The sequence below is a fragment of the Coffea arabica genome, chromosome 1c, assembly GCF_036785885.1.
Source record: "Coffea arabica cultivar ET-39 chromosome 1c, Coffea Arabica ET-39 HiFi, whole genome shotgun sequence".
NCBI lineage: Eukaryota > Viridiplantae > Streptophyta > Magnoliopsida > Gentianales > Rubiaceae > Coffea > Coffea arabica.
Window position 1 is genome coordinate 54935197 of NC_092310.1, and position 69374 is coordinate 55004570.

The 69374-nt window shown below is 39.2% G+C and overlaps 8 protein-coding genes, 2 long non-coding RNA genes and 1 pseudogene across 23 annotated transcripts in view; 8 read left to right on the forward strand and 3 right to left on the reverse strand.

Moving 5' to 3' along the window:
- Positions 1-6336: 6336 nt before the first annotated feature.
- LOC113728754 (uncharacterized) lies at positions 6337-7280 on the reverse strand. Its single transcript, XR_003458108.2, has 2 exons — positions 7179-7280; positions 6337-6999 (listed from the first exon to the last, which is right to left on the reverse strand). It is a non-coding gene; the product is annotated as an uncharacterized lncRNA (long non-coding RNA).
- A 2589-nt stretch (positions 7281-9869) lies between these two features.
- LOC113730388 (cell division control protein 6 homolog B-like) lies at positions 9870-16375 on the forward strand. The gene is made up of 16 exons (XM_027255039.2): positions 9870-10213; positions 10301-10406; positions 10641-10861; positions 11443-11517; positions 11598-11707; positions 11849-11955; positions 12057-12116; positions 12396-12469; positions 12817-12867; positions 13016-13065; positions 13592-13703; positions 14082-14171; positions 15238-15300; positions 15386-15481; positions 15593-15682; positions 15780-16375. The coding sequence occupies exons 1-16, from the start codon at positions 9998-10000 to the stop codon at positions 15813-15815; spliced, it is 1557 nt and encodes a 518-aa protein (XP_027110840.1). The 5' UTR covers positions 9870-9997; the 3' UTR covers positions 15816-16375.
- On the reverse strand, positions 15644-18452 carry LOC140005985 (large ribosomal subunit protein uL10z-like; annotated as a pseudogene).
- Positions 18453-24274: 5822 nt separating this feature from the next.
- On the forward strand, positions 24275-29773 carry LOC113730400 (anthranilate synthase alpha subunit 2, chloroplastic). Its single transcript, XM_027255050.2, has 11 exons — positions 24275-24586; positions 24706-24890; positions 25291-25480; positions 26145-26296; positions 26694-26809; positions 26899-27145; positions 27222-27278; positions 27469-27621; positions 28214-28294; positions 28793-28879; positions 29106-29773. Exons 1-11 carry the CDS (start codon positions 24424-24426, stop codon positions 29427-29429), a joined length of 1755 nt encoding a protein of 584 aa, XP_027110851.2. The 5' UTR covers positions 24275-24423; the 3' UTR covers positions 29430-29773.
- Positions 29774-30476: 703 nt separating this feature from the next.
- On the forward strand, positions 30477-32658 carry LOC113730405 (probable NAD(P)H dehydrogenase (quinone) FQR1-like 3). 5 transcript variants are annotated; one of them, XM_027255080.2, is made up of 5 exons: positions 30477-30768; positions 30847-30936; positions 31026-31119; positions 31211-31476; positions 32269-32658. In XM_027255080.2, exons 2-5 carry the CDS (start codon positions 30911-30913, stop codon positions 32510-32512), a joined length of 630 nt encoding a protein of 209 aa, XP_027110881.1. In that variant the 5' UTR covers positions 30477-30768; positions 30847-30910; the 3' UTR covers positions 32513-32658. The 5 variants fall into 5 exon arrangements, with proteins under 5 accessions (XP_027110881.1, XP_027110874.1, XP_027110865.1 ...); XM_027255073.2 differs by having other exon boundaries at positions 30477-30762; XM_027255064.2 differs by having other exon boundaries at positions 30478-30752.
- A 1502-nt stretch (positions 32659-34160) lies between these two features.
- Positions 34161-35399, forward strand: LOC140005990 (uncharacterized). The gene has a single exon (XM_072047459.1). It carries the CDS (start codon positions 34161-34163, stop codon positions 35397-35399), a length of 1239 nt encoding a protein of 412 aa, XP_071903560.1.
- A 7806-nt stretch (positions 35400-43205) lies between these two features.
- Positions 43206-44074, forward strand: LOC113730440 (pleckstrin homology domain-containing protein 1). Its single transcript, XM_027255119.2, has one exon. It carries the CDS (start codon positions 43388-43390, stop codon positions 43826-43828), a length of 441 nt encoding a protein of 146 aa, XP_027110920.2. The 5' UTR covers positions 43206-43387; the 3' UTR covers positions 43829-44074.
- A 592-nt stretch (positions 44075-44666) lies between these two features.
- Positions 44667-49122, forward strand: LOC113730433 (pentatricopeptide repeat-containing protein At2g29760, chloroplastic). Its single transcript, XM_027255108.2, has one exon. The coding sequence runs from the start codon at positions 46204-46206 to the stop codon at positions 48427-48429; it is 2226 nt and encodes a 741-aa protein (XP_027110909.2). The 5' UTR covers positions 44667-46203; the 3' UTR covers positions 48430-49122.
- Positions 49123-49538: 416 nt separating this feature from the next.
- Positions 49539-54338, reverse strand: LOC113730449 (putative receptor-like protein kinase At3g47110). The gene is made up of 3 exons (XM_027255132.2): positions 54193-54338; positions 50255-54102; positions 49539-50130 (listed from the first exon to the last, which is right to left on the reverse strand). The coding sequence occupies exons 2-3, from the start codon at positions 52950-52952 to the stop codon at positions 49664-49666; spliced, it is 3165 nt and encodes a 1054-aa protein (XP_027110933.2). The 5' UTR covers positions 52953-54102; positions 54193-54338; the 3' UTR covers positions 49539-49663.
- Positions 54106-54892, forward strand: LOC140036678 (uncharacterized). The gene is made up of 2 exons (XR_011840234.1): positions 54106-54241; positions 54332-54892. It is a non-coding gene; the product is annotated as an uncharacterized lncRNA (long non-coding RNA).
- A 3666-nt stretch (positions 54893-58558) lies between these two features.
- LOC113730458 (villin-1) overlaps positions 58559-69374 on the forward strand; it is a 13768-nt gene continuing 2952 nt past the window's right edge. The window contains exons 1-21 of one of the 10 annotated variants that reach the window (XM_072079112.1): positions 58559-58722; positions 58954-58986; positions 59207-59334; positions 59815-59914; positions 60165-60233; positions 60589-60825; positions 61058-61235; positions 61314-61446; positions 61861-62026; positions 63319-63469; positions 63561-63652; positions 63733-63888; positions 64785-64853; positions 66396-66464; positions 66582-66719; positions 66938-67066; positions 67169-67316; positions 67468-67478; positions 68510-68650; positions 69009-69134; positions 69358-69374. The exon at positions 69358-69374 is cut by the window's right edge and continues 46 nt beyond it. In XM_072079112.1, coding sequence (XP_071935213.1) covers positions 59279-59334; positions 59815-59914; positions 60165-60233; positions 60589-60825; positions 61058-61235; positions 61314-61446; positions 61861-62026; positions 63319-63469; positions 63561-63652; positions 63733-63888; positions 64785-64853; positions 66396-66464; positions 66582-66719; positions 66938-67066; positions 67169-67316; positions 67468-67478; positions 68510-68650; positions 69009-69134; positions 69358-69374 — 2186 coding nt within the window. In that variant the 5' untranslated portion in view covers positions 58559-58722; positions 58954-58986; positions 59207-59278. The other 9 variants (XM_072079093.1, XM_072079101.1, XM_027255196.2 and 6 more) reach the window with 9 other exon arrangements.

Here is a 69374-nt window from a genome sequence, read left to right on the forward strand (position 1 = left end):
ATTTAGAATCTAGTTTCTCAAATTTGCAATTTTTTCATTATTATCAAATCTAAATGTCTTGTTGGGCTTGAACCAGTTTTAATCAAATCTAATTGTCACGGGGATTCATCCGGATGGAAGATACATAAGAGCATCAATATTATCTTTATTTCTATTATTTTTTTAGATCTGTTATATCTATTAATTTCATATCTATATATGTATCTGTGTCATGTTTGTTTGATATATTTTTAGCGGGAAAATACCTGTTTTCATCTCTAAACTTTGGGGTAAGGACACATTTCGCCCCTTAACTTTTGGGCATGACACATTTGATGTTTGAATTAATATTTTTTGACCAATGTCATTCTTAAACGGCAATTTAGCCAATTTTTAACGGAACTGGTCACGGGGAAATCACATGACTGTTAAGTAAACTTAAATCACATTTTTAACAAAACCTGCCAGTTTCCTGCATGCAATCAGTCAACGTTTGGCAATTTTGACTAAGCATCCATCAATAAACACTTGCGTTCCGTACGTAAGGGGGGGGGGGAAGCTAAAAATAAGGATAAAATGAAAAATAGGCAAGAAAAGAAATAATTAGCATGAAAAATGAAAAGGGATAATTTGACAAACATCCCTTGAGATTTTTAATAGTTACAAAAAACTCTCCTCAAAATTTCAAAATTACATATACTTTGCATACTTTTAATATTTATACAAGAGCAAATTATTTGAGCAGGCATTGAACTATTTGAATACTAAAAATTTGGCCCTTCAATTATTCATAACATATTTTTACCCATTGAACTAGTATGTTTTGTATTTAACATAAATTAAATATGTGAAAGTTAAAAAAAATAATAAATTACCCATACCATACCAGGTCTTTATGGGAAACTGGCAGGTTTTGTAGTATGTTTTGTATCAGCTCTTTATGGGAAACATACCAACTCTTTATAGGAAAAATTGGTTAAATAGCGCCCAAGGGAAAACTAGTATGTTTTGTATTTAACATAAATTAAATATGTGAAAGGTAAAAAAAATAATAAATTGCCCATAACATACCAATTCTTTATGGAAAACTGGCAAGTTTTATAGTATGTTTTGTACCAACTCTTTATGGGAAACATACCAACTCTTTATAGGAAAAATTGGTTAAATAGCGCTCAAAGGAAAACTAGTATATTTTGTATTTAACATAAATTAAATATGTGAAAGTTTTAAAAAATAATAAATTGCCCATAATATACCAACTCTTTATGGGAAACTTGCAGGTTTTGTTAAAAATGTGATTTAAGTTTACTTAACGGTCATGTGATTTTCACGTGACCATTTTCGTTAAAAATTGGCTAAATTGCCGTTTGAGAATGACATTGATCAAAAATTATTAATTCAGACATCAAATGTGTCATGCCCAAAAGTTGAGGGACGAAATGTGTCCTTACCCCAAAGTTTGGGAGTGAAAACTGGCATTTTCCCTATTTTTAGCCATTAGTGTAGATTTGTTTGAACGAGATGACCTTTTCTATATATATATATATATATAAATTCTCACGGTCCAAGATCAGAATGCACAGCGACTAGAACATTTAAAACGAGGTGATAATTGTCCGCACAAATGAGTAATGATCAAGAAAAGAAGATAAAAGCATGAGTAATGATTCAGAAAAGAAGATAAAAGTATAGCACTAAAAGTATAGCATCCCCACTTAACTGAGATAACCATGTTGTCTATCAACTTAATTTTCCCCTCTGTCCATGACATGGGGGCATAAATTAGAGGGTCAATTCACTTGGTTTCGCACCACCTGCGTGATGCATCGAGTTACGAGTTTAAGACCTCCCCTACACACATTTTTTGTTAGGGGGTACCTAAACACGCACAGTTCATCTGCCCAACAACATATATAGCTACCGGAAAATGCATGAGCACGTTCGTACGTTATTTATCAAGGTCAGACCTTCGATTTCTTAATAAATAATTTGTCACGTCGCTTGGAAAAAAAAAAATTTTGTAGTATGGTTTCTTCATGATGATCACTTTGCTTGCTCGTATATGGAAATTGCGATCAATGGCAAGATGATGCCTAACAGCATAACAGCTGCCCTACCCAAGAATTACCCCGCTGTTCATATAAGAGTGGTTTTAGATCAAAGCCTGAATTGTCTGGATGAAAGTTTCAGAACGATAAAATTTGACATAAGATGCGGGATCACGCTCATATAATCAAGGAGATAAGTATTGTGAATAGTAGTCACGCTGGACAAAAAAAAAAGCAGTTCAGTCACAAAGGCAGATGATGATTGATTGACTGCACTCCGAAAATGCTGCAGTTGGGGGTGACATGCAGAACATTCTGGGTTGATGTTGCATGATATTTTTCACGTGAGATGTTCATATTTTGTACTTGAAGCTGAAGCTTCTGATTAGTCTTACAACATTTCAATTATTATCAACTTACACGTACCGTTTCCTGCTTCGATCACCAAAAAAGATGGGAGAAACAAGTAGAACGTTTCACAAGTTGCCGTGCATGGTTGCAGAGTGTTCGATTCACTGTAACAGTGAATTATCCTGCTGCAAATGGACCAATCTTTACATGCAGACTGTTGATGATTAATTGCTCGGAAATACCTACTCAGCAACGAGGAACATAAAGAATAGCTGGACTTGTACAGTTTGGCGGTGCAGGTCCAGACTCTAGAGGTAGCAATGCAAATAACAGAAAAGCCCCCCCCCCCCCCCCCCCCCCCCCCCCGATTTTTCATTTTTTGCATGTGTAATGTTCACCAGATAAAATTTGTCTACAACACGTTATTGTTAGAAATTCGTAGGCTTGAACGGTGAAAAGGATTTTATGTCATTACAAATCATTTGTTATGTGTACTTTTATAGCCTTCAATAATATATACTTTTTTAAAATCAGCCCTGCACCATTATTTATTGAAAATCGCTTAATTTGAATTAAAAGATGTTTTGTTCGAGAGCATATAGAAAGTTTATTTTTAGAAAATGTAACATCACCTTTCAGCCTCCACCTGTCTTTGGTATTTGATATTTTCCCTTTCCTCTCATTATAAGTGTGCGCATGCATCAGAAAGAATTGGTGGGCAATTTATGAAAATGCATTACAAGAACCATTCTCCGTGAAAAAGCTAGATTGATAATCGGTAATCGAGAGATTGAAGAATCGTCTAGACTTGGATGATAGGCAACATATGAGAAAATGTCGACAGGCAACTTGCGAGCAGGTTTGGTCAAATCTCAACTCGAATTCGATCAACATAAAGCTTGAATTGACTTGGTGAGCGGGATTAATCGAGTCGAGTTTATAGATAGTTTGATAGTTAACTCATCAAACTAGTTTGAATTTATATATTTGTAATAATTAAAATTACATGTATGCCTCTATATTTTTATTAGTTAATTAGGGTGAAATGTTTTAATTTTATCCATTTTGAAAACCACAAAAAAAAAATTTTTTTTGTTTTGCTTGAACTCAAGAATACTCAAACGTGACAAGACTCAAATTGAAGTTCGAATGGAACGAAGACTCATTGAACTCGAATTCGAGTTTGAACCTAATTAAAAATGAGTTAAGCACCAGCTGTTTAAGCCAAAACTCCGACATTATCGACTTCTTTGCGGCTCTAGTCGCGAGGGCATTTCACATGGGTAATACCGTAATAGGTTAGTATCAAATGCTATTAACTCAAAGAGTTGAACAGGGACATGCAGACGCTAAAGCCACACCAATTTCCTTATCCTCTCATCTTTTCTTCTTTCTTGTTTCCCTCTCCCATCCGCCACATAAATTTTTTCTGAACACAACCATTTCACATCTAACTCTTTGTTTCCTACTATATGCAAATTACCTTACATTTTTTTTTTAAAATTACCTTTTGCTTTAAGTTGACCTATTTTTAGAGGAAAATACAATAAAAGGATCATATACAAGAGTTGGAGACGGACGCTTTAACATGGTTCTCTTCATCTCTTAACAACAATAACACGACATTCTCTGTATAACGGGGGAACAAGCTGCTAACACCCACACCGCGTGCCGTGTATGTACAATCGCACACTAGTGATATTTGAACTTCCGTTTGGATTAGTCATTTTTTTAAAAATAAAATTTTCAAATACAATATTATAATAATATACAATAATTCAAAAAAATTTCATTCATACAATATATCAAATATTTTAAAAAAATTTTATAGGAAAAAATTTTCATATATTAATCTACAATAAAATTTTTCAAAAATATTCTAAAACAGCTAATCCAAATGGAGTTATAGTTATCTAAATATTAAATTGTAGTTCTCATACAAATAATGATCGATTTTTGTTTTATTCAATTTAACCCACTACGGAACCAAATAAATGATCAAGCAACTGTTTCTCTCTTGCATTATTAGTGTTCCCTTGTGTCCATATGATTTTGAGATTTCGTATTTGATATAAACATTTGGAAATTGTTTATTTGGTTGGAAACACAAAAAACGTGCACAATGCGAATAACATTTAAATATTCCAAATTATTTTTCTGGTTGGAAATTAATATTCTGCCAAGACAAGGACACTATGGTAATTTGACATGTAAAATATCTGAGGCTCTCGAGCATCCATATCGTTTTCAACATTCAATTGCGGGTCATTTTCAACCGGGCCATGTTGAAATTCCATTGTTCCCACACCAATGAGTTTTTAGTTAGGGGACCAGATCCATTCATGTCCATATAAATCCAACTGTATTTCGACGGGATGAAAATTGGACGTTATTATGATTGAGTTGTTGCTATTCGGCTTTTGTGGGCGACGCACGGCATTTGATAACTGTGTATCGATCTTTCCAACTGGAGGACATGGAAGGTAACAACTCAATTTTATTTATTTTTTACAGCGATGATAATATTTGCATAATCTATTATAGTAAAGTCTAAGAAAAGCGAGAGTTGACCGATTATTTTGATTAAAAAAAATCACAATTAAATAGTAAGATACTAGGTCAAGGATTCACCCCACCAAAACATTTATGTCATGTCTTGGTAAATGTCTTCGTGGTACCAAGAGTCCAAGAGGCTATTGGCCATAACTCAACCATAATAATGTCCAATTTTTAGTTCCCGCCCCCCCGGCCCCCTCCCAAAAATAAAACAAAAAAAGTCCTATAAAATTTATCATATTCTTCATCTTTTCTTGTTCTAAATTGATTGCCATTATTAAAAATATCAACTCTTCTTTTTTTAATAAAATTTTATCTCTACCCTTCATGTGATTCAACGCTTATTTTTTATAATTATCAATACATCAAATTAAAAGTTTGCCATCTACTAAGGATATAAGAAAAAAAATTTAAAAAAATTCCTACTAATAGTAGTATTATACATAAATTGCATGTTCCTTCAACGACGACAAATTTTATGAGACGGCGATGGTATATATTTTGTGGCACTGGAGTGGAACTTATGTAAGAGTAGAACCAGACCGGCTGTGGAATATCTCATTATTCGTTACCCTCTCGAGCTTGGTTCTCGACGCTTATAGGCTCGTGGCATAGTTTGGTTCGTACTCTGACTTGTGGTTTTAGGATAAAGTAATTAAGAAGTCATGTTAGTTTCGGTAAAAAATCACAATTTTGTACCGTTTTGGCAGAATGTAATTATCGATGCTTCATCTTCTTAATTTGGTTAGGGGTGGGCACGGGTCGGGTACCCGCCCCGAACGGCAAAAGGCTGACCCGACCCTAAGATGTCGGGTCACTATTTTTTTGACCCTAATCCGCTCCGATTGTCCTCGGGTACCCGATCCTCGGATACCCGAAAAATAGGGGCGGGTCATCGGGTACCCGCCCCTATTTAAAGAATGCAAATTCTGCATTCATAAGATGAACCTGCTGTAGCCTGTACGTCCAGATGCTGGGGAGACTTATTGTGAAAATCAAAAGCAACCTTTCTATTGTTATTGCTTGAGTAAAATCACTGGACAAAAATTCCAAAACAACAACTTAGTTAAATCCCCCATAAATGAATACTATGCACAAAACCTATGAGCTAAAGCCTGAAAGTTCAACTGAATAGATGTTGAACAACAAGATATAAAATCAAAAGTCCTCAGATTTGATAGCTATTTTAGGACTATATTTAATCAAAAACCATCATTTGCAGTTTAAGGGCAGTTTAAGGTTACTAGCAGTGACATTTATCAAGCACTTTTGGTACCATCTGTATGGCAACTCTGATATGATTTATCATCACAGCTAGATAGATAGATAGATAGAAGATCATCTGGATCAATGGATGGATGAATGGATAAATGAATGAATAAATAAAAAGGGTTAATTACGCTTTGCTCCCCTGAGGAAATCAGGCAATGGCACCACAAAAGGCTAACAATAAATAGCAACCAAAAGAACTGCTCTTTTGCCACAAAATTTTTGTCACGGGGCAAAAATCAAGAATTATTTAATAGATATACATGAAAAGAATAAATAATCTCAATTATATAAAAAACTAAAAAGAATCAAATGCTTGAAAGCCACCACAACTAAATAAGAAACTAAAGCAATAAATATCCCAAAAATGCAAAAAATTTCAAACATATTTCATAAGAAGCCCTCAGATCTCATGGCTTCAATGAATCATAGACGGAATTTGACGGGTAATTCAACAGATGCCTTTCACAGATCACCGACAAAAAAACCAGCCAAGCCATGCACCAGTGTGTGTGTATGTGTGTGTATAAACTCAAGCAATTTTCCCGGAGTAAAGAACATAAACAAAAGGGCGGAGCCGCCGAGGGAGGATTTTCAGCAGGGGAAAATGAGGGAAGGCTTTAGCAGCGAGTCTAACCATGGAGGCAAGGCTTCAAGATCAGATCAGGAGCGGCGCAAAGGGATTGCCTGGACAGAGGTGGGTGGCGGCTAATTTTTCCGGTGAAGTGCAAAGGCAACCGTTGAATTTTAAACCCTGTCAATCCCCTCAATATTAACAATTTTTTCCATCATTGGGCTGCAACAGAAAATTTGAGAAAAAAAACAATACTAATCAACAAAAAATCAAATGATAATACATTATATATAAAATCAAGCAATTTTCCCGGAGTCAAGAACATAAACAAAAGGGCGGAGCCGCGGATGGAGGATTTTCAGCAGGGGAAAATGAGGGAAGGCTTTAGCAGCGAGTCTAACCATGGAGTGATGGAGGCAAGGCTTCAAGATCAGATCAGGAGCGGCAAAGGGATTGCCTAGACAGAGGATGAACACAGGCAAATTATGTTGCACTAGATCAGAATGTCGGCTGAACTCTTTAGGTTAGGGTTAATAACTTATAAAATTATAAAATTGCCCCTATATTTTTTAATAGTTACATAATATACCCCGGGTCGGGTACCCGCGGGTTTTTGCTTTTACGATCCGTATCCGTATCCGAATATTCCGGGTACCCGACCCTATCTGATCCGCTGAGAGAAATCGGATCGGGTATCCTATTTTTCGGATCGGATCGGATCGGATCTCTCGGATTTTCGGGTCAGCGGGTATTTTTGCCCACCCCTAAATTTGGTTGATCTCCAGAAAGTTTAGGTTTAACACTGCCTAAAGATACTGGAAAAATTAGCAAGAAAACTGTTTTTGTTGTAATTCATGAATCATGATTACCTTTCACTTTCAACTCTTACGGGGAAAATAAAAAGCTGCGTAGGCTCGCTCCCTCTCATTCAATTGAGCAAGATGCATATTATCATTTCCTCCCTTTTGTGCTGTAAATTATTAAAAATGGTCAGTCCGAGTTAGGGGTGCAAACAAGTCGAGTCGAGCAGAGTTTTAGCCTAATTGAGTCGAGTCTCCAATTAATTTTGTGAAACTCGAACTCGAGCTTAAAATATAAAAAAAAATAATAATAAAATTTATTTTTAAAAATAAAAAATAATTATTTATTTTTAAAAATAAATAATAATAATAATTTTTTAATAAATAATAAAATATTATGAATATATATGTAATTTTACTATTAAAAAAATAAAAAAAATATATAATTGAGCTCGTGAGCCAACAAGTTTAATGTTTTTGAACTCGAACTCGAGTTCGAGTTCGATTTAATTAGCTCGAACTCGACTCGAGCAGCTCGCGAGCCGATTCGTGAACACCCCTAGTCCGAGCAACTAAATTCTTTTGAAAAATAATTATGTGAGTTTGGTTTATTAACTCTCTCTCTTTTCCGTTTAAATTGGTAGTTTTTTTTTTTTTTCTTTCGAAGCCCAAAGAGCTTACGTCAATTTTTATAAACCTAAACCTCGAGAGAACCCCAAAAGCCGGGATCATAAAAAGTGATAGTTAGTGATGTTTGATGACGTACAGTTATCAATTGATCAAGTTCTGACAAGTTTAAATTCGGCTTGAAAAAAAAAAAAAAAGATTTTTGGGCCTTTAAAGCTTGGGTTGCCGGCTTAAAATATGATATTCATATTCGGCTATTGGGCCCTCTGGCCAAATTCACAATAACTAAATATAATGTATATTAAATCTGTATTATTATTACACAATCCCGTGTGAGTTGTTAATTTCTTATATCAAAATGCATATAGTTATAAATTCTATACATTATTATAGATATAATATATACACTTACATATAAAATTATTCGAGTCAACAAACCAATGAAGTTTAAACTCGACTTACAATTAAAATGATTTGGGACTAGGTTTTAGTTTTACACGACCCGGTTAAATATGAGGAGTGGTCCAAATTTTTTGGCTCGAGCGGGCTTATCTCCAAGCGGCCTGTTCCAAAGACAGTTTGTAGACAAATGATGGATATGCAAACCAAGCCCATACAAGTATTTGTTAATTAATATTTTGAAAAAATCGTTCAAATCGTCCCTCGTATTTTACAAAATATTTTTTTCTTTATTTTTAAAAATATTATTTTACATTCCTTATAATTTCATACTAATCAAATTTGGCCCTTACCTTGTTTTTCGACTAGTTTTTTGCCGGAATTCACCAAGTGCATTGCACGTGATCATTTTTTAGGGACAAATTTGTCAAATTATATTTCACATAATTTGCTTTTTTTGTTCCTTACATCTTATAAAATGAATTTTTGCGTCCCTTACATTTTAAAAAATAAATTTTTTCATTTCTCGCATTTCATAAAATTAATTTTTTATCTCTAATTAATCATGTGTACGAATAATTTCTTTAAAAAAAAAACCATGTATATGTATATTTGATTTTACCTGAATAATACGAATAGCATATAATATATGTGTTATTGATTTCATCTACATCTACAATCAGATGTAGATGAAATCAAATACATATATATTATATGTTATCCGTACTGTTCAGGTGAAATCAAATAGACATATATATGAATTTTTAAAAATAAGAAAAGACTGTTGCACACATGATCAATGAAGGATGAAAATTTTTGTTTTACAAAATGTGAGGGATTATGGATCAGATTATCTGAAATGTGTTTAACAATTTTATTTTTGAAAAATGATCATATCGAAAATCTAGATAGGAACCAAAATTGACCAATGTGAATTTGTAAGGAATATAAAATTACACTTTTAAAAATAATAAACGAAAAAGTTATTTTGTCAAATGTGAGGGACATTTTGGACAATTCTCCCTAATATTTTTGGCCCTGTTAAAACTAGTAGAGAAGCCGACACATGTACTACTATTTACTACTATTATTCAAATAGCAAGATACCTACAGGCAATTTTTAAGTATTGGGCCTGTGCCCAAAACATGGCGGGAAATGCAGTAGCTCCGGTTAATTCTTTCCCGCTAAATTACACGTTCCCGCGAAAGCACACACGACGCATATATGCGCCTTGTTTTTTTCTGCATATTGGAGCTCAACTCATACCTTCGCAGTTCACTCTAACTCATATTTTGCCCGCCCCCAAGCTCCGGCGGGACGACAACATCCTCCCCGGCTTCATTGAATAATAGTAAATTGATTAACCAATTTGTTGAAAACTGACAGCTAAAAAATGCCGAACCTCGCTGGCCGTAGGTTATCTCCGGTTGACGTCATCAAGGCTCAGTTAGGAGATTCGAGTCCTCACAAGCGTAAATTGAGATCTGATTCGGCTACTCGAGATGGTTCGGATTCTTCTGTTCCTTTGCCGATGCAGAGTTCTCCGGTGAAGTGGAAATCACCTCGCCGATGTCCAAATGACAGTCCAAAGATTAATAGTCCTTCCAAAGTAACCTCTAAAAATTTTTCTTATTCTTTATTTAATTAGCTTATTTCTCTTTCGGATGCTGAAATTTGTTCTCACATGGACTCGTAGGACAATGAAAAATTTTCCCGTGGAAAGGCAATGACGTCGAGCAAATTACCCGTTAAGAAAAAGTTATCCGATAGTTTTCTGGATAAACCGATCTGGAATCCTACAGGCAAGTTTATATCTCCCGGATTTGATTTTGCTATTATTAACTTTTGTTTCTGTTTCAATTTAGTTGATTATCTTCCTTGGATCTTGTCACGCTATATGTCTGTTATAGTGCTAGTGGATTGTGATTAAACAACCTAATTGTATATTAAGTGGATGCATCGGATTGGTATTTTCTTCATTTAATGTGGAGGAATTCTTTTTGATGAAATTAAGTGTCAATTACTCTTTTACATAGATGTGGATCAATTGAGTTCTGTGAAGGAGGCATTGCATGTTTCAACTTCTCCTTCTACTGTAGTGTGCCGCGAAAACGAGCGAACTAGGATGTTGGAGTTCTGCCAAAGATGCATTGAGCTAGAAACTTCAGGCAGTATGTACGTATGTGGTTGTCCAGGGACTGGAAAGTCGCTAATGATGGAGAAAGTTAAAGAGGCATTGGTTGAATGGGCAAAAGAGGTATGGGTTACGGTATGTTGTGTCTGTCCAAATTGCATTTCTTCTTCACAGATAAGATCTTACAAGATAAAAATTGCAGCTAAACATAGATGTTCTCTACACTTGGCTCGTGATAATCATCCCAATCACTTGTTTACATAGATTTTTGCTGATGTATTCTCTTGCATTAATGGCTGTTTGAAGTTTAGATTCTAATTTGCCTAGAACTAGCAGCAAAAGGCATCATATTGCTGAGATACATGATTAAAACTTTCTGGAAGTGTTAAAGAATGACATGATCTAAACTAATGACAGGCTTTATTGTTGTGTTCCCTGGATTGCCCACGAGAATCCTAGTTGAATGGGATTTCCAATGACTATGTTAGCGGTGATACTGTAAATTTACTTTATCTTCACATATAATTAGATAATTCTTGACAAAATTTGTCAAAATCTGGAAGGCAGTTGATGTATGATTCAGAAAGAGCTCAAGTTGTTTATTGGAAGTAATCATGTACCAGTCCATTTTGTGAACATCTTAATTATAGCTTTTTTACTGTATGAAGATGAAACTTATGAGAGCTTTTTTGTGGCTTAATCAGGCAGGACTTCAGCCCCCACATATAGTAGCTATCAATTGTACTTCTCTTGCAAACACTTCAGAAATTTTTAGTAAGGTAGACTGATACTGTTCTTGTCCTGATAAAAAACGTAGCTTCCTAAATTGCTTATGCTCAAACATTGGTAATCTTTGCAGATTCTTGGGAAAAGTTCACTGCAAAATAAATCAGGCGGTTCTATTTCCCCTTTGAAGACTCTTCAGAACAATTATTCTCAGAAGCAGCATTCAAATGGGATGAAAATGACGTAAGAAAATTTTCCAGCCAATATAAATGTTCAACCAACTTGATTGCTTAGTTTTGAAATCAACTCTTTAATTCACATAATATTATTTCTGCCATTTAAGTTCATAGTGAATGTATTTTAACTAAGTTAATTCATCCACAGGTTGATAATTGCCGATGAGTTGGATTATCTGATAACAAAAGATAGGGCCGTGCTTCATGATCTTTTTTTGCTCACAACACTACCATTTTCTAGATGTATCTTAATAGGTTGAGTATTCCTTAATCTATTTACATCAAGTCTAATTTGTGATTGATCCAATTACACTTGTGCGTAAGAGAACTTGATTTTTTTTCTCTTTCTTTGACAGGAATTGCTAATGCTATTGATCTAGCTCATAAATTTCTTCCTAAATTGCAATCACTGAACTGTGAGTACCCTTGTAAGATAGCACTTTATAGATTTGATGTGTTTTCTGTACCGCTGTAGATTGAGCAACAGTCATCCACACATCAATTATGATACTTCCACTATCAGATATGATATGAGAACTGAAATACTTTGATTGTTTTAGAGATCATGCGAGCTAATTTCTGCTAGCTGCATTGTGTGTCACCAATGTTTGGTGTGTTGGTCCTTTTACTCTCTGTCTATTTGAGCACTTTGCAGTTTATCATGTAATTTTCTCTTCTTTTTTTTTTCCCAATAGGCAAGCCTATGGTGATTACTTTTCGACCCTATTCCAAGGATGAGATCATTGTAATTCTGCGACAGAGATTAGTGGTAATTTCTCTAATGTCTTGATATTCTGAAAACAAATAATAGTTTTTTTAATTCTTTTTCCTTTCCCTTTTCTTTCTGATGATGAGAGTTGCACTTAAGCATTAGGCTTGCTTTCCTATAATTCAAATTTCACCTGCATTAATCTAAGACCTCTAGCAATGAAATGTATTTTGATAATATTGCCTTCTATTGGATCATCTCTTTACGTCTAAATGTAAATAAGACTAGGAAAAGCCTGTAATTAGTTCTCAGGGTTATTCTTTTGTATGTCATTGATCTATTTTTGACAAAATTATTACTCCAAAGTTGTCTGAGTACATCTACCACTTTCTTCAATTTGTTAACAGGCACTTCCCTATGTTGTCTTTCAGCCACAAGCACTGGAACTTTGTGCTAGGGTGAGTAGTTTACCACCCTGTTCTTGTAATGTTGTATTTTGCTCTTCTTCTCTCGCCATAACTTTGTTAAAGATCTATGTCAGTGCTGCAACATTCCAACTTAACATAGTTTTCAATTGTAAATCATCTGACGGATTTTATTGTGCAGAGAGTTGCTGCTGCATCTGGAGATCTTCGGAAGGCTCTTTGGGTTTCCAGGTTGGTGATTGGATTCTTCAGATTTATTTAAGCTTATAGGAATTTTGTTTCCTGATCCAGAATTACATCCCCATAGTTGGGAACAGGGAGTCAGTTGAAAAACAATACATGTATCAGTTGATAATTAATTGTCATGCTCGTAGCCTTCTCGTTGTTTGTCCATGTTGTCATGACATGAACTCGGTTCTTTATTTTCACATTAATTGATATTAAAATGACGATCAGACACTTTTAGCAAATGCATGGGCTAGCAACACTTTAGCAAGTGCCTAGTCTGTTTTTCTTCCCTTGTTAACAAGCATGTTGCCTCAAATGATTAGTCTCTTGAATTTGGTGATACGAGAAAAATCTTTGGATCTGAACCACTTTATGCATTTTCATGTATGTATGATTCTGATTGGTATCTAAGCAAGAATGCCTAACTCAAATCCTAGACTTATGTGTTCCTTTAAAAGGAAAAGAAACCTTTTCAGATTTCTTTCAAATGTGAAAGCAAAAAAGCTTATTTTATTATCTTTTGTTATAGGAGTGCAATTGAGATATTAGAAGCTGAGATAAGAGACTCCATCGATTACCTGAATCTGTCAGGAGTAGATGAACGGTTTGGCACTACTTTGGCAAAGCAAGATTCTACAATTGTAAGTCAAGATACCATCATTACTATTTCAAGCTAAGATTTAGATAAACTGATATGGAATACTCAAATAACTAAATGGAAAAATACGTAACACCATTATCAGAACATCACCCCCACAGTTTTGGATCTCGTAGCTAACAAGTCATAGCAAAGAGTTCTGAAGTTTGTGATCCTACAAATCTTTATCTTTCATTATGTGGCAGTTTCAGAATTTGTTGAGTTCCTACGTATGTTCAGACACAATCCCTTTCCCTTCTCAGATTATCCTATTTTGACCTTTATATGTGCTATTTTGAACTTCTAAAAGCATGAAAACTTCACATTTTGTTTTCGTTGTAGAAGGCATTTTGTCTTAATTTTCAAAATTTTGTCATTACAGGTGAGAGTTGATCATATGGCTCTTGCTTTATCAAAGGCATATAGATCCCCGGTTGTAGATACTATACAATCTCTTCCCCAACATCAACAGGTAGTTTCATGCTTTGTCTCTCTGGAACAATTTTGCTAATTCATACCATGAATTTTGGACGTTTGATGCAAAGAATCTCCTTAACCTACAATTTCCTGTTGCTCAATCTACTCCTAAGTTGCTAAACTCAGTTTTAGGTAGCCCTTATTTAAGTTGAGAAAGTTTGCTAGCCAATTGTTGTTGCTGACTGTTACTTCCTATAGATGGCTAAGCAAAGGCCAGCTAGTCTGCATATTTGCTTGTACGAGAGACTTTTGACCATGGGGATTTAAGTGGTAGCTCCTGAGAATTGCCAGTTAGGGTGCCTCAAGTTAAGGTTCCCTAAAATAAGAAATTTACAGTGCAACAAAGGGAAAAGCATATGGCCTTATCAAATTGTATAAATGTTAAGTACTGGTTCCCTTTTGGGTCCACAATTCATGGCATAGATAGTATTTGTTGGTTTTAGATTCTCAGGATGCCAGACAAGAAAGCTTAATCTTCCCCCTCCATTTGTCTTATTTTTCTTCTTTTTCATATCAGCTCCTTTTGCTAACGCGGACTTTCTGCAAAGCTTTATGTTTCCCCCTCTTTTTGTCTTATTTTTCTTCTTTTTCATACCATCTGCTGTGCTATTATGGACTTTCAGCTGGGCAGTATTTACTAACGATTGGCCTTCTACATTGGTTGCATAGAATTCATTAGATCTAATTCTTAATGTTGGTGACTAGTGTTAGGATGACTCTGTTATGTCACCATCTGCTAGCTGTACGTAGTCTTTGCTGTTGAGAACTTAACAGGGTGTTCTTACAACGACATGTGTACTGATTGATCAGCCTTCCAAACTCTCTCTTTCTGAATCAGGAATGGGGGCTGACATTTTCCTTAATATGTTTATAGATGTCCCGTCTTATAGGAAAAGCAAAGGTTTCTTTAGTCATTCTGACACGAGTTATCTAAAATTATGGCTTTCTGATAATTCAATTTCCTGTGCTGAAGTAGTTTCTACGTCCGATGGTCACTTTCGCACCAAGATATCATATTATTGGCATCTTTAAATAGATATTTTTTGTATTTTCTTTTGTAGATTATTCTTTGCTCTGCTGTTAAACTTTACCGCCGAGGGAAGAAGCATACTACAATAGGCGAGGTAAATGTGTTTGATATTGGGAAATAAATCAGCAGTAAAATCCTTGGTATGATGTCTGATTCTAAACGTCTGTATCGTTATACAGTTAAATAGAAGTTATAACGATGTTTGTAAATCAACTTTAATCCCGCCGGCCGGAATTGTGGAACTTTCGAGCATGTGCAGAGTGCTTGTAGACCAGGTAATAAATTCTAAAACAGGTGGTTTTCAATTGTTACTGGGCAATCAGTTAAAGAACACGGGAATGATGTGATTGCGTAAACAAATAAGAGTAACATTGTCGGACATGCAGGGTCTTCTTAAACTGGGACAATCACGGGAAGATAAATTAAGAAGAGTGACCTTAAATGTAGATGAGGCAGACATTAACTTTGCATTGCAGGTATGGGTAAAATTCTTGGAAGTAATTCCTTTACAGCGTTCAATTCTCTGTTGAAGGAACAGATGCCATTTACTTACACTATATGTTTTTTACACAGGGAGTTCGTTTCTTCCGAAATTGTCTTCAATGCTAGTGGCAGGAAGCAAGGAAAACACCTGATTCGTTCTGCTAACTTTCCCTTCAAGTTCATTCCTTGGACCTTCCTAGAACTTGGAATGAAGTTTATAATACTCACTCAAGGCAAAACCATCTGAAAAGGCACTAAAGTTTGCAGACGATATTTGGTGAATGAATGACTCCGGCTCTTTCCCGTGTGGACTTCAGATGCTGTCCAGAGCTTCAGCATTGTAAATGCTGGCTATTCTGTCGCACCTCTTGGATGCTAATATGCTATGATTAGAAGAAAAGAACCAGCACAGGATTTGATTTCAACCAATACTTCAAAGAGTTGCTATTGGGGATCTACATGTTTCTTGTTTCGCCCGGTCCTGCATTAACAATTTGGCATAACAAATATAGGATCATAAAGGAGCAATTTCTTGTAAGTTACTGAAAACCACTTTGCACAAAAAGAAAGGTTGTGACAAATATTACCATATAAACTATTTTTTATATTCTTCTTTACAAAAATGGTGAACAGAAGTTCACCTGTTGCTATTATATATTTATATTTGTCTCCCGACTTATGTCTCATTATGATGCTACTAGGTTGGAGAATTACTAATTCTCAACTGGTATACGGTTTGTTTCTTCGCCAAGTCCCTCTGCCTGCTCTACTTCTCCATTCCTGTTAATACGGCAATGTGCTCGCAACTGGATATAACAATCATAAAAGTGGATCATTTGTCTGGCACTCATTCTGTTTGCCAAACAAAAGGCAGGCTTACTTTAGAGCCCTGGGTATTTCTCTTAATTCCACCTTGCCAAGAATCCCTTGCCTCAAAAGTTTATAGTGTCGTAAAATGGAACTCCAGGAAATAGACAGCAGAAGAGGAAATCTGTATTTGGGCGATCACCATGAATAAATAGAGCTCATTCATGTGCACGACTGTAGATTACAGCGCTTTAATCAATTGTTTGTTTGCAACCAACAAAAGGGATTCATAGACCTAGCAAGAAATGATGCCATGGGTTTCCTAGAACCATATCTTTGAAGTACTATTATAATAGCAGTAGCCCACAACCAGAAGAAATTCTAGTAACATCACCAAATAAAACTATCAGCATAACAAAAAGTTTGGCTGCATGCTTGCATAAGAAGTTTCCAGACACTGGTATCTATCCTATATAAATCTCCATAATCGGTATCAATATTTGACAATGTCCTCTCTGAAAATACTCAAATAAAGCCATTCAGTCAAACAACCCAAACACCAGATCATCATCCGACTCCTCAGCAACTCCTTCATTAACTGTTCTCCTCCTCGGTAGCTGAATCAACAGCGATGGTAGCATCCTCAACAGCAGCAGCAGCAAACTTGCCTGGATCCTGCGAGTTCATGTTTAGTTGGTTAGAAGATGAAAAATATAATTGAAGAGAGAAATTATGTCTCTGTGCTTTTGTCCGGACCTTCAAGTATTCCTTCACTTTGTTCAGCCTGTGGGAAGTAGTACTCAGCAGCTACTGCAGCTGACAGAACATTCTTGTGGGCATTGGTGAACATGTGAGGCACTGCAGCAAGAGGTGGACATGAAAGAGCCACTGAAAGGAATTGGATAACCCAGCAGCAAATTTGGAGACAATCTCATCCTCCGTAAGGTCAAGGACTTCAGGTTGAAACACACATCCATTCTCGTAGACAGGCTTGACAATCAAGCCATAAGAGAACGGCTTTATTTTATGCCTTGACAGAAGATCAGCTTCAGATGAGCCACCCCCTTTTCACCCTTCTTAACAAACTCCAAAGGAGTAATGATCTCCACAGTCCCCTTGCAATAAAAAAAGATAGTTAAAAAATGTGTTAATGATGCAAGTAAATAAAATTTGTCATTAAACTATAATTCATTTGTTTTGAGCTTTAAAACTATCTTTAGATAAGTTTCTACTACACGTCAAAAATATATATATATTAATGAGATGGTGAGTATTTTTATTCTTTACCATTAAACACGTCAGGGTTTGTATATATTAATAAAAAAAAAAGAAAAAAGTGTTGAGACAAACAGAAACGGAAATGAGATTTTAGAATGAATCATTATAATTATATTTTGTGTTGTTTCATTCGATGATGTATAAATTTTTTATATATAAATACATGATAATAATATATTAAAATATATGTTAAATATTTTATTTATATACATTACTTTTATTTTAAATATATAATTTAATTATATATCAAATAATGCAAAAAAAGTAGAATATAATCCAAATATACTCGATTTTGGTCCCAGTCGCAAGCCCTCCCGGCGCGCGGGCGGCCAGGCAGGGAACGTCAATTTGTTGCGTTGATGCGAGCGAGCTGGACGGTGCAGTTGTAGGTTAGGGGTGGCCTGTACTTTGCGTACTTTCTTGGAGTTTATTGCGAAAATAACTCGTCTTCCAAAACATATACCTAAAGTAATTTAATTTTAAATTTTATTACCTTTATGATTCTTTTTTTGCCACTTAGATTGCATATGTGCTAAGATGGAGATAAAAACATATTTCATTTCTCTTTCCCATATAATGTCTTCTCCAATTTTCTTTCTAAACTAGAAGTGGCAAAATGGATTCATATCCACCAATCCATCTATATAAACCAACCTTAAATAGATTTGGATGATCCATATAAATTCAATGGTTTTAAATGGATAACCATTTAAATCCAATTATATTGGTGGATTTAAATGGATTATCCATCTTATCCATATACATCCATTTAACTTAAAAAATAGAAAACACATTTATAAAAATGTGAAATAAAATCTTGTGGGACCATCTATTCTTTTCTTCGTAACTTTTTCATATGTCAAATTAATTTTGTAGGCCCACCTATTCTTTCCTTCATAACTTCCTCACATGTTAAGTTGCCAATAACATTAATTGCATTTTATTTGCTTCTAGTTCCTAGACTTCTTCCATCCTTTTCAAAATTATATTTTAGTCTTTACTCTTGTTTTTTTTTAATTAAACTCTCATGTAGTAATGATTGCAAACATTTATATTCTTAAATAAAGAAAAAGCGAGAATGCATCATGCAGTGTCAAAATATTTTTTATTTTTTTAATTCTTTTATTTATAAAAAGAATTTTTCTAACGAGTGTTCCCGCAACATTGATTAAAATATGTAAATGACACCTTTTTTTTTTTTTTTCCAAATTCTCATACTTGCAATCCCTCTCCCCTTATCACCCAACCCAATTATCCAAAAAAAAAAGACATCTAATTTACTAAGTAATATAAGGTAGCTTGTATATCAATGGTATAATAAGGAGTTTCATACATTTTTAGGTACTACGTTCACATGTGATGAAAATATTTTACTTGTCAAATAACATAAGATTTTTTATTAGAATTCACTTTTATTTAAGACATCACTCTTGAACAGGAGTGCAAAAAATTAGAAACGTAAACTTCTTTTCACTGTAAAGCCATATTCAATTCATTCAAAAGTTATAAAAATGTAGCCAAGTTCTTAATTGTCCATTTTGCCACTTCTATTCTAAACCTTCCTGCATTTTTTTGTTTAATTATTTTTCCTTTGTGAAACGTAATCCTAAGAAGCCAATATTTATATTAACAACATCTAAAAAATATGCTTCTCAAATAGATAATCTCAAGGCAAATAAAAATTATTCTCTTGTCTTTTTAAGAAGTAGGAAGGATAGCATAAACAAATATGATCACTTTGAAGTTTTTGTAATTGCTTACAATTTTTATTGAAAATTTTGTATTTTTAAAATTTATTTTTTGAAAAAATATATGCAATAGGTTTGATTCATTTTAAGAAATTCAGAAACCAATAATAGCAAGGTCAATAATGGCAGAATTTATTTTAAATAATTATAAGAAAATTATAAAAGTTATGCAATCTTCTTGTGCGTCTATAATAAAAAAAAATTAAATTTTTAGTTCATTTTGGAAATTATAAATTAGATTAGAACTTTCCTTTCTTATTCTCCTGCATGGCAATTAGGATAATTAGGTGGCAACAATAACATCGTTATGGGAATAAATTTTGAAAGTAAATCACATAGGGAATATTTTTTTAGGAAGAGTGTTATTTTGGCAAAAAAAAAACTCTACTTTCTTGTCCGAGAAGGAATTAACTATTACATGAATTTCACTGAGAGGATTGATGGGGACCAGACGGTACTTTACTAGTGGGTTCATGTGCGTCTGGTCGTGGCTCTGGTCTTGGTCAGGAGTAGTAAAATACGGTTAAAGGTCGTTGTCCCTTTTTTTGACTTTTGAGATAACAAAATGATTTTATCCAGCAGCTCCAAATTCGAATCGAGGAGAGTTCTGTACACATATTCACAAGATAATTTTTTGCTTTTTCTTTTCTCGGTAAAAAGTGCATGTTGAAGGTAATTTTGGGCGACCCATTTGGAGCCTAATTTTCGGTATAGTGCAAATTTTATAGTGACTTGGCCAGTTGGGATTATCCGCGTCACTACTCTGTCCCATTTATCATGCGAGGAAAAAAGACATTTCAATTAAATCAAATCAATTTGAGTTATTAAAAGATCGAGCAATAACTTAAATAAACAAGATATTTGACATAATTGTAAAAGCGACACCAAAGATCTCAGATGGGACTTGACTTCCTTTCTAATGGATTCTTTTTTCATTTTTCATAGTGCATATCAAGATGCATGACACGTGTCTTGATTTATTAACAAAGATTATTATTAGTCAAATTTAAAATGATCATTTCCCTTCTTAATAAATAAAAACATGTGTCATGCATTTAGATGTGCCACATATAAAATGGAGGGAGGATCCACTAGAAATGAGCAAAATTCGAGTTTTTATAGAGCATTTGCACTTAGTTCACATTTGATATGAAAACTAATTTTGGGTGCCAAAGTGCTACTCTGATTAATAATAAAAAAAAATTTTGACTACTTTTTCCTTAAAAGTTTATTTTTTTTTAATAGAAGAATGAAGTTTCAAATCTAAAATCTCTCATTTATATTTCCTCCCACGACCCACCCAACCCAATCCATCTCTACCGCAACCTATACTACTTTAGTCACAAGTCCTTGATTGGTAATATTACTCATTGTATCATGTCCATGCTAGCAGACTTTGGCTTTGTTAAAATCTCACATGTGAGGAGATCAAACAATGTGCCTGCACATTCGTTGTCTAAAATGTCCTCGCCTCTCGACGGAAGTAGAGTTTGTTTTGTAAACTTTCCGACGACGCTGCTATTGCGGATGTAAGCTGAACAAAAAGTACGGTTTTCTTTCCAAAAAAAAAAAAAAAACCACTAAAATTGACCCTATAATTTGTTGAACGTAGAAATGTCTACAAAATATAAATGTCTTTGGGGAACTATTTTTAAAACAATAATGTAGTATCAATTATCACTGTTTCAGAAATTTTCACTCGTGCTCTTGAACCATCATGTTTTGTCTTTCTATCAGATGAACGCAGTTAGAGGTGGACAATGGTACAATCGTTCAAATAGCAGCGGATAAGGATAGCAGAATAAGCAAGATGGGAATTAGTATCATAGCATCTGCAGCAAGCAACCGACTGTTGGCAGAATCGGCGTTGATTGGAAAGAGGCTCCAGTCAGGATTATCTAGACGAAGCAATAGCCATCCAACTGGCACTAATCAAAGCCAAAGAGCAGCAATGGCCAAGAATAAGAGTTGGCATCAATGATAAGAAATCGCTATCACTAGTCCAACAGAGAAGATCCAATGACATTAAAATGATGGCATTGGTGGAGGATATCAAGGCCTTAGCTCCATTGATTCAAATGTGCACCTTTTGTTGAACAAATATAAAAAATATGGACTTATGTGTTAGACTCATCACTCATGCACTAATCTTTTTTTTTTTTTGACGAGGGTTTGTTTGGATAGAGTATTATTTAAAATAATTATTGTTACACTTTTTATGATGTGATGTATGTGAGATAAAAAAGTGAATTGAAAAATATGTTTATGATGCAAGCGAAATATTATTTGGGATAATTTGCTATCCAATTATTTGGGATCCAAGCGAAATATTTGCTATCCAAATATTATTTGGGATAATTTATCATAATTGTGATGTTGGTTGTCCTGCTGGTTCTGAGTTGGAGGAGGAAATGCGAAGGAAATCCAAAGGGGAGCAAGTTGCTGCTAAGTTTGGAGTGATATTTTGTTGTTTTTGCAGAAGAAGATCAGAAAGTGACATTGGGTTTATTGAGAAATTGAAGCTGTATTTTGTAAAAATTGAAGTGTACTGCAGTTGTAATTGACCTTTTTTTTTTTTTTTTTGGTAAAAATGTGTGAATCAAGTCTAGAACTTGATGTAGATGGAATCGAGTAGGATTCGAAATGTACGAGAATCCCATTTTGTGCGAGGAAATGGAACATGTTCTGATTGTGAGAAACTGGTTTCAATTCTGAAATTGTAATTGGTTTCCCCAAATTTGTTGTCCCTGTTTTACTTTAAAAAGGTACTTGACTGTGTCTTTATACCAAGTACAATGCATGAATTAATGTACACAAGAAACTGTAAAAGAAAAGAGAACAATATAATACTTCCTCCGTCCCATTTTGATAGTCCTGTTTCTTTTTTCACACAGTTTAAGAAAAAGTAGTTAACTTTGTTGGAAAAGTAAATTTAGATTGCTATTTCCTAAAATACCCTCACATTAAATATGGTACTCCCTCCGTCCCACTTTCATAGTCCCGTTTCTTTCTTCACACAGTTTAAGAAAAAGTAGTTAACTTTATTGAAAAAGTAAATTTAGATTGCTATTTTCCTAAAATACCCTCACATTAAATATGGTACAACTTTATGAAAACTTGAATGGGGTAGGTTTATGATAAAAAAAGAATCAACTCTCATTAAATGAGGTAGGTTTATAGTAACAACAACTTACATTGAATAAGGGTATTTTAGGAAAATTAAAATACAACTGCATTCTTCAATTGGAAAGTGGACTACAATTTGGGACAGACGAAAAAGGAAAACGAGACTATCAAAGTGGGACGGAGGGAGTACAATTTTATGGGAACTTGAATTGATGGTAAAAAAATAATAAATTCTCATTAAATAGGATAGGTTTATAGTAATAACTACTTACATTGAATAAGGGTATTTTAGAAAAATTAAAATATAACTACATTCTTCAATTGGAAAGTGGACTACAATTTGGGACGGATGAAAAAGGAATACCGGACTATTAAAGTGGGACGGAGGGAGTATAAGATAGAGAAATGTATGAAAACATGAAAAATGATTGTACTGAAAAATGATAGTTTCCCATTGAGCTGTTTGGACCATAGACACACGTGTTTACTCCTTGGTATGAATATGCACTTTTGTATGGAAAGGTTGGGCCGGTTGCCAACTACTGTAGTTATAGATAATTAAGAAAATCTCTAACGTTTTTTTTTAAAAAAAAAAAAGAAAAAAAAAGGTAATCTGTACAGACTTTTTTTTTTAAAAAAAAATTAAAAAGAAAGAAATCTACAAACCTCATTCATTCAGTTTCAGTTCCTGTTCCGTGTCTTTAATTTAATTCTTTTTGCCTTCAATAGGCAGCAGTAGCATTGAAGTCAAAAATTCCTCGACCCCATTAGTAGTCATAGACTCGTATTGTCAATTACATCATATGATATGAGTCGGACTTTCAAAAATCAGGTTCAATTCATTTTATCCGTGTCACTTTTAGGATTCGGATCATGAGTTTTGGGTTAATAAATGCGAAGATGATACTCAACTCATAAAATATTTGAATTTTGAACCTTATTCACACTTAGCCCAAACTCACTTATTACTTCTCAATTTTTTTGATATAATTACTATAACTATTAAGTTGTAAAACTAATTTAGCATTCACAGGATTATAATATTAAAACTAAACATGAACAAGTAATAGTCCTTGAAAAGTACATAAATCAAGAATTTTTCAATAATATTTATATTTAATTCGTTCAAAATACATGAAAATAGTAATAAAATATGCGGTCATAAACCCCTACGTCTTCAAATGTTAGAACTTCTTCGTAGCTTTGTGATTTGAATTCTAACATCTTTGATGATTTGTGTTTCTAGATCAAAAAAAAAATTCAATATTATGCTAATACAAAAATTTACTCAATCAATAAGAAAAATTAGTTTCAATTATGCATTATCAATATTGGCTCTCAAAAAAGATAATAGAAGAGTTTTCATATGTATTTTTATATTTTGTAATTTGTATATATTTAATATTTAATAATATAATATCAAAATATAAATAATATACACATAGGTAATTAAAAGATCGAATTTATATCGGGTTTGAATTTAATAAAACTCAAACTCGACACTTATTTAATTCGAATCTAATTTTAGCCCAAACTCAGATAGGCTCGTGAAAAAATCGGGGTTGTTATGCTGAACGAGTCGAGCTCGGGGCTCCATTGACTGTCCTAAGTACTGCTTCTATTGCTGCTATGACTAGCTGCTGTTGCCACTACTGCTACTAATAAGCAAGGTAAAAATCGTCTCCAAGGCTAAGACCGCCGCAGCTGTCCCATGTCTCTGACATTCTCCTGCAATTTCTAAAATTATTCAGACTTACTGATTCTCTGACCTAACTATGGAAACCCTACCTCTTCAGCACTGCCCATTTCCTTCCACCTCCGGCTCCGGTTTCCTTCGCTCCATCCCCTCAGGTTATAAAACCATCTCAATCGCAACCTCCAACACCTCACGTCTCCTGCCTGCACTCAAATGCTCCACCATTACTCCTTCTCCGTTTGGTAAATTGAAATCTCCTGCGACCCATCATTCCATTTATTCATTCACTGCAACTTTAGTTTTTATTAGTGCTCGTTTTCTTTTTGTGTATGTGGAAATGGCACGCTGCGGCGGGGTGCAGTGGACCAGTCGGCCAGGTTCAAGGAGGCGGCGAAACACGGGAATTTGATCCCCTTGTACAGGCCTATATTCTCCGATCACCTCACCCCTGTCCTGGCATATCGTTGTTTGGTCAGAGAAGATGATAGAGAAGCTCCCAGCTTTCTATTTGAGTCCGTTGAGCCTGGCTTGAAAGTTTCCAGCGTCGTAAGCTTCTTTTTACCAACCCAATTAAGTACCCTTAAGCATCCCCTGGCTATGTATAATAATCCAGCAACTTTTAAGAATAAATTAAAAAAAAAGAAGAGAGACAGACATTAAGAGGATGTTACGTGGTATGTAAGTGTAGCATTGTTGTTAAGTCGTACTACAGTCATCAATTTTAGTAAACAAGGATATCATTCTGGACTCAGACGCATTTATCATGCAATAATGTTTTAATGTTTCTGTTTTGCAATTATTATCACAAGTTGATGAAAGGAATGAGAAGAAAGAGGTTGCTGCAAACTGATATGGCTTGTATTGCTCTGTTTCTCTTAATGTTGGGGAAATTGGTTAAAAAGTTTTATTGGTGAGAAACTGTTTGATGTGTAATCAATTGTTTTAGGGGCGATTTAGTGTAATTGGGGCTCAGCCAACAATGGAAATTGTTGCAAAAGAAAACATGGTGACTGTGATGGATCATCGTCGAGGACAGAGAGTGGAACAGTTTGAAGAGGATCCAATGATAGTTCCTCGGAGAATTATGGAGAAATGGAAGCCTCAGCGCATTGAGGAGCTCCCTGAAGCGTTTTGTGGTAAGTGATATGGATTTTTTGTTTTTCCATGGTTTTGTTACTGATAAATAATTGAAGTCTTCAGGTCATTGAAAGAAGCTAGTTTTTGAACGACATTGGAAGCATGGCTTTTAGGATATAGAATATGACCTCTTTGCTGTTAAATCTTTCCACTGTATCAGCAATTCCTAGCCATATCTTGTTTTCTTGGTTATCTAATTTTAAGCTTGACTCAACATGTTCTAAAGGCACTGTCCAGTCAATGTATGTCACAGTAGACTGAAATGCCTTAGTATATGAAAAGATTGACTCACTGCAACTAATTTATGCATTAGACATCAATGTGTTTTTTCGTTCAGATGGTCTTCATTGCTCTTTGTAATTTTTTTTTTCTGTTCTGACATCTGAAATGTCAATGAAAGATTTGTCAACATGCTGTTGAACTTCTTTGACCATGGGTTTTTCTTGTGGTTTGCATCTTGATGAAGCAATTACAAGGTGCAATTTTATATGTATTTTTGTAGGAAAACTACATTTACATTCTCTTGTAAACTTCTATTGATATTTCAAAAGTGATTTTTTCTTGAGGTTTGATTTGACCATTTAGTGTTTGCTGTCACTGAATGTGGGCTTTATCCTATCAAATAACCCCATTTCTTTAATTGACTACTTCTTTTTTAACTAGGTGGTTGGGTTGGTTATTTTTCATATGATACGGTCCGATACGTGGAGAAGAAGAAACTTCCTTTTTCAAATGCCCCTGTGGATGACAGAAACCTTCCTGATGTCCATCTAGGCCTCTATGATGATGTAATCGTGTTTGATCATGTGGAGAAGGTTAGCTACCATCCTCCCCAATATGTTTGGCTTTTGCTGAAGAACTAGCTTGGTGTCTTGGGGTTTCTAATTGTTGCTTAACATGCTCTATACATCTACCTCATGACCATGGTGAGCATAGTTGAAATTCTTTTTAAACACGACCCAATAAAGAAAGAAGTATCTTTCACACAAATGATTATCTTTCTTAAAGTAGATTGCAGATTAGTATTGCCTTATCCTTTTGTATAGATTCAAAATTTTCCCTACACATTAGTCTTGATGCCTATAAAATTCTGAATTAAATTTTTGCGGTGTATAGCGTGTGGTTTCCGGTAGTATCATTCAAAATGGGACTGATTCAGTTTCTAGTTTATCTGTTAATGTGTTTTTTACCTTCTCATCTCTAAAATCTCAGAAAGCTTATGTGATTCACTGGGTGCGGTTGGATGAATTTTATTCGGTTGAGGAGGCCTACAATGATGGCATGAACCGGTTGGAGGCTTTGGTGTCTAGAGTTCATAATATTGTCCCGTGAGCTACCAAACTCAAAACTTTTGTATAATATTTATGTGTTTGTTACTGTTAAATTATGTTATGTATGATATAATTGTTAAATGCAGTCCCAGGCTGGCTGCTGGTTCAATTAACTTGTATACTAGCCTTTTTGGTCTGTCATTAAAGAATTCATCAATGTCAAGTGAAGACTATGAGAAAGCAGTGTTGCAGGCTAAGGAGCATATATTGGCTGGGGATATTTTTCAGATCGTTCTAAGTCAGCGTTTTGAGCGACGGACGTTTGCAGATCCATTTGAAGTTTACAGAGCATTAAGAATTGTCAATCCAAGTCCCTACATGACTTATTTACAGGTTTGCCTGCTTTCCACTCAAACTTGATACATTGTGTTTCTTTTTTGACCGTTTCTTGGACGTGTCTTATGATCAGGCAAGAGGATCTATTCTGGTTGGTTCAAGCCCTGAAATTCTCACCAGAGTTAAGAAGGTAAACTACTGCAGTCTGTCATCATGCAATTCAGTTTTCTCTGTTCCGTTAAATTAGTGGCTCAAAGTAAGCATGATTTTTTTAGTTAAGACCTTTTATCCATCTTTCTTGAGAATTGCACTTTTGATCTACTTTTTTACAGAAGCAGCTTAGTACACTAACCAGGTGTATTATCTGTTCTATGTTGCAGAGAACTATTACAAATAGGCCACTAGCAGGGACTATCAGGAGGGGAAAGACGCCCAAAGAAGACTACATGTTAGAAACTCAACTCCTTCATGATGAAAAACAGTGTGCGGAACACATTATGTTGGTTGATCTGGGGAGAAATGATGTTGGAAAGGTTTTCTCTTGGTCCTTTGATGTTACTTTCTTCATTTAGCAGATAAAGGAACATACATCTCATCGCATCACCACCTTCCCCAGCCCCTTCTGTGAGTAAAAGTGCTTTCCTGGTATTTGAAAGGGATGTGTAGGATTTAACCGTATCTTATCCTGCAGATTAATATTTTTGATTTTATTGGATTATTAAATCCTTATGCTTCTCAACAGGATTCTTTGGATTTATACTGTTAAGAATAAACATTTCTTGTCTATCTACATGTAATCTCATGTTAGGAGTCTTTAAATACTTTGAATTAAATGACTGAAACTGCAGCGCCAATACACATCTGCTATCTTGTGCAATGTCTGTGTAGGTGTCTTTTTCATTGTAAAATGTCGCTCAGCATCTTGCCTTGTCAATCATCTTTTATGATGGTGGAACAACGTGAGACTTGATAAAAGATGTACTGTTGGCCGTCAACTTACAATGTATAAAGTATTTTGTTAATCTTGTAATGGTGCAATGCATTTGATCTTTTTGCGGAGATTATTTTTACCTCTTGATATTGTTATGGCACTGATTGTCTCATCAGGAAGTTTCTGTGATGCAGGTCTCAAAACCTGGTTCTGTGAATGTTGAGAAGCTCATGAACATTGAACGCTATTCCCATGTCATGCACATCAGCTCCACAGTAAGTTATTCTTATGGCCATATGTTAATTGTTCTCAATGAAAGAGTGATTTGCACAGAAAACAGAGTATGTTTGCAATTGGACAAATTGTTTAGACCAGAGCTCTTTACTTGATATGTTTAATGACCTTTTCTATTTGGGTAGTATATTTGATCAAAAGGTCTGTAATCCCAAACATTTCCGTTTCTCATTGGTAGAATTATGATTACCTTTTTTAATCGCTAGTTTTTTTTGTTTTGTTTAGATGCATCTGTTAAGGTTTTCTCCTAAAAGGGTATTGTTTTTGGTGGAAAAATAATTGACATGAGTGCATACACACAGTAAAGGCAGCGCATATGTTTTGCTTCGTCATTTGTAGCCAGTGGAGGAGCTGAGATTTGAGATTTGCTTCATACATGTTTGTGAATGTTGAACCTACTAAATCTCCTTTGCTGGTGCTATTTGCTTTTGCTCTATAGGATTCTGAAAATGATGGCATGATGGCATCCTACTTTGCAGGTTACTGGAGAGTTACTTGATCATTTGACTAGCTGGGACGCTCTTCGTGCAGCACTGCCTGTCGGAACTGTTAGTGGAGCCCCAAAGGTTCTTCATCTCCTTTCTATTTTGTATGCAGTCCGTCTTTTTGTTGGGTTTTGATTCAGTTGAAGATACCAGAGTTTTCACGTAGTCTAAACACACTATCTAAATAAAGATTCTTGACTGTATCATTACAATGCTCTTTATCATTGAAATGTGGCATTCTGCATATGATTCCACCCTATGATGTGTTTTTAGATGATTAGTTTGGTTTTATTTTGCACTGAAATAGGTAAAGGCCATGGAATTGATCGATCAGCTAGAAGTCACAAGGCGTGGACCTTATAGTGGTGGATTTGGGGGAATTTCTTTTTCTGGTGACATGGATGTTGCGCTAGCTTTGAGAACGATTGTATTCCCTACAGGAATGCGTTATGACACAATGTATTCGTACAAGGATGAATGCAGACGGAGAGAATGGATTGCCCATCTTCAGTCTGGGGCAGGTATAGTGGCTGATAGTGATCCTGCCGATGAGCAGAGAGAGTGTGAAAACAAAGCTGCTGCTCTTGCTCGTGCAATTGATCTAGCAGAGTCATCATTTGTTGAGAAATAACACAGTAAACTCCCATGGAAGTTGTTCCCCCTCCAATTTAAGTTTGCATATCTGTCATCAGGTAGTCGAAGACGAAAGTATGGTGTCAAAAAGCAAGAGTAGATGTGAAACCATACAAGTTTTCTTTGGTTGAATTTGGTAGTCTGTTGCTTTTTAGTGTTTAGGGAAACTCTGGCTTTTCTTTGTTCTCTCTCTTTCATTGTACTTTTGACTCTCGTAGAAAATTTTGCTTCTCACTTACTTACTGGACATACAATTGTATATTGGAAATGTATCATGTGCTACTGCAGATTTACAGGATCTCTAATAAATTTATATCATATACTGGGAAGCCCCTGAACGTACATCGGCTTTGATTGATTCTATGCTCTCTCCTTCCCCTCCTTTAGTTCCCGCATTGTATGGCCTGACTTCCCCAGCTTCTGCCAAACGATGCGGTCAGCCGAAGTGATGATGATTTTTAAGCCAGATTCGTTATATACTTATAGTAGCCAACCTTCCCTCGACTTTGCTTTTCTTCACTTTCTCTGACAAAGATTGATTGTCAGAGTGGATGCCAATGGTATGAAATAGGAGTTTGTTTATTATATAGTTTTTAAAAAGGAGTCCAAAAAAATTGGCTGCTGCGTACGGAGAGTAGATCCTCTGTCCAATATTTTGTGTCCAATTTTTTGTTCAATGTGAAACTATATAGTTTCACTTATTATATTTGCTGATATGGCAACTAAAAATAAGTGGCTGTTTGGCTGCCTTATACTTCTTTTTATTTCTTCTTGTTTGAATTTCCTTTATTTACACAATTTTATTACAATTTCCATCTTTTTTAAATATTCTTTTGTATTTGAAATTCTTGATACTTTGTTTTAAAAAAGATGAGAATTGTAACAAAATTGTGTAAATAAAGGAAACCCAAAAAAGAAGAAAGAAAAAGAAGTATAAGGCAGTCAAACAGTTATTTATTTTTAGTTATCATATCAACAGATATAATAAATGAAATTACATAGTTTCACGTTGGATATAAAATATTGGACAGAGGATCTGCTCTCGTAATCTAGAAGAGCAGCACTAAATTCCAAGGCTTAAATGATGACAAGGTTATCTCCAACGTGGCGAAGCTATCCATCTTTTCCGCTGCGAGATTGAGTGCCTTTTTGTTTTCCTTCTGTTGGGCGTGGAATTAGTTTTGTGGTTCATCATGTAGGTTAGCAAAAGAGGAGTCGTGTGATGTTGATGATCCATGAAAAAGTCAAATTTTGGTAGCAAAATTCCGTCTCCGTACTGTGCACTCCGATCGGTGTTCGTATCAGATTCCCTAATGTATTCGTATGTAAATGTAAATGTTCGTATTAAGTAATTATGCAAACGTTGAATTTGATTATGATCTAACCTAATTAAAGACACCGTCGCCGCTTTCCAGTCCAAGGTGACTTTTTTTATGTAGAGAACTTCAATTTGGTGTGGCTTACATTCAGAGATCAACTATGTCCACCACTAAAGTTTATGTAGTGTAAGTATTATTCAGATCAGTGATTTTCGTCCCCTTGATCTATATACGTTTTTGGATTGTTGAATAAAAGCTTCGATTTTGTTACATAGATATTATTCACTGTACGGGCATGTAGACAGTATGGCAAGAGAAATACAGAAAGGAGCCAATTCTGTGGAAGGAGTCGAGGCAACCCTTTGGCAGGTACTTCTCTGATGACCCTTTTGCGAAGATGTTAGCTTGGATGTAAAGATCTATAATTTTTTTACTGAATAGTTTTGATGGAAAGATGTAGGTGCCTGAGACTTTGCCGGAGAAAATATTGGAGAAGATGAAGGCTCCTGCAAAAGCAGATGATGTGCCTGAGATCAGGCCGGAGCAGCTTGTGGAGGCTGATGGTTTTCTGTTTGGTTCTCCTTCTCGGTTTGGGATGATGGCTGCCCAAGTCAAGGCTTTCTTTGATGCTACTCATGAAATTTGGGCTACTCAGGCTCTTGCTGGCAGGCCTGCCGGGGTCTTCTGGAGTACCGGTTTCCATGGTGGTGGCCAGGAGCTTACTGCGTGAGTTTTTTCTGCTTCATTATCTTTGTGGTTCGATTATTCAGAATCTGCATTGGCGTTGAACTGAAAATATTAGGGGATTATATGCTTGATTAATGTGATCGGATTCGTGGGATTTTGCTTTAGTTTACCTTAATTAATTTCAGGAGGCAGCTGGGATAGAACACCTTAATTACTACTCTGATGGTCTATGAGGATGATCATGAATTTGAAGAATTGTCTATGATTCGTGTCCTGTCGAGCTTTGCTTGATTGCTTTGGAATTTCCTCCTCCCTATAAAAAGTTGACACGGTTACAAAAAAGTCTCTGCTGGAGTCATACATATTGAAATTATTTCCTCTGACGATCCAGGAGCCTAACTTCCGTTTTCTGCCTGTAAATGTTGTCAATTCTACATGGTTAACCCATTTTTCATTTGTGGAAGCGGTGTATTGGTACATCAACCAAGTAGTACTCCCCTCTCTAATGGTTTATGATTGTAGTTTAAGTTAAACAGACTGCCTAAGCTTCTAATTGTCAGCTCTCGGCTTTGGAGTTCCTAGACTACTAAAAAGGGAATAGGAAATGCTGACATTTGAACAGTTAGCCTCCTCTGTCAGATGAATGGTTTCACTAGGGTTATATTTGCTTTTATTTCCCTTTCCAGCTCCTGCCCGCACTCACCTTTCTTAGTGCTGGATAACGTCAAGAATCTGAATTTGACTGAAACACTTCCAGTTCCAAGTGCTAGGCCCCCTTTTCCTTGTGTTCAATTGCTACTTACTAATCCTGACACCATTTGTGTGTTGCAGATTAACATTCATAACACAGTTGGCACACCACGGGATGATATTTGTTCCTCTTGGGTATACCTTTGGGAGTGGAATGTTTGAGATGAATGAGGTAAAGGGTGGATCTTCCTACGGCGCTGGAACTTATGCGGCAGACGGATCTCGTCAGCCTACGAAGCTGGAACTTCAGCAAGCCTTTCATCAGGGAAAGTACGTTGCTGAAATTACCAAAAAGCTGAAAAAATCTTCCCCTCAAGTGCAGTGAATATCAAGTTGTACTAGTTTATACCAAAATTTGCGAGTGTTAGAAATTACATCAATGACTTTGAACTGTACAAGTCACCATATCACGCCCGTTCCCGCAAAGAACAATAAAATTCTAACAAAAAGGTAATGATGTTTTGGTGTAAATTTTTTTTCAATTTTATTATTGTTGTCAACTTTCTATGAGATACTTTACGATATTTCACACTAACAAATATATAAAATTTTCAAAAAAGTATTATAATATTTATTTAATGTTCGATTAGGGTCAATGAACTTTCAAATCTCATATAGTAAATTGGAACTCGAACTCATCAAACCATTTCAGCTATTCGACCTCAAGTTTGAACTTTCATTGAGCAGTTCAAAACTGAAGTTTGACTTTTCACTGAATAACTCAATTGAGTTTGATTTATTTTCATCCTTATTATTTAACAGTTAAATCGAAATTTCCCTCTCCGGAAAAAAATACAAAAATAATAGAAAAAAGTTATGGGCCAAAATCTTTCTGGTCCATCAGATAATTTTGGACAAATTAACCACATGGGCAAATTTTGGACAAAAAGTTAGGCCTCGTTGGGATTGCATTTTTCTAGATTATTTGTAGAAAAATTACTGTAGCGATTTGATATATATGAGGTAAAAAGATGATTGAAAAATGTGTTCACGCAAAACGAAGAAAAATTGCTGTTCAAACAAAAGATTTCCAAAGTGTTGGAGAAAAATTTGGCTGTTCTCGTTAACTTGAAACATAATTGGGTATTTAATCTGAAACGTAATTGGGCATTTATAGTTTAGGGGGAGATTTCAAGTTTTACAGCGAGAGCGCTCGAGAATTTGAGCTTAGAAACTTGAAACAAATTGGACATTTAATCCGAAGGCTGAGGATGCTCACCTCGGCCATCCCGAGTGGCCGAGGTGGACTCACCTCGTCTCTCATCGGAGTTCATCCGTGTCCCGGACATCATCCCTGAGCTCGGGCTCGGCCGTTTCCATAGCATACTGTGTAGCCGACCTCGGCACCCCCGCCTCAGCTGCACGCTGATGATGTCAACCCACCTGACATCATCCAGGACCAGCACTTTATCTGAAAAGCACTGGAGGCACTTAATAGCACCTGCACCATATCCTCCGTCATCACTCCCAGGCGGCTACAGTGTCAGAGTCAGACCTCCTGACAGGAGACAGAGCCGTAGTGCCAGAGAGTGGGTCCCGCTAGCATGAGCCTTCCGTCTTGACCACCTCTCTTCTATAAATACCCCAGACACACTCCCAACAAGTAAACACACTGTTCATTAACTCATTCTCATTATTCTCGTTCTCATACTAACTTGATCGTCGGAGTGATACCAGGGGAGAAGCCCCGCCACTCACTTCGGACACCGAGGTTCACTTCGGACACAGGAGTTCACCTCACTTCATCTCAGAGAGGACTGATCCAGGTCGGTCTAGGTACCAACCAAAAATCACCTCCTCAATTGGCGCCGTCTGTGGGAACGAGATCACTAAAAATGAGATCCACGCGTTCCAGAAGCGGAAGAGTTCCCTCAAATGGGGCTGGGCAGACCTCCGGAGCCCAGCAAGACCGCATCTCTGAAGAACCAGGGTCCCAAAGGACCCAGCCAAACAACGATGATGCCATCGCCAAGATGGCCGAGTTCGTATCACACAACCCTACCATTTTTGAGGAGCTAGGAAGGTACCTCAAAAGACAGGGGAAAGAAAAGGCCGAGTCTTCCAAGAGGAGGCCGACGAAGTCCCCTGAGGCACCTTCAGATGAAGACTCCGATGAGGGGCGTCTCTCTCGGAGTACCTCCAGGCGTGCCTCCTCCAAGGCGACCTCTAAGCTTGCCTCCATCTCCCGAGCGTTTTCTCGAGGACTCCTAGGGAAACGGGCCGAGGACCCACCTCGGCGCCCCGGGGGCCTAGCTTCGGACTACATGAGGGCCCCGCCCTTTACGGATGACATCAATGGGGAAAGGGTGCCCCCGAACTTCAAGCTTCCAAACTTGCACACCTATGACGGCCGAGGTGACCCCGAGGATCACCTCCGCGCCTTCATCTCCGCATTCCGACTCTACTGCGTCCCCGACGCCGTGATTTGTCGGGCTTTCCCCATTTTCCTACATGGGACTGCCCGGAAGTGGTTCTGGAGTTTGGAACCAGGGAGCATTTCCTCCCTGGATGAGCTGATAGACCGGTTCATCCACCGCTTCGTGTCGTCTCGACCAATCACGAAGACTTCAACTTATCTCTTGAACCTTCAACAGGGTCAGGGCGAGTCTCTTCGCTCGTATGCTCAGAGGTTCAACGAGGAGAATGTGCAAATACCTGATCAGAACGAGCAGGTAACTCTCGCGGCCTTTACCAACGGGTTGGTGGCCGGACTCTTCAACACCGAAATCCATCGGGATTACCCTCGTACACTTCACGAACTCTGGGAAAGAGTGGACCAGGGAATCCGAAGTGAAGATGTGAATCGCATGAAGCGAGAAGCCCAAGCCTCTCGTACGGGACAAGATGCCCGGAGAAGGAAAGACATCGGCCGAGGTGAACCCGGCCCAAGTGGCACTTCAAACCCACCACGGGACCGCCGGAGTGTCTTTGACCGGATCGTGAAAGGAAGATCTTCCACCTCGGACGCTGAGCTAACACCGCTCAATTCCAGCCGATCTCATGTCTTGGCTGTGATGAGGCAGAACCACCTCGGCCGAACACCTCCTGAGATCACTGGAAGAAGAGATAGGAGGAACTCCAGCCTCTACTGTGCCTACCATCGAGATGTTGGGCACGAGACCGAAGACTGCAACGATCTGAAACGAGAGATCGAAAATCTAATTCGGCAAGGACACTTGAAACAATTTGTCCGCAAAGATGGAAGCTTCTGACGAAGTGCCTCCCACCGGGAGAGCCGAGGTCCTCGCCGAGAAGACAGGCGGGACACCAAGTTCAACTGCCGAGGTCCTGAGGACCAGAAAGGGGACCAAAGGCCTCCACGCGACGGGTCACCAGGCTATGGTCCAAACATTGCCGGGGTGATCAACACCATCTCAGGTGGTCCCACGGGAGGAGACAGCCAGAGCTCCCGAAAGCGGACCTACCGCCAAGCCGGCATGGATGTGGCCGAGCCGAGCTCGAGGCTGTCCGAGGTCATAACTTATGGTCCCCGCGACCCTGTCCCCGCTGCCTCCAGCAATCACGAGACCCTCGTGATTGAGGTCCTCACAAACAATTATATAGTCAAGAAGGTCTACGTTGACCCCGGAAGCTCGGTAGACGTCCGGTACTACCGAACTTTCGAGAGCTTGAAGCTAACCCGGGAACAACTCACTCCGGTCAGAACTCCCCTTGTCGGCTTCGGGGGACACGTCGTCCACCCGGAAGGCATGGTGAATTTAATGGTGACTATCGGGCGTCATCCCCGTTGCCGAACTGTGCCTGTCAGCTTTGCGGTGGTCAAAGCGGACTCTCCTTACAACATGCTGATAGGCCGGCTCACGCTCAATGCCTTGAGAGTCGTATATTCTACCTACCACCTAAGCTTCAAATTTCCAACACCAGAGGGGGTGGCTGAGGTGAGCAGTGACGTGGGCGCCGCCCGAGAATGCTACCTCGCCACCATCCAAGCCGCAGTCGGACCTCAGCCCCCGCCGAGGTCAGAAGAAAAGAGGCCGGCTGTTCTCTCCATAGACTGCATCGACCCTCACAAGGCAGGAGAGCCCAGCAGGCTTGAGCCAGGGGATGAAGTGGAACAAGTGGTCTTGGATGAAGCCAAGCCTGACCGAGTGGTCCAAGTAGGGGCCGGACTCCCTTCACCCCTGAAAGAAGAAGTGATCTCCCTGATCAAGGACCACCGAGACATCTTTGCGTGGTCCGCAGATGAAGTGGTCGGAGTGCCACCCGAGCTTATGACTCACCAACTTAACGTTAACCCACAGGCCCGACCTGTGCGGCAGAAGCGAAGACACTTCGGCCCCGAACGCAGCAAGGCCATATCGGACGAAGTCGACAAGCTCTTGCCGGCCAAGATGATCCACGAATTCCAATATCCGACTTGGTTGTCCAACCCAGTCATGGTCAGAAAGGACACCGGCGGATGGAGAATGTGTGTAGACTACACCGACCTCAACAAGGCCTGTCCCAAAGACTGCTATCCCCTCCCGAGGATAGACACCCTCGTCGACTCGGCGATGGGGTACGAGATCCTGTGCTTCCTAGATGCCTTCAAAGGGTATCATCAAATAGGAATGAGTGAAGAGGACCAAGAGAAGACGGCGTTCTACACCGATCGAGGTGTTTATTGCTACACCACCATGCCGTTTGGGCTGAAGAACGCCGGGGCGACCTACCAAAGGCTGATCAACCGGCTCTTCAAGAATCAGATCGGCCGTAATGTGGAGGCTTACGTGGATGACATTCTCGTCAAAAGTCTCGCCACTTCATCTTTCCTGTTAGACTTGAGGGAAGTCTTCGGGGTCCTGCGAGACTCGAGGATGAAGCTGAATCCCAAGAAGTGCGTCTTCGGCGTCACCTCGGGAAAATTCTTGGGGTATCTGGTTTCCCATCGGGGGATCGAGGCCAACCCCGACAAAGTCAAGGCCATCCAAGATATGTCCCCACCTCGGAACCTCCGAGAAGTCCAAAGACTGAATGGACGCCTGGCCGCACTGAACCGCTTTTTGTCTCAATCTGCTGAGAAGGCCCTGCCCTTCTTTAAAGTGCTGAAGAAGTCTGATCAGTTCGCCTGGACTGAGGAGTGTCAGTCTGCCTTCGACCAGCTGAAGCAGTACTTGCACCACCTGCCCACTCTCGCTTCACCTCGGCCCGAGGAGAAGCTCTACCTCTACCTCTCTGCAGCCGACGAGGCTGTCAGCGCTGTGCTCATCCGAGATGAGGGCACCCAAGTGCCGATCTACTACGTCAGCCGCGCTCTTCGCGGGCCGGAGACTCGATACACTCAGGTGGAGAAACTGGTGCTGGGACTAGTCCATGCCGCTCGGCGGTTGAAGCCCTATTTCTTAGCCCATCCTATCTCGGTCAGGACTGACCAGCCCGTTCGGCAAATATTGGTGCGACCCGAAGCTTCTGGTCGCCTCACCAAGTGGGCTGTCGAATTGGGAGAATATGACTTGTCCTACGAGCCACGCACCGCCATAAAAGCTCAAGCTTTGGCTGACTTCCTTGCCGAGCTCACCTTCACGGAAGGTCCGGAGTCCACCTCAGCCTTAGCCGAGGTGTCCTCCTCACCCCAGTGGACATTGTATGTCGATGGATCCTCCAACGGAGAAGGCAGCGGAGCCGGACTTCTCCTGGAAGGACCTCAGGGAGAGGTGTGCTCCTACGCCCTCCGCTTTGGCTTCCCAGCCACCAATAATGAAGCCGAGTACGAGGCCTTAATTGCTGGACTCCAATTGGCCCGAAGGCTCGGCGCCCAACAAGTCCACGTCCGCAGTGACTCCCAACTTGTTGTGCGCCAAGTTCTTGGTGAATACGAGGCTAAGGATGAGACCATGCAAAGGTACCTCTCCAAAGTTCACCAACTCACCGCATACTTCAAGTCATTCGAAATCCAAAGAATCCCCCGGTCCCAGAATAAGCGAGCCGACGCCCTATCCCGGCTGGCCTCCACTTCATTCTCGGACCTCAACAAGACGGTCTTAGTGGAAGTTCTGAATGAACCAGGATATGTGGAAGAGGTGGCCTGCCCCGTCCACTCCGAAGATAATTGGATGACCCCGATCATCCTCTTCCTGAGTCAGGGAACCCTTCCCGAAGACCGAGCCGAGGCAAGGAAGATACAACGCAAGGCTGCTCGACACGCTCTCCGCGATGGAGAATTGTACAAACGCTCTTACCTCGGCCCCTGGCTGAGGTGTGTCACTCCCGAGGCCGGACGTCATATCCTCCACGAGATCCACGAAGGCCTGTGCGGAGCTCATGTCGGCCACAGGCCACGAAGGCCTGTGCGGAGCTCATGTCGGCCACAGGATGTTAGCCAAGAAGACTATGCTCCTTGGATACTTCTGGCCGTCACTTCGGCAAGACTCCCAGGACCTCGTCCTCGGCTGTCCTTCCTGCCAAGTCCATGCACCCGAGCATCACCAGCCCTCAAATTTCATGGTCCCCATCACTTCACCTTGGCCATTCGAGCAATGGGGGACAGATATCATAGGTCCTTTCCCTAAAGCGGTCGGGGGCTATACCTTCCTTGTGACTGCTGTGGACTACTTCACTAAGTGGGTCGAGGCCGAGCCACTTCGGACCATCTCGGGGCTGGCCATTCAAAAATTCTTTTGGAAGTGCATTGTCTGCCGCTTCGGCATACCTCAGATCATCATCTCGGACAATGGGAGACAATTTGCCGAGAATCCATTCAAGACCTGGTGCGAGGACCTCGGCATCAAGCAACACTTCACTTCGGTTGGCCACCCCCAGGCCAATGGTCAAGCAGAAAACTTCAACCGGACTCTCCTGCATGGCCTCAAGACCCGACTACACCAAGCTGGGTCATCTTGGGTGGAGGAACTCCCCAGTGTCTTGTGGTCATATCGGACCACGCCGAGGTCAGCGACACAAGAGACCCCATTCTCCCTGACCTATGGCGCCGAAGCTGTCATCCCGACTGAGATCCTTACTCCCAACCCTCGGCTGGCAGCCTATGCCGCCGAGGTGAACGACGAAGAGAGGCAGCTGGACCTCGATCTCGTCGAAGAACGAAGGGATCTCGCCTCAGCCCGGATAGCTTCATACAAGAACACACTGGCACGCTATTACAATGCCCGTGTCAGACATCGTAGATTCCGTTCGGGAGACTTGGTTCTCAGAAAAAATTCAGTCAGCCGAGCTGAACCTCAAGGAAAACTGTGCCCGAAATGGGAAGGCCCTTACCGAGTTGTGGAATCTGACCCTAAAGGGTATTGTAAATTGAGTTACCGCGATGGCTCATTTGTGCCGAGGTCTTGGCACGCCGAGAACCTTAGGTTATATTATGCTTGAAGTTGTGACTTCATTCAGTTATTTCATCCAATTATCTTGTCAAGTTATGGCTTCAGCCATTTAGTTATTTTTCAACAATATGATGCCCAGCACCCTTTATTAAAAAATAAGGGGGACAAACAAGGGATGAAGTCAAAGCAAGAAACAAGGAATTAAAGAGCTGAGATGAAAAGAAACAGACTTTCATTCAATGGAAGTATTACAAAAAATACAAGGCCGAGATCGGAGTGCTACTAAGCACCTCACCTCGGCCACCCCCTTGAAGCCTACAAGCCTAAACCCCCGTATCGGCTGCATCCCCGGTCTTGGCTCCCTCCTGGGCAGCCTCCTCTTCGGCCTCTTTTCCGCCGGGGTGTTCATCTTCAGGCTCTTTGCCGATGTCCCCTCCGACTTCGTCCTCTCCGGCTTCGTCTCCCCCGGCATCCTCTCCAGTTTCTTCCTCTTCAAACACCTCGTCGAGCTCGGACAGCCATTTGTTGAATTCGGCTTGGACCTCGGTCAGGTTCCTTCCAGCTTGGAGGCCCTCGGCCATCCGGTCGCACAACTCCTTGGAGTCCTCATTGTAGCTGGCATGGTTTTTCAGGGACTCCAAGGCTTCGGAGGAGAGGTGAGCTGCAGCCTCATCTATGGCCGATGTGAAGCCAAACATGAAGTTCGGCGTGAGTAGTTGGCCGAGATCCCTGGTGAAGGCCTCAGACCTCCGAAACGTTTCCACGGCCGAGGTTCTAGCACTGTCAAGGGCTTGCTCGTGGGACTTCTTCGCCTCGTCCCCCCTCTTCTGCTCTTCTCCGAGAGCCGATCTGAGACTGTTGACAGTAGCCACGGCCTCCTCATCCTTCACCTCGGCCTCCTTAAGCCGCTTTTCAAGCTCGGCCTTCTCAGACTCGGACACCGCCAGTTGTTTCTCCAACTTGGAGATCTGATTCTGTAGCTTGCCGGTGTCCTGCTCATCGACCAGAGCACAATATCGGTGTGCCATCTCGGCCGCGAAGGCTGAGGTGGAAGCCGTGGTCACCATCAGACTTTGAACCAGCTCGGCCGGGCTCAGCTTCTTCATGAACTCCAAATCCCTTGGCAGAATGGAGTGCATTATTAGCTCTTGAGCGACCCGAGGGTGTTGGCACCTGTCGTTGACCGAAATCTTCCAGTTCGGACACCAATGATTGCCGGAGTGCGTCTTCTCGTCTCCGGGAAACACTGGGGGGCTATGGAAACGATTCCATAGCGAGGTCCCCGATACCGGATTAACTGGAGGCTTCAGCTGCTTGCCTCGGCCAGAAGGAGGTGTGACCTTTGTAACAACTCCAAGGGGGACTCCCTCTGGTACAGACGAGGTGGACCCAGTAGCCGCAGTGGCCGAGCTGCTCTGGCCAACCTTGGAGGGAGTGCCTTTAGGCGCCGAGGTCTTAGCGGCTGGTCCTTGTGACTTCTTCTTCTTTGGCGGAGGTGCTGAGGTCTCGTCAGTGCTCTTCCTCTTCTGCCTCTTGGCCACTTCGGACGAGCCAGAGACGACGAGGTCGGACAGTTTAGTCACTGCACAAGAAATAAATATTATCATATGCCTTAGCCGAAGTGAAAAGAAAAGTCATGAAAGAAAATTAAAAGGCTTCTCAAGTTCAGTGGAAAAGAAGGGAGCTTTGGTAGTATTGATCACGGCTCGACTTATCCCCCCATCCACGAGCACGGCTTCGGGGTAGTCATGGCTGAATAGCCGAAGTCCCGACTTCATCAGCTTCTGGAAGGACTCCTCTTCGGCATCCCCCGCTGAGGGGTCGGCTTTCGCCTTAATTGGCCTCCACCAAAAACCCCTCGGAAAGTCCACTCCGGGTACGAAAAGTAGTCGCGCTTCCAGTTCTTGATCGAGCTGGGAGCACCGATCACCAACTTCGGGATGGCATTGTTCCGGTTGCCAACATAAAACCATCCCTTATCAGTCGCGTGCGCCTTGAGGGTGTAGCATCGGCGGAAGAGATCGACGGAGGGAGTCACCTCCTGATGTCGGCACAGCATCTCAAACCCCACAATGATGCGGATCGCATTCGGGGTGAGTTGGGTGATTCTCACCTGGAAGTGACGAAGTAAGTCCCGGAGGAACCTCGACGTCGGCATCCTCAGCCCGGCCTCCAGCTGTTGAATGTAGACGGCCACCATGCCAAAGGGGGGTTCCGCGGCTGTGTCATCCACCTCGGGCGGCAAAACTTCATACCACGGCCGGAAGGGGTACTTGTTTACCACCTTCTCGGCCATATCCCTTCCCACTCGACTCCTAAACTTCGGCATCTGGCCGAAATTGATGTTGGCTACGTCCACTGGAGCAACTGGCTCCGGCACGCCCTCGTCATGGGGTATCTCGGTCCCGAGCTCGGTATTGTACTCGACCTCGGAACCACCCTCGCTCATCTCGGACGATTCCAATCCCGAGCCTGCCTCGCCGACTCTCACTTCGGTCGATCCTTCCTCGGAACCCTGTGCCGACCCCTCCGAACTGGACGTCGTCGCTTCTTCCTCAGAATCCGCCCTCACCTCGGTCTGGTAGCTCGGGGTCACGGTTTCTTTGTGGGTTTTAGCCGTTTTGGCCATATGTGAAAGACAAGACAAGAAGAAAAAGGGATACTTACTATTGTATACCGAACTGGACGAAGTGGACGACTTCGGCTGTGATATCGGCTGGCAGGATTGATCTCGGCTACGCTCACAAATTTTGCAAGTCAAGCGAAGAAAGAAAGTGATGGGCCATGCGGTGAAAGGGACCACCTATTTATAGAGGAGAGCCAGAATCCGAAGAGGCGGCAAGAATACGAAAAGACGATCACGATCGAATTCAAAACGTCACGCCTCCCTCTCTCCTCATTAATGCCCCGTCCTTTCGACTGACACCTTCTGCACGAAACGTCCCACTACTTCACGACGCGACGGTTATCAGTGACCACGTCCTATCAACTGACTCGTCCACGTGTCGAGTCCCCGCATCTTCCGGAGCGGTTTCGGAGCCTCGACTCTTCATGACTTCAGCACTAGGAAGTCTCGGCACCTCCCTTGCTCGGAGCATCCGAGGCTTGGGGGGCTTATTGAGGATGCTCACCTCGGCCATCCCGAGTGGCCGAGGTGGACTCACCTCGTCCCTCATCGGAGTTCATCCGTGTCCCGGACATCATCCCTGAGCTCGGGCTCGGCCGTTTCCATAGCATACTGTGTAGCCGACCTCGGCACCCCCGCCTCAGCTGCACGCTGATGATGTCAACCCACCTGACATCATCCAGGACCAGCACTTTATCTGAAAAGCACTGGAGGCACTTAATAGCACCTGCACCATATCCTCCGTCATCACTCCCAGGCGGCTACAGTGTCAGAGTCAGACCTCCTGACAGGAGACAGAGCCGTAATGCCAGAGAGTGGGTCCCGCTAGCATGAGCCTTCCGTCTTGACCACCTCTCTTCTATAAATACCCCAGACACACTCCCAACAAGTAAACACACTGTTCATTAACTCATTCTCATTATTCTCGTTCTCATACTAACTTGATCGTCGGAGTGATACCAGGGGAGAAGCCCCGCCACTCACTTCGGACACCGAGGTTCATTTCGGACACAGGAGTTCACCTCACTTCATCTCAGAGAGGACTGATCCAGGTCGGTCTAGGTACCAACCAAAAATCACCTCCTCAAAGGCCATTAATGATTAACCCGAAGCGTAACTGCTGCTACTCGCAAAGTCCAGTGCTAACTGTCAACTCTTACATTCTACAAAGCGTTGGCGGTCGGGTAGACTTTGTGTGTGTATTTGTATTCTGTCTATCACAATTCACAAAACTCAGCTGTAATACTCAATCAGTCATCATCTACTTCTCCCCCTGCCGTTCCATATATTAATTAAGAGAAAAATGGAGAGCCTGTGGCGATCGGTGACCGGCGCCAACCCGGACCCATCAGACTATGCCGGAGTGGAGTTCTGGTCCAACCCGGAGCGCTCCGGTTGGCTGACCAAGCAAGGCGAGTACATCAAAACCTGGCGTCGTCGCTGGTTCGTTCTCAAACAAGGCAAGCTGCTCTGGTTCAAAGACCCTTTTGATTCCTCCACCAGCTCCGCCATTCCACGTGGCGTCATCTCCACTGCCGATTGCCTCACCGTCAAAGGCGCCGAGGACGCCCTCAACAAGCCCTTCTCTTTCGAGCTCTCCACCAGCAGGGATACCATGTACTTCGTGGCTGATTCGGACAAGGAGAAAGAAGATTGGATCAACTCCATCGGACGCTCAATTGTGCAGCATTCCAGGTCCGTTACTGATTCCGAGGTCATTGATTACGATAGCAGCAGGGCTTAATTTCCGCCTTTCCAATGTAATTTTGGCTTTGCCCTTCTACTTGTAGACTGGTCCTAGTATTTTATTTACCATTTGGGGGGCACTCGGCTGCATCATGTATGTATGTGATCGTGAAGGTTGTTCGTGAATTAGTTGAATGGTGATGTTAAATTTGTGACGTCTTTGTTTAATCTATTTGTAATTAACCTTAATGCCTTTGGTTAGCACTTTGTTATCGTGAATTAAATTGTTGAGATTGTTGTTCCATCTCTACAAGTCAAGTTTAATAAGGAGCGGCAATTGTAATCTACATCCCCATGTTAACTACAGAAACAATTGAAGTTATGCCCTGATGTACAATTTCAACGTGTTTGATCTTTATTGAAGAATCCCTATAACAACCAAAATTTTGTACTGCTCTTATCTTCTTTTAGAAATTAGAATGGACAGTTATTGGTCCAGGATAAAAAAAATTCTGAAAATATCATATTGTCATTGCATCTTTTAGTAAGGCTGCGTGCCTCCCCTGGTTACAGTTCCTTGCTTTTTCGATGTTTGCCTCTGGTGGAAACTAGTCTCTGCCCAGCTTCTTTGTTTTCCGGTCTGAGTCTTGGGAATTTCGCTGTGCATGACACTCCAATTCTAGTATAGCTTAAACACTCAGTGGGTTTGATCACAGGAAAATAGGCATGCGCAGTAGCTTTTTAGGGGTTCTTGCATCTCTTCTTTGTAAAATAAATTCGACTCTGTTGCTATACACATCTTCGTGTTTTCACATGTCACGTGCAAAAATACGACAGAAACTGAGTTCTGGAGTGTGTGTTTCCTTGTTGCAATCATTCACGAGGTCTTTGCTTTCCAGTCGATATGAGCTGAACCTATAATAATTTGTGAAGGAAATCTATCAGCGAGCTGTCCTATGGTAGATGTGGACTAGTTTATTCCTTCTTAACTTTTCTGGCGAAGTACGCTGCAACGAAACTAATCAAGAGAGCTAGCGACGGGGATGGGATGAGCTTAACTACTATCAACCCCGAAAACAATAATGCTATATGGATTAAACATGAGCTTCGACAGGGAATAATAGTCTCGGAGTGAAGTTATGAAATGCGGCCACAAAAGCTTAAATCCCAAAAATAATCATCTGCACTGAAAACTTCTGAAGACTCGTTGGGGGGTGGAATCTTGCCTACAAGCTAGCTGAAATGGTATAGAACAATTCTGCCTGACAGGCCGTTGCTGGAAAATCTGTGTATTCAAAACTTTTTTAAGTGATGCATGGACGGAATGCCCTACAAAGAGATCATCCTGCAGTTAAAGTGGTTTCAAGTCAACGATTACCATAGGCTTGACTGTCTCAGCAAACAAAACAACTTACTGTTGTTCAATACTGCAAGTTTTACAGTATGTATCAGGTTTCCAACTAACCACCAACCTTTGAGCCGGTGGCCATCACCTAGCCATTAAGGCCACAAAAAATGTCACATTTAAGTGACTTGCTTCAAAAAATTCAGGCGGTTGTGTTGTGCACCCGTCTGGTCCGGTGGTGGTTCAGTCCTCTCCGGGTTATCCTTAGGCCTCCTTAAGTCCGCCCCCTCCCCCTTAGTATAGGATAGATTAGGTTATACAACAGTTGTCGTATCCGAAAAAAAAAAATCAAAGTGAAAGGGGAAGGGGCCTGACTGTGAACAAACTGGATGATATCTCAGGACAAAGAGTTAAGGATGAAAGGCACATAATTTGCCCGGGAAAGTTGCCATTCAGATTATTTTCACAATCAAATTCAAAGCAAAATTACGTTTATTGAAATGCTCATTCTCTCTAAAAGATTCAGCTTTTGCAGTTGCCCTTGACCCTCATCTTCAGAATGCTGCTAGTTCTCCAAGCTTAAAAAAAGTTAGTACGTGGTAACAACAGAAAAGAAGAAAGGCGAAAACTGAAAAAACGCAAAAAAACTGGACCGGTATTTAAGGGGGGAAATTGCTGATATAATAAGCTCGGGAGGCCAAAGGTCAACTTGCTCATAATTACAAGGAGGTTCATTCTAATTACGCCCGGAGTTGATTGATGATTGGTTGTTCGTTAAAAAAAAAAAAAAAGAAGAAAAAAAGATTGGTTGTCCGAAAACATTAAAACATTAATCAGCGATCCCTCCAGTTCCAGAATCTGCAAGTGAAAAGTTTAACGGAGGGGATGAAATTCTTCTTTACGCTGAGTTCCACTTCCATCCATGTATAGCTGAATTAGAACAGTTAGAACGTTCCCAAATGGTTGTGGAGGACGATTAACATTTTATTTGCCATTACCAAACGATGCGCACGGGATAGTAATCATCTTATGTCCCGTGTAGTTTGATAGAAAGCCAGGAAAAGAGTGCCACAAGCAAAGCAAAACTCATGGCCATTTCATGCACCCCTGCTATCAACAACCTTCCACTTAACCGCCACCCAACTCCTGTTTCCATAACTGTCAATAACGAACGTTACTTCGCAGACCACCCTCTACTCTTACAGCTGGACCGATGCTCCGACTCTACACAGCTCAAGCAAATTCACGCTCGAATGCTACGAATCGGGCTCTTTTCCGACCCTTATTCGGCCAGCAAGCTCATCCAGGTCGCAGCTTACTCGGAAGTCTCAAGCATCCAGTATGCCCAGAAAGTGTTTGATCAAATTCCCCGCCCAAATCTTTACTCTTGGAACGCCCTCATTCGCTCCTATGCTTCCAGTCAAGAACCCGTTAATGCCCTTTTGATCTTTATCAAAATGCTTCATGGGAGTGATGAATTGCCTAATAAATTTACGTTTCCTTTTCTGATCAAAGCCTCTGCACTGCTTTCAGCTCTGTCGGTTGGAAAAGGGCTCCACGGGATGGTGCTCAAGTCGGAGTTTGGGTCTGACTTGTTTGTTCTTAATTCTTTGATCCATTTCTATGGTGAATGCGGGTGTTTCGATATGGCGTACCGGGTTTTCATGAGCATGCCCAAAAGGGACGTTGTTTCTTGGAATTCAATGATCGTCGGGCTTGCACAAGGCGGTTATGCTGAAGAGTCATTGGACTTGTTCTTCAGGATGGAGGGAGAAAATGTGAGGCCCAATGACGTCACCATGATAGGAGTCCTGTCAGCTTGCGCAAAGAATTTAGACTTGGAGCTCGGGAGGTCCATGCATTTGTATATTAGGAGAAATGGGATTAAGGAGAGTTTGGTATTAAATAATGCAATTCTTGACATGTATGTAAAGTGTGGGAGTATGGAGGATGCAAAAAGATTGTTTGACAAGATGGGGGTTAAGGACATTATTTCATGGACAACTATGCTTGTTGGGTACACGAAGGTGGGGGATTTTAGTGCTGCTAGGAGTCTTTTTGATACAATGCCTTGCCAAGATATTGCTGCATGGAATGCTCTTATCTCGGCTTATGAGCAGAATGGTAATCCTAAGGAGGCATTGGCTACTTTCAATGAATTGCAGCTCAGAAAGGAGGCTAAACCTGATGCAGTTACACTTGTTTGTGTGCTGTCAGCATGTGCTCAGTTGGGGGCAATCGATTTAGGGGGCTGGATTCATGTATACATCAATAAACATGGTATTAATTTAAATTGTCATCTCACTACTGCATTGATTGACATGTATTCTAAGTGTGGGGATTTGGAGAAGGCACTTGAAGTATTTCATTCTGTGGACAACAGAGATGTTTTTGTATGGAGTGCCATGATTGCTGGCTTCGCAATGCATGGGCGTGGAAGGGAAGCAATAGGTCTTTTCTTGAAAATGCAAGAAGCTAAGGTCAAGCCTAATTCTGTTACTTTTACCAACTTATTAAGTGCTTGCAGTCACTCAGGGCTGGTGGATTCTGGAAGGGGCATTTTCAATCAAATGGAGTCAGTTTTTGGGGTTGTGCCTGGGGTCCAGCACTATGCTTGCCTGGTTGATATTCTTGGTCGTGCAGGTAACTTGGAAGAAGCACTTGATGTAATTGACAATATGCCCATTTCCGCTGGGGCATCAGTTTGGGGGGCTCTGCTTGGTGCGTGCAGGCTTCATGGAAACATAGACATAGGTGAACGGGCTTGTAGCAATTTGCTTGAATTAGAGCCTCAAAATGATGGAGCCTATGTGCTTTTATCTAATATTTATGCTAAATCAGGTAGATGGGACAAAGTTTCAGAATTAAGGAAGCTTATGAGAAACTCTGGACTAAAGAAGGAACCCGGTTGCAGCTTAATTGAGGTGGATGGCAATGTTCATGAATTTCTTGTTGGAGATAATACTCACCCTCTTTCAAAGAATATCTACGTGAAATTGGATGAGATTGCGACTAGATTGACATCTGTTGGTTATGTGCCAATGAAATCCCAGCTGCTGCAACTTGTTGAAGAAGAACATGTGCAAGAGCAGGCATTATATCTTCACAGCGAGAAGTTGGCTATGGCGTTTGGACTTATTAGTATAAGCCCATCCCAACCAATTCGAATTGTAAAGAATCTCCGTATCTGTGGTGACTGCCATGCTGCTGCTAAGCTGATATCAAAGCTTTATAATAGAGAAATAGTATTGAGAGACTGTTACCGGTTTCATCACTTTAAAGGAGGCTCTTGTTCATGCATGGATTACTGGTAAATTCTGGAATGCTGGCCTGCAAAAGATTCTTATGCGGGACTCCTATCAACTGGTAAAAATGCAGAGAAAATTTCCAGGAGGCATGGCACCAAGAGCGACTTCACTTATCTGGGACTTAAAACTCCATTAGTGCAAATTTGTCTGTGTCATTTGACACAAGCATAGCAGATGAAATATATGTTAAAAATCCAAAGATGATCAACATGCGAATGATGGAACATGGCGCTAATCCAGTTTACATGCCTAAATGTAATTTTGGCGTTGGAAGCTCAATTTGGAAGGAAAAGGTTGCTGAGCATGCTTTGTCGTGGTAGTCAGGTTGTTGCAGAAACTGGTGACAAATTATTTGATTTCAGAAGCCAAGTTTCTGTGATAATGAGTGGACAAGTGGAACTGATGGTATTGAATGCATGCTATCAAATGGATTGGAGCTTGACCGACTGCTAATGGTTGCATCAGGAATTTGCCAGACCCGTTTTCTTTGAAAATTGTCGGGCATGTCCTAGTGCACGTAGTAGCGCACAAAATATTTGGTTGGTCATAGACTACTGGTATGTGGATGGCCAGAATATACTTTGATTGTAGTAAACACTACTCCTGTATTACATCTAGATTACCAGTATTGGTGGATATATGTATCCAGATCTTGAAATTTCAGGCGAATCATAATACCTCTCATGTGTTGCGTGTTGACTCTATAAGCTAATACTCCTATCATATAATCATTCTTTTCTGTAAGGATTGGTACTTGGCAGTCAGAACAGTTCATTCTTCCAAGTTACCAAATAAGCAAAATATTAATAAACAATACAGGAGGACACAAAGATACGGGCATGCAGCTGGCTGCTATAGTTATACAACTCTCTTCGGTCAAATCGTTGCCAACATGCTGCAAAGTCTACAACTTGGCAAACTCGCATACAATTCAAGCTGCTGGTAGCGGAGGCTATATATAAGCCGACAGATTATTTGATCAGAATGCACTTTGATTGCGTTTTTATTGGAGGGTTTTCAAGTGCATTTCAATTCGTTTTACTGTAAAGTAGTACACGATGCGTTCAATTGAAGACCTGAAAATACATGCAAGACGGGATAGTACGGACAACCAATTACAGTGAAAGTGCGCTGTAGTCAGTTATTTTATTTCTAAACTAAAGGCGAATTAAGAAACTACTTGCTAAGAGAGCCGGAAAAAGGAGATAGGAGGAGCTCCTCCCATATTATGGGACTGTTACTAGTGAATCAGCTCGGTGGAAGCTAGTGAATCTACTAGAATATTCACCCGTCCGTCTGATTTTTGCATTTCCCTCCTACGTGCACTTTTTCCACTGAATTTTTCTCTGACCGAAGCCAGATCATTGACAACTTGACTCATGTTCATTCTGTCTTGAGGAGCCTCCTCTGAGCATGCAACGCCAATTTTAAAAACTGAAACCAATATGTCACTGAGCTCAACTCTGCTGCTATGAGTTTCATATCCAACTGCTTCCACCAAATCTCCAGGATCTTCATCGAGCAGAGCAGATTGGTCTACAATTTCCATTACACTATCTGGCAATCCCTTTTTGACCAAGCTGTGGAGATTTAGGTACCCTGTAAAGAGTGCATCCGTGGGCCGCCTACCTGTGAAAATCTCCAGCAGTAGAATCCCAAAGCTGTAGACGTCTCCTTGAGTAGACACACGACCACCCATGCCATACTCTGCAAAATTTATTGACCCCTTTCTTATTCTTATCTAACATTAACTTGAAGCCAATATAAAATTCAACAATATTATCCAAGATTTACAAGAATCTCAAATTGTAAGATCAGTAGAAAAATTTACCTGGAGCAGCATAACCTATGGTGCCCTTGATCCCTAGTGAACTAAATTGATTCAGATCAGCATCTTCCCTGGAGTTGGAAATTAGAAGCCTTGCCAAACCAAAATCGCTTACATGAGCAGTCAAATCATTGTCAAGCAGAACATTGCTCGGTTTAAGATCACAGTGCACCAAAGATGTTTGGCACTGGTTATGTAGATAATGCAATGCAGAAGCTACGTCTATAGCTATGTTTATCCGTTGGAAGATGCTAAGACCTTTCTGCTGCATCTGCTCACCATCTTGATGCAGCCATTTCTCCAGACTTCCATTTGGCATGTATTCATATACTAGTGCTTTAAAGTCATTGCCATTGAAGTCTACGCTTGAGCAAGCAGTAAGAATCTTCACAAGGTTCCTATGCCTTATGTTCCGCATGGCTTGACACTCGGACAAAAAGCTCTTGAAAGCTCCCTTCTTTTGAAGCTTGATGACTTTGATAGCAACTATTTTTGCATCTGGACCAAGACATCCTTTGTACACAGTTCCAAAATTACCTGATCCTATCAAATTGTGTGATGAGAACCCTTCAGTTGCATTTAGCAAGTCATTGTAAGAAACCTTCTTGTATATTTGGTCGCTCAAAGACGCTGAAGTAGGTTTCTTTTTCACCTTTCGCATCCAACAAAGCAAAAGTAAAAGCAACAGCAGGGCTAAACATGAAGAAACAACAACAATCAGTATCACCTTTATCGCAGTTTTCTTCTTTGATCCTCTGGGTGATTGCCTTGGACATGGCTGCAAATGCAGCCCCTCGATGCCTCCACAAAGTTTTGCATTGCCCCGCACTTGAACAGAACTAGCATCTGCAAAGACGCCTTCAACCGGTATCTTACCCTCAAGATGGTTGAATGAGAGATTCAAATAACGTAAAGTTGAGAGCTCGGCCATGCTTTGCGGAATGTGCCCTGACAAGTTGTTACTAGAAATATCAAAATACTGAATGTTTTTCAGACTAGTCAGGGATGGAATTTCTCCTTCTAAGTCATTGCTTTGCATATAGAGTGATTCCAGGGACAAGCAATTTGCCAGGGTGCTCGGAATTCTCCCAGAGAGTTTGTTGTTCGAAAGATCAAGCACTGCAAGATTTGTCAAGTTCCCAACCTCCTCGGGCAACGGACCACTGAAGAAGTTTTGAGACATATCAAGGACAAGCGAAAGGGATGAAAGGCGCATGATTTCTTTTGGTATGGAACCAGTGAGGTTGTTCTTTGAAAGTTCTAGTCTCTGGAGGAACCTACAGTTACCGAGACTAGCAGGAATACTTCCTTCCAAGTTGTTATCTTGAAGGTAAATATACAAGAGGCCTGTGATGTTTCCCAAGGAAGAGGGCACGACTCCTGTCAATCGATTTGATTCAAAATGAAGGGTTTTCAAGTTCGAAAGCTTTCCTATGGATTCTGGAATGCTACCACTTATCAGAGTTTCTTTTATGCTGAGAACATTCAAGTTGAAAAGTTTAGAAATATCTTTAGGTATGGTTCCATGGATCATGTTTTGTCCAACAAGTAACCGTGTGAGCGAGGTTGATAGATTAGTTATAGAATCAGGTAACTTACCTCCAAAATGGTTCTCAGCAATATCAAGAAACTCAAGATTTTGGCAATTGCTGAGAGAACTAATAAAATTCAAATCACCAGAGGCCCCACTTCCCAGCTGGTTGGTAAGGACATTAAGCCAGAATAGGTTTCGAAGGTTCCCAAAACTCAGTGGTACATTTCCAGTGAAATAGTTCTCGGGAAAGTCTAGCTGTAGAAGCTCTGAACAATTTGACAGTGAAGCTGGAATAAGTCCAGTAAAAGAATTGTTTGCCAAATACAGTCTTTGGAGTTTGGGAAAGAAAAGGCCTATGTCAGGTCTAAGACTACCTCTAAATTTGTTAAATGACAAACCTATGAGCTGAAGAGATGATAAGTTAAAAAGAACAAGAGGAAATTCTCCAGAAAGAGAATTCCATGACATACCAAGGGACACCAAGCTTCTGAGTTGAGCCATTGTATCTGGAAATCCTCCCTCCAGATCATTGTATGAGATATAAAGCTCTTGAAGGGATGTAAGATTCCCAATGGAAGCTGGGATAGTTCCTGTGAGGTTGTTGTTCTTAAGATAGAGCATGACCAGCTTTGTCAGTGAACCAAGTTCAGGAGGAATGTGTCGTTCAAGAAAATTGTGGTCTAGAATAAGATAAGTGAGGCTTTGACAATGAGAAAGATTGGCTGGAATTTCACCTTTTAAGAGATTATAACTTAAGTTTAGAGTCTGAAGCCTGAATAGATGTCCCACTTCTGAGGGAATCACCCCATGGAAGGAGTTTTCTGATAGGTCAAGCACGCGAAGAAATGAAAGACTTCCAACATGAGGAGATACAGAACCAGCCAATCTCCGTCCTCTTAGATCCAAACTGCTGACCCTCTGGTGTTTGAGCCCACATTCCACCCCAGTCCACTGGCAAAAATGGAGAGTTGCATTCCAAGAGTCTAAGACACCATCAAGATCCTCAGTTATTTCTGATTTGAATGCCAGAAGCGCAAGTTCATCAGTCTCATTCCTGACTACGGCTGCTAAAACATTGCCAGGAAAAGAGAAGTTAATGACCATGAAAAGAATTGCATGGAAGGTTAAACAGAAGGACAAGCTTAAACTAGAAACATGGAATTCCATTTGGGAGTTAATTGCTTGAAGTTTTCGGAGAGAAGCGGCTAAGAATGGCACAACTGTATGCCAATGTAAGCAACAGCAATGGAGCCTATTATATTACTACTCCTTTTTCCTCTTGTTCAATTTTCACTTGACTATTTTTACTTTTCCTTGCACTTTCGCTTGAGTACGCGAGCAAAGGGAACCACTAAACAATTGAAAAAAGTGGACGCTTCATTTCAACTTTGCAAATCAAGCCCAGCGCTGAAAGAAGCTAGTCGCAAGTGGTAAAAGAAAAAGAAGACTAGTAACCCAAACTAGAAAATGGACCACATTCGACTTCATTTGGATTACCATACCGACTGGGCAAGCGACAAACCCTGGACATTGACTTGCATTTGCAGATCTAGATACTATCCATCAATTCTTAGTCGTAGTAGTTCCTCGCTAGCTGCGGGGAACTTTAAGGCACAAAATTGCAAATTTAGGGAATCCAGCGGTTTTTGCCGCTGTTTTATTTTTATGTGAACGGTTGACTTTAACAAAACAGAGTTTTCTTTGTTTATCATAGATTGCTATCTGAATTGGATTGCGAGCTGCATGTCGAGAATTGTAATTCCATGGACGAAATTATAAGTTGATCAACGGCCAAAGCTGAAGTTTTAAACTTCGTGGACATTATAGCAAGTCAATATTCAAAAGCTGCATGTTCTGGAATGGGGAGTAGGCTTGTCTTGAATCATTAAATAAATTGTACATTGCTTTGATGGGCGGACATGACTTTCGACGGAAACTTCCAAACCATTGCCCATACCATCGCCTGCTTTCTACTTTCTACTGCTGATCGTTCGTTCGCCTGCCAAAATGACAACAGCTTGTTGACTTTTGAATGTTTGAAAACGAGAGAGAGAGAGAGAGAGAAAAAAGATACGAGAGATCCAGCCCTATGGATTGATAATCCTTTTACGTTGTTGTCAATCCGATAATTTCGCAATCAGAATTCTACTGAAATAACCCACCACTCATTCTCAAACGGCCAAGTGGATAAAAGGAGTTGAACTTTTTGGATCCAACTAAAATTAGGGTTGCATTATACATTAAGCGAAGAAACTTAATAAGATGTAGTACACCTGCAGTTTGAATTCCTATGCCGCCAGGCTGCATTCCGGCAACCCTGACTTTCACAAAAATAAGGGATATCATTAACAGATACATAATGATGCAGAGCAGAAAATAAGATGATCAGCGAAGCGCAGAAGGAAACCTGGATTAGAAGGGGAAAAGGTCCCAATGGTACTTAAACTTTTATCCAGGTAAACTTTAAGCCCTCCAACAATTAGAAGTAAACTTTTGATTCTCGATCTATCAAAAATGCAAAATATTGGTCCTTCCGTCAATTCCAGCAGTTGAGAATGACAGAAAGCAACATCACATGCGATGCACGAGGAATTAGCAGGGGCATTCTTGTCTGCCCACGGAATTCTGCCAATAATTTCAACAAGAAGAACAAGCAGAATCATCACCACCATCGTCGAACTAAGAAGATGATATTCTTTCACAGAAGATGTGCACCATTTGCCTAGACCACATAGATTTAAAGCTCAAGGTGAGGTAGCTTTTCAGGTCCACTCATGTCTTCCACAGAGATTGCCTAGATAAGCAGTCGATTCCAGTTAAGTTGCATGCCTACTCGATAGATCTTTGTTGTTGTCGTCACCAATCTCAACAGATGTGTTCTTGCCGTTGCCATCGGAGATCCACCTCTAGCCCCACTCTAGCACAATGTTTCCTTAATTACCAGTTGACTTTTCTTTATTTCCTTTTTATTTTTTGGAAAATTTTAAATCTCTGTTTCTTAGACATCATCCACACATGAAAAGATGAGGTAGTTTTAGATCTGTAACTAATTGTTACTGATACGATTTAGTACAAACACCCCCCCCCCTTTTCTCCCTATTCAAATATCTTCATTATTTTTGGTTTCTCATCTTCACTATAATTTTTAGGGAAAAAGTCCTAGTGCCAACCATCGGTGAACCCATTACTGAGAAATCATTCAAGGGGATTATAGAACAAAAAAAGGAACCAAAAACCTTGATCTGGTTTCTCACCTAATAGTAGTCGTATGTCTAATGGAACTGACAATGATATGGTGAAAGCAAGACCTTGGTTCTTCATAAAATTGAAGTCTCTTTCACTGCTGCTGGTACTCATGATTGCTTTGTATATCAATCTGGGGTATTGATTCTCCTTTCATGGAGTTATCACCCATCAATCTCTAACGTTTTGAAATCCTTAAAGCTTCCTAAACCCTCACAACTTGCTGTTTCGGCAAAAGCCAACTTAAATGGGTTTGGTAAGAGATTGAAACAGCTTAATTTGACTCAATTTCTCATCTGTCCCGGCTGATTAATAATATTGGCAGAGAAGATAATATTCATGAATCTGACTCATCTGCAAGCGACGTGCTGGTTTCCAGCTTTCTGGTGGACTACAATGCCCTTAATTTGTTCTCATGTTTCACACGTAACAATGGTTTTCGTCACTCATAACTACTGAACTTGACAGAAGAACTAATAATTTGTTCTTTTAATAGATCGGCGGCCAAAAATTTACTATTAATTATTGGAATGTCAAAAGTTCACCTGATTAAAAGTTGGAGGGCCATTGAAACTTTTTTCCCGGATTAGAATGGTAGTAACAATTGATGACAGCCACTAAAGTGAATGTCGAAGAACCATTTACTTGATGCAAGTAAGGGGTTCTAAGGGATTTATCCCTAGTCCTAGTCTTGCACAGCCATCACAACTTTGATAATGCAACACTTTAGGAGAGACACTTAACTAATTAAATGCCTTCCATCGGATTTAATGTCTCAAATGGTGCCAGCTTGTAACAAATGCGATACCATGCAGTAAGTCAATTTTGGCCTCGCTGCAATTTTCGTCGTGCATGATAGACTTGGCAGCCTCAAGTACACTCTTGTGCAGCCAAAAAATAAGAGCATGTAGCCATTAGGAACGCCAAACTTTTGTCCCCGAAATAGAAGATTCTTGCTACCTATGAGACCTATGCCCATGATCATCTTCAGAATTTCTTGGACAGCTTGGGAAGACTCCTTTATCACGAGTCAACCTTCTGTCTTTCTTTCTACTATCTCTATGTTCGATTTTGTAAGATTCATCTTCATACTTTTTTTATCTTTTCTCATCTCTCCTATTACGATCTTCTCCCCAGTTTGATTCAACATCATGCCTTCTTGACTCTCTATCACGCAAGTCATTCCCGTTATCCTTATGCCTCATATCCGTCTCCTTTGTGTCCAATCTCTTCTCAAGTCCCTTATCTCTGGGAGTCAATTTACTATACTCAGTAGTGTCTACCTGAGCTCGTTTTGGTGCCCTTCATCTTGGAACCTCTTGAGTCCATATCTGTCGACCCACCCCCTTCCTGATTAGCAGATTCCAGAACACGGTCTGACACACCGGATTGTTTTCCATTTTTTGTAGAAACCTCGAACTTATCATTACCCCATCTTGAACGCCTATCCTCCTCGTGACCCCAACCCGTGTTTGCAACTCTCTAAACCAAAAACAGAAAAGCACAAGCAACTTAAGAGACGCCATCAGATATCCTAGAAACAAAGTAAGCAGCAAAACCTATATGTAATCAACTATCAAAAAACAGCAACATTTTCAGGACCAGTAAATTATGACTCAACAAAAAACCCATTATATATTGTTTCTTCAGCCACAGCCAAAAGTTGTATATTATATATAATATGAATTTTAATTAGATGAGCTCGATTAGACTCAAACAGGCTCGATTGAACTTGATTAGACTCGATTAGATTTAATTAAACTTGAGTTTAAGAGTAAGGTAAACTGAAATCGAGTTCAAGTTCGAGTTTGAGTTCGAGCTCAACTTCTAAAATCTCGACAAGTTTGAGCTTAGATATCTTACCTCGCTATTTGAGTTTGAGTTCGAGCTCAACTTCTAAAATCTCGACAAGTTTGAGCTTAGATATCTTACCTCGCTATTTGAACTCGAACTCGATTTGATACGAATGCACTTATATATTTGTTCAACCAGGTTGTTTTATTACGCTAAATATTTCAACAATAATTGTTGAGAGGGGTTAAAGTAGGACTTTCAATGGGTCAGGCCAATCCATGTTTGACTCGTCCGATCCTAAAAAAATCCGATGAGCTCAACCTTTCAGTGAGTCAGTCTGAATTTGGGTCTAAAAATAGGCCCAATTTAAATATGAATTAAGTTTGGACCTCATTAGTTCAAATCCGATATAGGTTCGACCCTTTAATTACCTATATATATATTGGTATATGTATATATAATATTATAATATTTATATTTGATATTATATATAATTATATATTCAAATATATTATTACTAAATACTAAATGCATATAAATTACAAAATACAAAATATACATCTGAAGACTCCTCTGCTAGTTTTCTTGAGAACTAATATTGGTAATGTATAATTGAAACTCTAACATTTCTTATTAGTTGAGTAAATTTTTATATGTTTTGCATAATATTAGTAGATTTTTTTAGTTGAGAAATACAAACCATCAAGAATGTTTGGATTTAAGTTACAAGGCTATGAAGAAATTCTAACATTTGAAGATTTATTGGTTTATGACCACATATTTTATTACTATTTTTCATGTATTTTGAACGGATTAGATATAAATGTTGTTAAAATTTTTTGATTTATGTATTTTTTTAAGAACTATTACTTATGCATATTTAATTTCAATGTTGTAGTTCTGTGAATATTAAATTAATTTTACAACTTAATAGTTATAATAATTATATTAAGAAAATTAAAATTATCAAAAAAAAAAGAAAATTGAGGAGTAATAAGTGAATTTGGACTAAACCTGAATAAGGTTCAAAATTCGAATATTTTATGAATTGAGTATGATTTTCATATTTATTAATCCAAAACTCATGGTTAGAAACTTAAAATATTACAAATTAAATGAGTTGAGTCTGAACTTATGAAAACCGACATACATACGACAAGATTTAGGGGTGCAAACGAACCGAGTCGATGCGAGTTTTAGACTTATTGAGCCGAACTCGACTTTATAATAGGTGGGCTTGAGTTCGAGCTCGACGAGCCAAGAAAATTGAGCATACTTCTAAGTCCAAATTCCAAATTAACACGCTAAGTCACATAATGATTTATACTCTATTATCATTGGAACTTGCGTCAAAATAGGATTAATAATGGAGGGAGCAGTTTTAGATCGTCTCAATTTTTTTTAATGCAGTTTATGGTTCTTTTAAAAAATATACTACATTCAATAATAATTAGCTTGTACTTTTTTTAAAATTTTCAAGCACCAATTTTCTTTTTTTTGAGTCTCCCAAACAAAAACAACTGACAGAACCCTCCCCATTTTCTTATGTCACCCACGTTTTTCAAGCAATGCCCCAAAAGCACTAAGTCCACACACAAATAATTTTCTTTTGCCAAGAACCTCTGGAAGGCCTTTTACCTTGACTTAAAAGACAAAAAAAAAAAATGAAAAGATAAACCCTCGTTAACTTAGAGCAAACAGTAACACAGTGGCAGTATTGCTGTAGCGAAGCAGCAAAGCATGTCACTCACATGGCCACAACCAGAGACGACCACTTCATCAATCTGTATCTCCTTTTACCCCAGCCATCATTCCTTCAGCCTAATACTACAAAAAGCTCCCCGCTCCCACTGTGGGCCCTTCCTTAGCTGGATGATAAAGGAAAATGCTGCACTTCAAAGTTATAATTTTTCCCTCCTCCCTTTAATTATTCAATTCACTTTTGGTACCCACATTGCCTTTGTCTGTTACTATCACCATTACTTTTTGGATTGATTTAAGATAATTCGTATACTATAATTTTTTTGGTTTATTCATCAGACTTTCTCAGTGTATTAATGGTTTTGTTCTCTTCCCAAGTTTCTTTCTTGACTTCAGACAAAAACTTTTGTTTGATTTGTTTCTTTCTCAGATTTCAAGACTTAGAATCATCAGTATAACCCAGGCGAGATTCAGTCCTTTTTGGCCCCCAGTGATTTGACCAGAATTGCTTTCTTTTACTGCTTTTTTTTTTCTCGTTTGTTCAACTGTTCAGGGTATAAGATCTTCACTTTATGGTACTCTAATAACTTGCTTAATTGGAATTATATGTGTAATTTGGTGTTTGTCTTAAGTAGATGGCTGTCGTCAATTAAAGGGGCTTTTCTTTTTCCTTTCTTTGGCAGTGTTGATGGTGCAGCATACATTAAATTGTTATTAGGGAATGCTTAGAGCTTAATCAAGCATTTGGGAAAGCAATGGCACACTTCAAGGACGATCTTGATCCTGCATTTCGAGGCGCAGGGGCAAGCCCGTATCCTTATTTTTGCATTTGCTTTCACTAATCTGTCAATTATTAAGTTTATTGCCATTCTTAATTATCTTCTTTTTTTGTTTTTTTGGCATTGTTATTAATTCTTGAAAGATGCAGCATGCCACGATCTAGTAGTGTTTAGATCCATATGGTGTTTCCAAACAGAGTTCATCCTTCATCTGTTTGCTTCCCGAACTTGTGTTAACTTATTTCATTCTGATTTACTCTTCAAGCATTCACGATAGTCTAAAATACAAAAATTTTAATGGCATTTGGAGAAAAAAGGAACTGAGCAGCAGATAGATATATGAGAATATATAATCATCATTATCATAATTCTGCTTTGTCTTAATGTCTTTTTGGCTTTATCTAGCTCATACACAATTGAGGATACAGATTATGTCCCAGCGGTGAATCTGCTATTTAGTTGGTAGCTCAATTGGAATAATTAGCTTATCCTTGATCTTCTTCTGAGTTTAGCGGTCTGGAAATTTGGTGTGTAGAGAATCTCCGGTTGGTTCTGGTTCCAAAATCCTCGCATGGGAAATTCTTTTCTGGAAGTGCATATCTGGTTTTGCATGTAAGTCTAGAAATTTCAACTGTAAGCTCTTGTTATAGCAAGCTATTATCATTTAAAGGGATGAGTTGACTTGCAATGAAAAAAGCATTTTTCCTAGAGATATCTATGCATAAGGAAGATGATTCTTTTACAGCGTGCTTGCTCAAACAATGTGACTCATGTTCTCGCATTGCTGAGTAGAGTGCTATATGTATTTCCATTGAGATGGAAGGGAATTGTTGATTACTTCCTCGTAATTTGTTTGATGCAGACATTCTTTCTTAGAAGCGGCTCTGCTTGGCATGAGATACATTACTGGATTGGAAGGGATGCAAAAAAGGTTTCCCTGTTCTCGTATTGTTTTTAAATACTTGATGTCTGAGCAATATCTTTTTGTTGGAGCTGCAAAAAATAGTATTTGACAGCTTTTGTATGTAACCATAACACCAGTTGATTCCAGAAGAGTTTGGTTAATGGTATCTTTGTTTTAGGCTCCTTTTTCGTCCTAATTCTCAGGGTTTTGGACGGTGGCAAGCTGTGGATGGGGCAGGGTTGTGCATTAGTTTTCTCTGTAAACTTGAGGGCATTAAAAAATTTTCTAATGTATCATGGTTTAAAAGGATGCTTGGGAGAATTAGTTGTTGCTTGTATCTTTGGTCTAAGAATGTGTTTGACGTTGCTTATTAAATTGGTAGGTTGACTCAATTCTGGCATCAGACAAAGCGCTTGAACTGGATTTAGCCCTGGGATCTCAGGCTGTGCAATATCGAGAAGTTCAAGGTGAAGAAACTCAAAAGTTCTTGTCCTATTTCAAACCTTGCATCATCCCAGTTGAAGGGGTGTTTTCTTCTGGACAAGCAGATTTGGAGACTAGTACATACCAAGTCAGCTTGTTTACATGCAAGGGAGATCGTGTTGCTCATATTAAAGAAGTAAGATATGAATAGTGGCAGCCCTGTTAAAGGTTTTCTATGAAAGTCTAATATTCACAAGCTCTATATAGAGAATGATGAGATATTATCCATGATTTATCGCAATCAAATAATACTTCTTGACCCAAGTTTTTTGTGTTATTAACATCTAATCAAGTTACATAAACATATGTGACACCCACACAGTAATAAGAATTTTACCTGACTGATACATGCTTTATATATTGACCAGGTTCCTTTTACTCGGTCGTCTCTGAACCACAATGATGTATTTATACTTGATACGGCATTCAAGATTTTCCTTTTCAGTGGTTGCAACTCCAGTAGTCAAGAAAGAGCTAAGGCTTTGGAGGTTGTGCAATATATTAAAGAAACTAAGCACAGTGGAAAGTGTGATATTGCAACTATAGGTAGGATACTTTCTAATTTCTGTCACTGATTTGTTAATGGAATTGATATTTCTAACCTTAGCTGTTGGCTTGATGCAGAAGACGGAAAATTTGTCGCTGATCCTGATGCTGGAGAATTCTGGAGCTTATTTGGTGGTTACGCTCCAATTCCAAAGGACTTACCCTGCAATAGCCTACAACTGCCTGAATGTCCAGCGACAAAACTATTCTGGTGAGTTTTGATTGAACTAACAAGGTGTCTATAGACATTAGAAGCGCTTTTCCCCATTCTATCCACTTATAGTTCATCAAGGGGTGGACCAATGACCCATGCTGCAATTTGATGCATGATTATGCTGGCAAGTTCCTGGTTGGCAGTGAGAAATTACATGAACTTCTATCTTCGACTCACAGGCTATCATTCAATCAATAGTACATGACAAATTTCATTCATTAATAAGCTTTGACATCAATTCAGTTATCTGTATATCTATCTCTGATTTTTAGCCTCCATGTCTGAAATGCCTTGGAATCCATTAGCAGATGCAAACAATTTAAGCTATTTGTTCTTTTTAAGTTTCCATCTTTTGTTTCGGCAGAATGTCCCTTCTACTTTAGGATTGCTTTAAGGTTCTCTGATGGGCAGGATAACTACTCAGGGAAAAATGTGTGAGAATGCACCTGGTATGCTGGTTAAAGAGATGCTCAGTTCAGACAAATGTTATATGTTAGATTGTGAAGCTGAGATTTTTGTTTGGATGGGAAGAAGCACCTCAATGACAGAGCGGAAAGCATCAATTTCAGCTACAGAAGTAAGAGTCTCTTTTTGCTTTAGTTTCTTTCCCCCTTATTAGAACCTATGTGATTGGTGGTTTCCAAAAGCAAATGGTTTCTGGTAATTTGCCTTCTTCTTTTATAGACTGTTGTAGATGCAAGAGATGTGTTATGAAGGATATGATAGTTTAGGAAGGCAGATAAACAAATTTAAATTGACTTCAGCTCAAGTACCTGTTAAGTACTGGTATATACTTATCAATTTGATGCTGGCTATCATGAATGATTGACTACTATCCAGCTAGGAATCAAAGTAACATTTTGGGACCTATCTACAAAGTAACCTCCTCTAGATCAGGTGTATGTTACACTTCATTACTCCCTTATACTCTTGGATGTGCAGAAACTTCTGATGCACGGAGACTTCTGTATTTTTAATCCTAGAGCTAGATACGTATATTATGCAAGTCTGTGGTATGCTCCTTCTAAATGCTTGACAATTCTGGTACATGTTTCACCAGTTAAACATCACATATATTTTTAGGATTTGACTTCTGATGAAGGTAATAATTGGTGTTTACTTTTCTATGATATTTAGTTCAAAAACTTGAGAAGATGCAGGGAATTTTTAGGATGGTATATGCAATGTCTTGTCTGGAGCACTAAAAGGTGTGGAACACAATTTGCAGTGCAGATTTTGCAGCCTAGCCTTAATGTCCTATTCTTTTGTATTTATCTTGGTATGAAAAGATTAAAGTGCTATTCTTCATCTCAAGCTCCAAATTCTCCTGATTGAATGCACTGGAATCTGCAGCCATGAAGATCTCATTATCATGACTTTTTATGATTGAAAATGCTTTCATCTGTGGTTGCTCTTCAATGTGGTTTTTCGTTTGTTTGAGAATTTTTCTTGCCCTTATTTATTCCTTTTGAGCATTACTTTGTTTCTTTCTTTCTTTCTGTTTGCATTATATGCATTGCACTTTAAATATATGGTAACTGTGTGTCATGTTTTGGGAAAAAAATGAAAGTGAAATAGTCAATCTTTCTCCAGCACAAGCGACAGCCAAGGTTCTCCACTGGCAGATCCAAAGTAACCAACAGAACTCAATTCTGTTGATTTCACAAGAACAGAAAATAGAGCTCTCTAAATTATGAAGTAAACAATTGAAAGAAATTATCCAAGTGGAAGAAACCAATCAAAATCAATGCAAGAGATCTGACCAATCATATTGGAATAACAGATTTAATATCATGGAGAAAATCACATTCTAACTCGAGCATTTTACTTCCCAGATATTCCAGTCTGATTTTGTTTTTCTCTGCACAGGATTTTGTGAGAGCTCAGGGAAAATCAACTGAAATCAAATTAACTTTCTTGACTGAAGGATCAGAAACTGCTTCATTTAAGTCATACTTTGGTGATTGGCCTGAAAAAGCAGAGCCAAAATTGTATGAAGAAGGTCGAGGAAAAGTTGCAGGTTTGTGTCTCATGGACTAAGCTACAAGGGAAAAGGAAAATCATGATGAGGTGTTACTAAATATCTTGTCAATAATTGCTTGTACTTTCAGCAATATTTAAGCAACAGGGATATGATGTAAAGGAGCTTCCGGATGACAATGAAGAAGCAAACCTGTTTATGGATATATGTGGTGAAAGAAAGGTTTATCTTTAGAAAAATTGTCTATTTCTTGAAGCCCTAAGACATGTATTAAGTGTTTTCTTAAGCTTTCTAGTTCTCAGGTTTGGCGGGTGGACAGTGGCAATTTAAATGTTGTCCCTGTTGTGGAACCAATGAAGTTTTACAGTGGGGATTGCTACATTGTGCAGTATACATATCTCAGCGGGGGACGGGAGGAGAATTTATTCTATGCTTGGCTTGGTCAAAAAAGTCTGATGGTAGGACAGCTTAATTTTTGGAGATGAATGCTTGTTACTTTGCTTTATCTACTTGTCAACTATCTCTTGTAATGGGCTAAATCATTTCCTTTACTTCTGTTTTTCAAGAAAATAATTTTGGAGACGAATGCTTGTAACTTAGCTTTATCTACTTGTCAACTATCTCTTGTAAGGGGTAAATCATTTTCTTTACTTCTTTTTTTGGAGAAAATTTTTGAATACAAGTTCTGAATATATAGGCTATGTGTTGTGTTGGCACGTACACATGCATGTAAAGTGGTGTTTAGATTTTTAAATTTGATTTTGATATTGGTTCGGAGGTTGTTCTGCCCTGCCAGACACATGTTGGCCAATTTTCTATTTTTAATATTTTAATAAAGACATTTAATGTGCTGTGTTTTGGTGCTGAAAATTAACGAAAGACTCTTTACATTATTATGAATGGATCGCAGGTTGTGTGAGGAACTTAGAGGCACTAAGCATCTGCAGGCAAGAGTAGCTTTGTAAAGTTAAAGAGAAAATACAGGAATTGGGAGTTTTCTTGAAAACAAAAAATGCAACAAAACTTGACGAGAAATTCATTAAGAAGCAAACTGTATTATCTTCTTGGGGGAAAAACCATCAGAAATAAGCTCTCTTTAGCTTTGCAGGCCAAGCATGCTAGTGTTTTCCTGATTCTTTCTTGAAAGACATTCTCTGCCTGTTATTTGTTGCATCCAAGATTCTTACTAATTTTTAATGCTTCTCCCCTATCATTTCAATGTGTTTTTGAGTCCTCTCATCCATTGCTTTAAACTGTTAGGACTGCAACATTCTTCCTTTTCTTTTTTAATCAGGTTATTCTTTATATTATCTGGACTTTCTTATGCTGATACCATGAGCTTGCTACTCTACAGGATGATAGAGTCCAGGCAATCTCCTGCATGAATGACCTTGTCAATTCAGTCAAGGGAGACCCAGCAATGGTAACTACCCCTCTTATCCCATCTAATCCAATACAAGTGATTGATCTCTCTGTATTTGTGGAAGAAGTCGGCCTCTACCAGCAGAGTGCTCATACTTGCAAGCTAGTTGTATTGCAAGCAGTTCATGTATTGTTTGCTTTCCCTCCCAAGTAGGTCATAGTATAGTCTGGACAGACTGTAGGAAGTTAAATAGCCATAGAAACTAGTGGCTAAGTATGGCGTGGACTCGTTTCATGACTTCACAAATGCTAAAGAATATGTCTTATGATTTGGAAGTCTAGAGCAGCATCAAATAGTTAATGTTATATGATGAAACTTCATATTACTGCAAATCAGCATTTGGCTTGATTGTTGTTGACCCTGAAGTCATTTTTGTGGAAAGTGGTTTTGTATTCTCATGTTTGTTTATCTTTATTCACATGGGATGATTTTTTTATTCTTAGTGGTTGTAAAAGCTTATGTAAACCACAATCGTTAGTTATTTATCACCAATCACCTTGGTGGTATCTCACCTTCTACCTACTCATTTTTTAAACTAATTTCTAAGCAAGAAGAAACAAGTTAGTGGGAGATCACTTATATCACCATAATTGATTGTTGACCTTAAAAACAATTATCTGGTTTTAATTTGTATTTTAAGAAAGAAAAATAGCAAAAAAAATGTTCTTTAGTACCTTTCAAGTAAAGGATGCTGCATATTCGGAGTATAAGGATATTTAGTGGACTTGGTTAAGATGGTCAAGAAAATACGCTACTTATGCGGGTCCAAGACAATAGTAGGTCTTGCAACATAAGGTCTTTTTGCTTGTCTAAACTACTGCTGTGTTTCATCCCTAGTATTTCTCTTAACATTCTATGAAAATAATTCGTGATGGAGTTTATTTTTGTAAAATTTGGTGTATGATTCATTTCTGAAGATGGTATTGTTATTGTTGTTTTACCTCATGTACTTGTTTATCTTCTCAGTAGGTTTTATGTTCAGTTATAACTTTAGCGTAACACAAAACTAGGTGTAAAATTTCCAGAGCTCTTCCAGATCAATTAGACAAACTAGTGGGTGTGTGCAAATTAAGAAAAAATTAAGTTGTTTTTGTTAAACCGATAATAGTTATTAGAATTTTTTTTTTTGGTGCAAAGAAAAGAAAAAAAGTTATGATTTTTTTTTGGCAAACAAAAAAAGAATAGAAGTTATTGGAAGTGGATTTTTTTTTTTTGGGGGTCAGTGAGATGTCTTGAACCCTTACAACCCCTCCCACCTTACCACTCAACCCAACTTTATCCCCAGAAGTGGAAGTTATTAGAAGGGTGAGCGGAGGGGTGGGAGGTTAAAAAAAAATTGGGAGTTATTAGAAGTTACTAAAGTTAAGTAGTTATCTTCAGTAAATCTTTACTTATGAGAGGGTAAAATTGAAAAAAAAAACAAAAGATGACTCAAAATTTTAACACCAAACACCTTCTCATGCTTTATGTATAGAAAAATACTGTAAGTATCGATTTTCTTTTTCCTCAGCCCTGTGGTCCATTTCTGAACTTTTCTTTCAGGCTCAGATTGTTGAGGGCAGGGAACCACTGCAATTTTTCTTCATTCTCAAGATACTGGTTATTTTCAAGGTACCACTTGTGCATTTTTTTTCCAGTTGTATCTGATTTGATTTGGTGTCAAACACTGTTACCCTCCCCCCCTCCCTCTCCCTCTCTGTCTCTAAATCTTCCCTGTACTTCATGAAGGGAGGTAAGAGTACAGGGTACAAGACGTTTATTGCAGAAAATGATAATGCTGATGAAACATACCATGACTCTAAGACAGCTCTTTTTCGAGTCGAAGGAACAAGTTCATACAATATGCAAGCCATTCAAGTTGATGAAGTAAGTTCTGTTTCAAGTTTTATGCTAAACCAGTTCTTGGGAAATTTCAGGCTCTAACTGACATTTGCTGATTATTATTTTTCTACAAACATGATCATTTAGACTGCTGAAATTTCCCATTCAATTGCTATCTTAAATCTCTTTGCTCTGAGGGTATTTCTGTACCTGAACTACACTTCATCTTTAAGATGGGCATTTATTTGGTAATACTGTTGCAGGTTGCAAGTTCTTTGAATTCTTCCTATTGTTTTATTCTAAAGACTGAGACTTCTACTTATACTTGGATCGGGAATCTCTCCTCTGTCAGAGATCATGATCTTCTCGACAGAATGCTTGATTTGATCAATGTACGCCCATAGTCTGGATTTTGAAAGCTTCCCTTGCCTGCTGCATGTGACATCTTGTTACTTTTCTGATCATTTGTGCTTTTCTTTTGATGTTGTATGCAGCCAACATGGCAAGCTGTACTTGTCAGAGAAGGTAGTGAACCTGATTCTTTCTGGACAACACTGGGTGGAAAGGCAGAATATACTCGGGAAAAGAAAATTAAAGAATTTATTGAAGACCCAAATTTATATGTCCTCGCATCTTTGGAGGGTGAGCTGCAAACTTTGTTTCCAAACTCTCTCTTGAAAAACCAATGTTTTTTTCTCCTTGTACTGAGTACCCTTCCAGATTTCAACTGCTTTAAATTCATGTCTAATGGAGGGTTTGGATCTTCTGGAACATGGCTGAATTTTGTACTCAGGGGATTTGAAGGTACGTACAAATATATTCTTATAGGCATGCATGACTAATGATTACTGGTTCATTTTAATTAATCGGTAATTAATTCATATGAAATTAAACTTTTAAGAGTGTATTGACTGCCTCAAATTTGTTAGCGTAGTGAATAGATTAAGTACTGGAAGCAAGCTATACGGTGACTGCTTCCTTTCTTACATAATTCGTAACTTGTGAAACTAATAGATTATCAAATTTTTAACATCTTTTCACTTTGCTGATTTTATCTAAATAATCACATAGTTTGTTCGAGGCACATAATCTAGATACTGAGGATCTATGTTCCCATTTTAACCAAAGTAGCCACTTGAGCTCTTAGTTGCATGATAATTACTGCCCATGTATTAATTCTCAAGACTGGTTGGATTAGTAAATAAAAATTGACCTTTTTACATCAACAAAGGAACTTATCTTTGTCAAACAGTACAAGATGTGTAATCAGAAAAGGAATTTCAATCTAGTGTTTGTGGTTCATATCTTTTGAAGGATTTGTGATACAAAGCGGCGAAACTTTGAAAGTTAAAGTATGTAAAAAACTTAAGAAGGGAGCAACTGTTCTTACTATTATCACTAGAAGTAGGACGATCATCAAAACTACATGCAAGAAGATCTAAGCATATCTTTGCCTAATGGTCCAAAGTAGATCCAGCTCTTGCTTAATAAGATGGTGGCTGGTGTTGCATCTGTTACTATTATAACAGATGCAGGAAAAGGTGCAGATTTTCAAAGATGGAAGGGCATTTTCTCTTTTTCCTTCTCTTCCTGTTTCTTTTGTTTATACTGTATGATAGACTACGGTTGATGTGATTAGGACAGAAACGTATTAAGATAAGTTTATTCTTCAGGATCATGTTTTTGCAGTGATTTGTTGACCTTATAACACGTGGGATATAGTCCATGGAGCTAAGTTTCTGGATTAAGCGGAAGGACAGAAGTGGTGTTAAGTTAGTAACATCAGGAAGATGGTTTGCGCTGAATCTGATACTAATGCTATCTTCACATTGCAGGTGAAAGAGATATTTAACTACTCCCAGGATGATTTAACAACAGAAGATGTGCTAATACTAGATTGCCATTCTGATATCTATGTCTGGGTGGGGCGCCATTCCTCTGTTAACTCAAAGCATCAAGCTCTTACTCTTGGCCTGGTAATGATTGAATGCTTGTCTTCAATGATTGATTTAGCTTTTCTCTGACCAGTTTGGAAGATTTTGCTTTCACATGGCCTTAGCATGTGTTGGTTTAGTAGCTTCTGGAATGAAAATTATATGGCGCATCAGTACTTTCTTTGACATGTATGGTTCAAGAACCTCTGGTGTCATAGCCAGAACATAATCCGTGATATCGGCTTTACAGTCTATAGGATATTTGCTCTTTAAAGTTGCACTTAACATTCTTCATATGCATATTGATGATTTTTGGCCATATGTGGAGCATCGTGATTTATGTTACCATTGGTTATAATATCCATGTTATTCATTTGTTATTCTACCTTGGAGAAACCAGAAGTTCCTTGAGAAAAAAAAGTCACTTAGGCAGCATCAATTGGAGCCTCCTCTTTATGTTGTTACTGAAGGATCTGAACCACCATTCTTCACTTGCTTCTTTCAATGGGATCCCTCAAAGGCAAATGTAGGTGAATGTTTATACTTTCAATAAAAATTCATTTTCCCCTTTTGCTTCTTCCTTTTTCTTACATTGGAGCATTTTTTGGTGCTTCATTTGAAGTGAGCTACATTGCGAGTCAGCTGCTTTTTTGAAATGTTTGATGAACTAAACTGAAACAGCAGTTGCGTACGTTTCATTTCCTTTGGTGGTTAAACAATGCCGCATATTGTAACCTTTCTCATTTCAGATGCTCGGTAACTCATT

Coding starts and splice junctions, on each gene's coding strand:
- LOC113730440 (XM_027255119.2), top strand. CDS start 43,388: ATGGAGAGCCTGTGGCGATCGGTGACCGGCGCCAACCCGGACCCATCA.
- LOC113730388 (XM_027255039.2), top strand. CDS start 9,998: ATGCCGAACCTCGCTGGCCGTAGGTTATCTCCGGTTGACGTCATCAAG. Junction 11,518..11,597: donor CTTCAGAAATTTTTAGTAAG/GTAGACTGATAC, acceptor TAATCTTTGCAG/ATTCTTGGGAAAAGTTCACT. Junction 12,117..12,395: donor TAAATTGCAATCACTGAACT/GTGAGTACCCTT, acceptor TTTTCCCAATAG/GCAAGCCTATGGTGATTACT.
- LOC113730433 (XM_027255108.2), top strand. CDS start 46,204: ATGGCCATTTCATGCACCCCTGCTATCAACAACCTTCCACTTAACCGC.
- LOC113730400 (XM_027255050.2), top strand. CDS start 24,424: ATGGAAACCCTACCTCTTCAGCACTGCCCATTTCCTTCCACCTCCGGC. Junction 27,146..27,221: donor CCTACATGACTTATTTACAG/GTTTGCCTGCTT, acceptor TCTTATGATCAG/GCAAGAGGATCTATTCTGGT. Junction 27,622..28,213: donor GGAGAAATGATGTTGGAAAG/GTTTTCTCTTGG, acceptor TCTGTGATGCAG/GTCTCAAAACCTGGTTCTGT.
- LOC113730405 (XM_027255080.2), top strand. CDS start 30,911: ATGTCCACCACTAAAGTTTATGTAGT. Junction 30,937..31,025: donor ACCACTAAAGTTTATGTAGT/GTAAGTATTATT, acceptor TTTGTTACATAG/ATATTATTCACTGTACGGGC. Junction 31,477..32,268: donor GGTGGCCAGGAGCTTACTGC/GTGAGTTTTTTC, acceptor TGTGTGTTGCAG/ATTAACATTCATAACACAGT.
- LOC113730449 (XM_027255132.2), bottom strand. CDS start 52,952: ATGGAATTCCATGTTTCTAGTTTAAGCTTGTCCTTCTGTTTAACCTTC. Junction 50,131..50,254: donor CATAGGTTATGCTGCTCCAG/GTAAATTTTTCT, acceptor TAAATTTTGCAG/AGTATGGCATGGGTGGTCGT.
- LOC140005990 (XM_072047459.1), top strand. CDS start 34,161: ATGGCCGAGTTCGTATCACACAACCCTACCATTTTTGAGGAGCTAGGA.